Genomic DNA, 72089 nt, shown 5'->3' with positions numbered 1-72089 from the left:
GCCCGTTCAAAGCATTTTTTGGTCTTTTCTAACCCATTTTTTTCCCTATTGAACCCACTTTTTGGCAATTTCATCTATTTCTAGCCCACTTTTGGCCTTTTCTAACCCCTTTTTACCCACTTCTAACCTGTCTGGAAACATTTTTGGCCATTTCTAAGTCATTTTAAGCCTCTATTTTTCCTTTCCTAACCCATTTCTGTCAATTTCTAACCCGTTTTAAGCCATTTCTTTCCTTTCCTAACCACTTTCTTTCCTGTTTTCAACCATTTTTGTCCCTTTCTGACCTGGTTCTGCCCTTTTCTAACCCGTTTTAAGCCATTCTTGGCAACTTCTAAACACTTTTTCCCATTTCTATCCCATTTTTGCCCATTTGACACTCATTTTAAACCTTTTTTGGCCATTTCTAACCTGCTTCTGCCCTTTTCTAGCTACTTTCAAGCCTTCTTTTTTCCCATTTCTTACGCACTCTTGGAAGTTTCGAAATGTTTTAGGCCATTTTGGCCATTTCTATTCCATTTTTTCCCACTTCAAACTCCTTTTAAGTCATTTTTTGCTATTTCTAAAGCATTTCTGGCCCATTTCAACCCATTTTAATGCCTTTTTTGCTCTTTTCTAAACAATTTGCCCATTTCTAACCCATTTCAAGCCATTTCTGGGTACTGTTAAGCCACCTTGGCCATTTCTCTCCCTTTTTTGCCAATCTGAAACCCTCTTTAAGCCATTTTTTTGCCGTTTCCCTCATATTCTTGCCCACTTTCAACCCTTTTCAAGCCATTTGTTTCCTTTTCGAACTATTTTGTGCCCATTCCTTACCTGTTTTCAGCCATATTTGGCCATTTCTAAACTATTTTTTGCCCACTTCAAATCCATTTTTTGCCCATTTCTAATCCATTTTTTGCCCATTTCCAAAATGTTTTATGCTCTTTTTGCCAATTCTAACCCATTTCTTAGCACCTTTCTAACCCGTTTTGAGCAATTTTGGGCCGTTTCTAACCTTTTTTATGCCACATTGGCCTCTTTCAAAGCCAGTTTTAGCCGTTTCGAAACCACGTTTTCGCACTTCTAAGTCGGTTTAAGTAGGCTTTGGCCATTTCTAACCCGTTTTTGCGCATTTCTAACCCATTTTTAGCCATTATATTCACTTTCCTTACTCATGTTTGCCTATTTCTTGCCCGCTTTCAGCCATCTTGGGCCTTAGCTAACCCATTTTTACTCCCTTCTAACCTGTCTGGAGCCTTTTTTGGCCTTTTCTCACTCATGTGTACCCATTTCTAAGCCCTATAAATCCATTTTTGGCTATTTCTCAACAATTTTTGACATTTCTATCCCATGCTTGCCCATTTCGATCCTATTTTTTGCCAAGTTTCAACCCGTTTTACGCCGTGGTTTTGCCTTTTCCGAACTGTTTTTGACCATTTCTAACCTGTTTTGAGCCGTTTTGGTCTATTTCTAGCCCATTTTTGGCCATTTCTAGCCCGTTCAAAGCATTTTTTGGTCTTTTCTAACCCATTTTTTGCCCTATTGAACCCACTTTTTGGCAATTTCATCTATTTCTAGCCCGCTTTTGGCCTTTTCTAACCCCTTTTTACCCACTTCTAACCTGTCTGGAAACATTTTTGGCCATTTCTAAGTCATTTTAAGCCTCTATTTTTCCTTTCCTAACCCATTTCTGTCAATTTCTAACCCGTTTTAAGCCATTTCTTTCCTTTCCTAACCACTTTCTTTCCTGTTTTCAACCATTTTTGTCCCTTTCTGACCTGGTTCTGCCCTTTTCTAACCCGTTTTAAGCCATTCTTGGCAACTTCTAAACACTTTTTCCCATTTCTATCCCATTTTTGCCCATTTGACACTCATTTTAAACCTTTTTTGGCCATTTCTAACCTGCTTCTGCCCTTTTCTAGCTACTTTCAAGCCTTCTTTTTTTCCCATTTCTTACGCACTCTTGGAAGTTTCAGAAACGTTTTAGGCCATTTTGGCCATTTCTATTCCATTTTTTCCCACTTCTAACTCCTTTTAAGTCATTTTCTGCTATTTCTAAAGCATTTCTGGCCCATTTCAACCCATTTTAAGCCTTTTTTGCTCTTTTCTAAACAATTTGCCCATTTCTAACCCATTTCAAGCCATTTCTGGGTACTGTTAAGCCACCTTGGCCATTTCTCATCCCTTTTTTGCCAATCTGAAACCCTCTTTAAGCCATTTTTTGCCGTTTCCCTCATATTCTTGCCCACTTTCAACCCGTTTCAAGCCATTTGTTTCCTTTTCGAACTATTTTGTGCCCATTCCTTACCTGTTTTCAGCCATATTTGGCCATTTCTAAACTATTTTTGCCCACTTCAAATCCATTTTTTGCCCATTTCTAATCCATTTTTTGCCCATTTCCAAAATGGTTTATGCTCTTTTTGCCAATTCTAACCCCATTTCTTAGCACCTTTCTAACCCGTTTTGAGCAATTTTGGGCCGTTTCTAACCTTTTTTATGCCACATTGGCCTCTTTCAAAGCCAGTTTTAGCCGTTTCGAAACCACGTTTTCGCACTTCTAAGTCGGTTTAAGTAGGCTTTGGCCATTTCTAACCCGTTTTTGCGCATTTCTAACCCATTTTTAGCCATTATATTCACTTTCCTTACTCATACTATTTCTTGCCCGCTTTCAGCCATCTTGGGCCTTAGCTAACCCATTTTTACTCCCTTCTAACCTGTCTGGAACCTTTTTTGGCCTTTTCTCACTCATGTGTACCCATTTCTAAGCCCTATAAATCCATTTTTGGCTATTTCTCAACAATTTTTGACATTTCTATCCCATGCTTGCCCATTTCGATCCTATTTTTTGCCAAGTTTCAACCCGTTTTACGCCGTGGTTTTGCCTTTTCCGAACTGTTTTTGACCATTTCTAACCTGTTTTGAGCCGTTTTGGTCTATTTCTAGCCCATTTTTGGCCATTTCTAGCCCGTTCAAAGCATTTTTTGGTCTTTTCTAACCCATTTTTTGCCCTATTGAACCCACTTTTAGGCAATTTCATCTATTTCTAGCCTGCTTTTGGCCTTTTCTAACCCATTTTTACCCACTTCTAACCTGTCTGGAAACATTTTTGGCCATTTCTAAGTAATTTTAAGCCACTATTTTTCCTTTCCTAACCCATTTCTGTCAATTTCTAACCCGTTTTAAGCCATTTCTTTCCTTTCCTAACCACTTTCTTTCCTGTTTTCAACCATTTTTGTCCCTTTCTGACCTGGTTCTGCCATTTTCAAACCCGTTTTAAGCCATTCTTGGCATCTTCTAAACACTTTTTCCCATTTCTATCCCATTTTTGCCCATTTGACACTCATTTTAAACCTTTTTTTGGCCATTTCTAACCTGCTTCTGCCCTTTTCTAGCTACTTTCAAGCCTTCTTTTTTCCCATTTCTTATGCACTCTTGGAAGTTTCAGAAAAGTTTTAGGCAATTTTGGCCATTTCTATTCCATTTTTTCCCACTTCAAACTCCTTTTAAGTCATTTTTTGCTATTTCTAAAGTATTTCTTACCCATTTCAACCCATTTTAAGCCTTTTTTGCTCTTTTCTAAACAATTTGCCCATTTCTAACCCATTTCAAGCCATTTCTGGGTACTGTTAAGCCACCTTGGCCATTTCTCTCCCTTTTTTGCCAATCTGAAACCCTCTTTAAGCCATTTTTTGCCGTTTCCCTCATATTCTTGCCCACTTTCAACCCGTTTCAAGCCATTTGTTTCCTTTTCGAACTATTTTGTGCCCATTCCTTACCTGTTTTCAGCCATATTTGGCCATTTCTAAACTATTTTTGCCCACTTCAAATCCATTTTTTGCGCACTTCAAATCCATTTTTTGCCCATTTCTAATCCATTTTTTGCCCATTTCCAAAATGTTTTATGCTCTTTTTGCCAATTCTAACCCATTTCTTAGCACCTTTCTAACCCGTTTTGAGCAATTTTGGGCCGTTTCTAACCTTTTTTATGCCACATTGGCCTCTTTCAAAGCCAGTTTTAGCCGTTTCGAAACCACGTTTTCGCACTTCTAAGTCGGTTTAAGTAGGCTTTGGCCATTTCTAACCCGTTTTTGCGCATTTCTAACCCATTTTTAGCCATTATATTCACTTTCCTTACTCATTTTTGCCTATTTCTTGCCCGCTTTCAGCCATCTTGGGCCTTAGCTAACCCATTTTTACTCCCTTCTAACCTGTCTGGAGCCTTTTTTGGCCTTTTCTCACTCATGTGTACCCATTTCTAAGCCCTATAAATCCATTTTTGGCTATTTCTCAACAATTTTTGACATTTCTATCCCATGCTTGCCCATTTCGATCCTATTTTTTGCCAAGTTTCAACCCGTTTTACGCCGTGGTTTTGCCTTTTCCGAACTGTTTTTGACCATTTCTAACCTGTTTTGAGCCGTTTTGGTCTATTTCTAGCCCATTTTTGGCCATTTCTAGCCCGTTCAAAGCATTTTTTTGGTCTTTTCTAACCCATTTTTTTCCCTATTGAACCCACTTTTTGGCAATTTCATCTATTTCTAGCCCACTTTTGGCCTTTTCTAACCCCTTTTTACCCACTTCTAACCTGTCTGGAAACATTTTTGGCCATTTCTAAGTCATTTTAAGCCTCTATTTTTCCTTTCCTAACCCATTTCTGTCAATTTCTAACCCGTTTTAAGCCATTTCTTTCCTTTCCTAACCACTTTCTTTCCTGTTTTCAACCATTTTTGTCCCTTTCTGACCTGGTTCTGCCCTTTTCTAACCCGTTTTAAGCCATTCTTGGCAACTTCTAAACACTTTTTCCCATTTCTATCCCATTTTGCCCAATTGACACTCATTTTAAACCTTTTTTGGCCATTTCTAACCTGCTTCTGCCCTTTTCTAGCTACTTTCAAGCCTTCTTTTTTTCCCATTTCTTACGCACTCTTGGAAGTTTCAGAAACGTTTTAGGCCATTTTGGCCATTTCTATTCCATTTTTTCCCACTTCTAACTCCTTTTAAGTCATTTTCTGCTATTTCTAAAGCATTTCTGGCCCATTTCAACCCATTTTAAGCCTTTTTTGCTCTTTTCTAAACAATTTGCCCATTTCTAACCCATTTCAAGCCATTTCTGGGTACTGTTAAGCCACCTTGGCCATTTCTCTCCCTTTTTTGCCAATCTGAAACCCTCTTTAAGCCATTTTTTGCCGTTTCCCTCATATTCTTGCCCACTTTCAACCCGTTTCAAGCCATTTGTTTCCTTTTCGAACTATTTTGTGCCCATTCCTTACCTGTTTTCAGCCATATTTGGCCATTTCTAAACTATTTTTGCCCACTTCAAATCCATTTTTTGCCCATTTCTAATCCATTTTTTGCCCATTTCCAAAATGTTTTATGCTCTTTTTGCCAATTCTAACCCATTTCTTAGCACCTTTCTAACCCGTTTTGAGCAATTTTGGGCCGTTTCTAACCTTTTTTATGCCACATTGGCCTCTTTCAAAGCCAGTTTTAGCTGTTTCGAAACCACGTTTTCGCACTTCTAAGTCGGTTTAAGTAGGCTTTGGCCATTTCTAACCCGTTTTTGCGCATTTCTAACCCATTTTTAGCCATTATATTCACTTTCCTTACTCATTTTTGCCTATTTCTTGCCCGCTTTCAGCCATCTTGGGCCTTAGCTAACCCATTTTTACTCCCTTCTAACCTGTCTGGAACCTTTTTTGGCCTTTTCTCACTCATGTGTACCCATTTCTAAGCCCTATAAATCCATTTTTGGCTATTTCTCAACAATTTTTGACATTTCTATCCCATGCTTGCCCATTTCGATCCTATTTTTTGCCAAGTTTCAACCCGTTTTACGCCGTGGTTTTGCCTTTTCCGAACTGTTTTTGACCATTTCTAACCTGTTTTGAGCCGTTTTGGTCTATTTCTAGCCCATTTTTGGCCATTTCTAGCCCGTTCAAAGCATTTTTTGGTCTTTTCTAACCCATTTTTTGCCCTATTGAACCCACTTTTAGGCAATTTCATCTATTTCTAGCCTGCTTTTGGCCTTTTCTAACCCATTTTTACCCACTTCTAACCTGTCTGGAAACATTTTTGGCCATTTCTAAGTCATTTTAAGCCACTATTTTTCCTTTCCTAACCCATTTCTGTCAATTTCTAACCCGTTTTAAGCCATTTCTTTCCTTTCCTAACCACTTTCTTTCCTGTTTTCAACCATTTTTGTCCCTTTCTGACCTGGTTCTGCCCTTTTCTAACCCGTTTTAAGCCATTCTTGGCATCTTCTAAACACTTTTTCCCATTTCTATCCCATTTTTGCCCATTTGACACTCATTTTAAACCTTTTTTGGCCATTTCTAACCTGCTTCTGCCCTTTTCTAGCTACTTTCAAGCCTTCTTTTTTCCCATTTCTTATGCACTCTTGGAAGTTTCAGAAAAGTTTTAGGCAATTTTGGCCATTTCTATTCCATTTTTTCCCACTTCAAACTCCTTTTAAGTCATTTTTTGCTATTGCTAAAGCATTTCTGGCCCATTTCAACCCATTTTAAGCCTTTTTTGCTCTTTTCTAAACAATTTGCCCATTTCTAGCCCATTTCAAGCCATTTCTGGGTACTGTTAAGCCACCTTGGCCATTTCTCTCCCTTTTTTGCCAATCTGAAACCCTCTTTAAGCCATTTTTTGCCGTTTCCCTCATATTCTTGCCCACTTTCAACCCGTTTCAAGCCATTTGTTTCCTTTTCGAACTATTTTGTGCCCATTCCTTACCTGTTTTCAGCCATATTTGGCCATTTCTAAACTATTTTTGCCCACTTCAAATCCATTTTTTGCGCACTTCAAATCCATTTTTTGCCCATTTCTAATCCATTTTTTGCCCATTTCCAAAATGTTTTATGCTCTTTTTGCCAATTCTAACCCATTTCTTAGCACCTTTCTAACCCGTTTTGAGCAATTTTGGGCCGTTTCTAACCTTTTTTATGCCACATTGGCCTCTTTCAAAGCCAGTTTTAGCCGTTTCGAAACCACGTTTTCGCACTTCTAAGTCGGTTTAAGTAGGCTTTGGCCATTTCTAACCCGTTTTTGCGCATTTCTAACCCATTTTTAGCCATTATATTCACTTTCCTTACTCATTTTTGCCTATTTCTTGCCCGCTTTCAGCCATCTTGGGCCTTAGCTAACCCATTTTTACTCCCTTCTAACCTGTCTGGAACCTTTTTTGGCCTTTTCTCACTCATGTGTACCCATTTCTAAGCCCTATAAATCCATTTTTGGCTATTTCTCAACAATTTTTGACATTTCTATCCCATGCTTGCCCATTTCGATCCTATTTTTGCCAAGTTTCAACCCGTTTTACACCATGGTTTTGCCTTTTCCGAACTGTTTTTGACCATTTCTAACCTGTTTTGAGCCGTTTTGGTCTATTTCTAGCCCATTTTTGGCCATTTCTAGCCCGTTCAAAGCATTTTTTTGTCTTTTCTAACCCATTTTTTGCCCTATTGAACCCACTTTTAGGCAATTTCATCTATTTCTAGCCTGCTTTTGGCCTTTTCTAACCCATTTTTACCCACTTCTAACCTGTCTGGAAACATTTTTGGCCATTTCTAAGTCATTTTAAGCCACTATTTTTCCTTTCCTAACCCATTTCTGTCAATTTCTAACCCGTTTTAAGCCATTTCTTTCCTTTCCTAACCACTTTCTTTCCTGTTTTCAACCATTTTTGTCCCTTTCTGACCTGGTTCTGCCATTTTCAAACCCGTTTTAAGCCATTATTGGCATCTTCTAAACACTTTTTCCCATTTCTATCCCATTTTTGCCCATTTGACACTCATTTTAAACCTTTTTTGGCCATTTCTAACCTGCTTCTGCCCTTTTCTAGCTACTTTCAAGCCTTCTTTTTTCCCATTTCTTATGCACTCTTGGAAGTTTCAGAAAAGTTTTAGGCAATTTTGGCCATTTCTATTCCATTTTTTCCCACTTCAAACTCCTTTTAAGTCATTTTTTGCTATTTCTAAAGCATTTCTGGCCCATTTCAACCCATTTTAAGCCTTTTTTGCTCTTTTCTAAACAATTTGCCCATTTCTAACCCATTTCAAGCCATTTCTGGGTACTGTTAAGCCACCTTGGCCATTTCTCTCCCTTTTTTGCCAATCTGAAACCCTCTTTAAGCCATTTTTTGCCGTTTCCCTCATATTCTTGCCCACTTTCAACCCGTTTCAAGCCATTTGTTTCCTTTTCGAACTATTTTGTGCCCATTCCTTACCTGTTTTCAGCCATATTTGGCCATTTCTAAACTATTTTTGCCCACTTCAAATCCATTTTTTGCGCACTTCAAATCCATTTTTTGCCCATTTCTAATCCATTTTTTGCCCATTTCCAAAATGTTTTATGCTCTTTTTGCCAATTCTAACCCATTTCTTAGCACATTTCTAACCCTTTTTGAGGAATTTTGGGCCGTTTCTAACCTTTTTTATGCCACATTGGCCTCTTTCAAAGCCAGTTTTAGCCGTTTCGAAACCACGTTTTCACACTTCTAAGTCGGTTTAAGTAGGCTTTGGCCATTTCTAACCCGTTTTTGCGCATTTCTAACCCATTTTTAGCCATTATATTCACTTTCCTTACTCATTTTTGCCTATTTCTTGCCCGCTTTCAGCCATCTTGGGCCTTAGCTAACCCATTTTTACTCCCTTCTAACCTGTCTGGAACCTTTTTTGGCCTTTTCTCACTCATGTGTACCCATTTCTAAGCCCTATAAATCCATTTTTGGCTATTTCTCAACAATTTTTGACATTTCTATCCCATGCTTGCCCATTTCGATCCTATTTTTTGCCAAGTTTCAACCCGTTTTACGCCGTGGTTTTGCCTTTTCCGAACTGTTTTTGACCATTTCTAACCTGTTTTGAGCCGTTTTGGTCAATTTCTAGCCCATTTTTGGCCATTTCTAGCCCGTTCAAAGCATTTTTTGGTCTTTTCTAACCCATTTTTTGCCCTATTGAACCCACTTTTTGGCAATTTCATCTATTTCTAGCCCGCTTTTGGCCTTTTCTAACCCCTTTTTACCCACTTCTAACCTGTCTGGAAACATTTTTGGCCATTTCTAAGTCATTTTAAGCCACTATTTTTCCTTTCCTAACCCATTTCTGTCAATTTCTAACCCGTTTTAAGCCATTTCTTTCCTTTCCTAACCACTTTCTTTCCTGTTTTCAACCATTTTTGTCCCTTTCTGACCTGGTTCTGCCATTTTCAAACCTGTTTTAAGCCATTCTTGGCAACTTCTAAACACTTTTTCCCATTTCTATCTCATTTTTGCCCATTTGACACTCATTTTAAACCTTTTTTGGCCATTTCTAACCTGCTTCTGCCCTTTTCTAGCTACTTTCAAGCCTTCTTTTTTCCCATTTCTTACGCACTCTTGGAAGTTTCAGAAACGTTTTAGGCCATTTTGGCCATTTCTATTCCATTTTTTCCCACTTCAAACTCCTTTTAAGTCATTTTTTGCTATTTCTAAAGCATTTCTGGCCCATTTCAACCCATTTTAAGCCTTTTTTGCTCTTTTCTAAACAATTTGCCCATTTCTAACCCATTTCAAGCCATTTCTGGGTACTGTTAAGCCACCTTGGCCATTTCTCTCCCTTTTTTGCCAATCTGAAACCCTCTTTAAGCCATTTTTTGCCGTTTCCCTCATATTCTTGCCCACTTTCAACCCGTTTCAAGCCATTTGTTTCCTTTTCGAACTATTTTGTGCCCATTCCTTACCTGTTTTCAGCCATATTTGGCCATTTCTAAACTATTTTTGCCCACTTCAAATCCATTTTTTGCGCACTTCAAATCCATTTTTTGCCCATTTCTAATCCATTTTTTGCCCATTTCCAAAATGTTTTATGCTCTTTTTGCCAATTCTAACCCATTTCTTAGCACATTTCTAACCCTTTTTGAGGAATTTTGGGCCGTTTCTAACCTTTTTTATGCCACATTGGCCTCTTTCAAAGCCAGTTTTAGCCGTTTCGAAACCACGTTTTCACACTTCTAAGTCGGTTTAAGTAGGCTTTGGCCATTTCTAACCCGTTTTTGCGCATTTCTAACCCATTTTTAGCCATTATATTCACTTTCCTTACTCATTTTTGCCTATTTCTTGCCCGCTTTCAGCCATCTTGGGCCTTAGCTAACCCATTTTTACTCCCTTCTAACCTGTCTGGAACCTTTTTTGGCCTTTTCTCACTCATGTGTACCCATTTCTAAGCCCTATAAATCCATTTTTGGCTATTTCTCAACAATTTTTGACATTTCTATCCCATGCTTGCCCATTTCGATCCTATTTTTTGCCAAGTTTCAACCCGTTTTACGCCGTGGTTTTGCCTTTTCCGAACTGTTTTTGACCATTTCTAACCTGTTTTGAGCCGTTTTGGTCAATTTCTAGCCCATTTTTGGCCATTTCTAGCCCGTTCAAAGCATTTTTTGGTCTTTTCTAACCCATTTTTTGCCCTATTGAACCCACTTTTTGGCAATTTCATCTATTTCTAGCCCGCTTTTGGCCTTTTCTAACCCCTTTTTACCCACTTCTAACCTGTCTGGAAACATTTTTGGCCATTTCTAAGTCATTTTAAGCCACTATTTTTCCTTTCCTAACCCATTTCTGTCAATTTCTAACCCGTTTTAAGCCATTTCTTTCCTTTCCTAACCACTTTCTTTCCTGTTTTCAACCATTTTTGTCCCTTTCTGACCTGGTTCTGCCATTTTCAAACCTGTTTTAAGCCATTCTTGGCAACTTCTAAACACTTTTTCCCATTTCTATCTCATTTTTGCCCATTTGACACTCATTTTAAACCTTTTTTGGCCATTTCTAACCTGCTTCTGCCCTTTTCTAGCTACTTTCAAGCCTTCTTTTTTCCCATTTCTTACGCACTCTTGGAAGTTTCAGAAACGTTTTAGGCCATTTTGGCCATTTCTATTCCATTTTTTCCCACTTCAAACTCCTTTTAAGTCATTTTTTGCTATTTCTAAAGCATTTCTGGCCCATTTCAACCCATTTTAAGCCTTTTTTGCTCTTTTCTAAACAATTTGCCCATTTCTAACCCATTTCAAGCCATTTCTGGGTACTGTTAAGCCACCTTGGCCATTTCTCTCCCTTTTTTGCCAATCTGAAACCCTCTTTAAGCCATTTTTTGCCGTTTCCCTCATATTCTTGCCCACTTTCAACCCGTTTCAAGCCATTTGTTTCCTTTTCGAACTATTTTGTGCCCATTCCTTACCTGTTTTCAGCCATATTTGGCCATTTCTAAACTATTTTTGCCCACTTCAAATCCATTTTTTGCCCATTTCTAATCCATTTTTTGCCCATTTCTAATCCATTTTTTGCCCATTTCCAAAATGTTTTATGCTCTTTTTGCCAATTCTAACCCATTTCTTAGCACCTTTCTAACCCGTTTTGAGGAATTTTGGGCCGTTTCTAACCTTTTTTATGCCACATTGGCCTCTTTCAAAGCCAGTTTTAGCCGTTTCGAAACCACGTTTTCGCACTTCTAAGTCGATTTAAGTAGGCTTTGACCATTTCTAACCCGTTTTTGCGCATTTCTAACCCATTTTTAGCCATTATATTCACTTTCCTTACTCATTTTTGCCTATTTCTTGCCCGCTTTCAGCCATCTTGGGCCTTAGCTAACCCATTTTTACTCCCTTCTAACCTGTCTGGAACCTTTTTTGGCCTTTTCTCACTCATGTGTACCCATTTCTAAGCCCTATAAATCCATTTTTGGCTATTTCTCAACAATTTTTGACATTTCTATCCCATGCTTGCCCATTTCGATCCTATTTTTTGCCAAGTTTCAACCCGTTTTACACCATGGTTTTGCCTTTTCCGAACTGTTTTTGACCATTTCTAACCTGTTTTGAGCCGTTTTGGTCAATTTCTAGCCCATTTTTGGCCATTTCTAGCCCGTTCAAAGCATTTTTTGGTCTTTTCTAACCCATTTTTTGCCCTATTGAACCCACTTTTTGGCAATTTCATCTATTTCTAGCCCGCTTTTGGCCTTTTCTAACCCCTTTTTACCCACTTCTAACCTGTCTGGAAACATTTTTGGCCATTTCTAAGTCATTTTAAGCCACTATTTTTCCTTTCCTAACCCATTTCTGTCAATTTCTAACCCGTTTTAAGCCATTTCTTTCCTTTCCTAACCACTTTCTTTCCTGTTTTCAACCATTTTTGTCCCTTTCTGACCTGGTTCTGCCATTTTCAAACCTGTTTTAAGCCATTCTTGGCAACTTCTAAACACTTTTTCCCATTTCTATCTCATTTTTGCCCATTTGACACTCATTTTAAACCTTTTTTGGCCATTTCTAACCTGCTTCTGCCCTTTTCTAGCTACTTTCAAGCCTTCTTTTTTCCCATTTCTTACGCACTCTTGGAAGTTTCAGAAACGTTTTAGGCCATTTTGGCCATTTCTATTCCATTTTTTCCCACTTCAAACTCCTTTTAAGTCATTTTTTGCTATTTCTAAAGCATTTCTGGCCCATTTCTAACCAATTTTAAACCCTTTTTGCTCTTTTCTAAACAATTTGCCCATTTCTAACCCATTTCAAGCCATTTCTGGGTACTGTTAAGCCACCTTGGCCATTTCTCTCCCTTTTTTGACAATCTGAAACCCTCTTTAAGCCATTTTTTGCCGTTTTTCTAATATTCTTGCCCACTTTCAACCCGTTTCAAGCCATTTGTTTCCTTTTCGAACTATTTTGTGCCCATTCCTTACCTGTTTTCAGCCATATTTGGCCATTTCTAAACTATTTTTGCCCACTTCAAATCCATTTTTTGCCCATTTCTAATCCATTTTTTGCCCATTTCTAATCCATTTTTTGCCCATTTCCAAAATGTTTTATGCTCTTTTTGCCAATTCTAACCCATTTCTTAGCACCTTTCTAACCCGTTTTGAGGAATTTTGGGCCGTTTCTAACCTTTTTTATGCCACATTGGCCTCTTTCAAAGCCAGTTTTAGCCGTTTCGAAACCACGTTTTCGCACTTCTAAGTCGGTTTAAGTAGGCTTTGACCATTTCTAACCCGTTTTTGCGCATTTCTAACCCATTTTTAGCCATTATATTCACTTTCCTTACTCATTTTTGCCTATTTCTTGCCCGCTTTCAGCCATCTTGGGCCTTAGCTAACCCATTTTTACTCCCTTCTAACCTGTCTGGAACCTTTTTTGGCCTTTTCTCACTCATGTGTACCCATTTCTAAGCCCTATAAATCCATTTTTGGCTATTTCTCAACAATTTTTGACATTTCTATCCCATGCTTGCCCATTTCCATCCTATTTTTTGCCAAGTTTCAACCCGTTTTACGCCGTGGTTTTGCCTTTTCCGAACTGTTTTTGACCATTTCTAACCTGTTTTGAGCCGTTTTGGTCAATTTCTAGCCCATTTTTGGCCATTTCTAGCCCGTTCAAAGCATTTTTTGGTCTTTTCTAACCCATTTTTTGCCCTATTGAACCCACTTTTTGGCAATTTCATCTATTTCTAGCCCGCTTTTGGCCTTTTCTAACCCCTTTTTACCCACTTCTAACCTGTCTGGAAACATTTTTGGCCATTTCTAAGTCATTTTAAGCCACTATTTTTCCTTTCCTAACCCATTTCTGTCAATTTCTAACCCGTTTTAAGCCATTTCTTTCCTTTCCTAACCACTTTCTTTCCTGTTTTCAACCATTTTTGTCCCTTTCTGACCTGGTTCTGCCATTTTCAAACCCGTTTTAAGCCATTCTTGGCAACTTCTAAACACTTTTTCCCATTTCTATCCCATTTTTGCCCATTTGACACTCATTTTAAACCTTTTTTGGCCATTTCTAACCTGCTTCTGCCCTTTTCTAGCTACTTTCAAGCCTTCTTTTTTCCCATTTCTTACGCACTCTTGGAAGTTTCAGAAAAGTTTTAGGCCATTTTGGCCATTTCTATTCCATTTTTTCCCACTTCAAACTCCTTTTAAGTCATTTTTTGCTATTTCTAAAGCATTTCTGGCCCATTTCAACCCATTTTAAGCCTTTTTTGCTCTTTTCTAAACAATTTGCCCATTTCTAACCCATTTCAAGCCATTTCTGGGTACTGTTAAGCCACCTTGGCCATTTCTCTCCCTTTTTTGCCAATCTGAAACCCTCTTTAAGCCATTTTTTGCCGTTTCCCTCATATTCTTGCCCACTTTCAACCCGTTTCAAGCCATTTGTTTCCTTTTCGAACTATTTTGTGCCCATTCCTTACCTGTTTTCAGCCATATTTGGCCATTTCTAAACTATTTTTGCCCACTTCAAATCCATTTTTTGCCCATTTCTAATCCATTTTTTGCCCATTTCTAATCCATTTTTTGCCCATTTCCAAAATGTTTTATGCTCTTTTTGCCAATTCTAACCCATTTCTTAGCACCTTTCTAACCCGTTTTGAGGAATTTTGGGCCGTTTCTAACCTTTTTTATGCCACATTGGCCTCTTTCAAAGCCAGTTTTAGCCGTTTCGAAACCACGTTTTCGCACTTCTAAGTCGGTTTAAGTAGGCTTTGGCCATTTCTAACCCGTTTTTGCGCATTTCTAACCCATTTTTAGCCATTATATTCACTTTCCTTACTCATTTTTGCCTATTTCTTGCCCGCTTTCAGCCATCTTGGGCCTTAGCTAACCCATTTTTACTCCCTTCTAACCTGTCTGGAACCTTTTTTGGCCTTTTCTCACTCATGTGTACCCATTTCTAAGCCCTATAAATCCATTTTTGGCTATTTCTCAACAATTTTTGACATTTCTATCCCATGCTTGCCCATTTCCATCCTATTTTTTGCCAAGTTTCAACCCGTTTTACGCCGTGGTTTTGCCTTTTCCGAACTGTTTTTGACCATTTCTAACCTGTTTTGAGCCGTTTTGGTCTATTTCTAGCCCATTTTTGGCCATTTCTAGCCCGTTCAAAGCATTTTTTGGTCTTTTCTAACCCATTTTTTGCCCTATTGAACCCACTTTTTGGCAATTTCATCTATTTCTAGCCCGCTTTTGGCCTTTTCTAACCCCTTTTTACCCACTTCTAACCTGTCTGGAAACATTTTTGGCCATTTCTAAGTCATTTTAAGCCTCTATTTTTCCTTTCCTAACCCATTTCTGTCAATTTCTAACCCGTTTTAAGCCATTTCTTTCCTTTCCTAACCACTTTCTTTCCTGTTTTCAACCATTTTTGTCCCTTTCTGACCTGGTTCTGCCATTTTCAAACCCGTTTTAAGCCATTCTTGGCAACTTCTAAACACTTTTTCCCATTTCTATCCCATTTTTGCCCATTTGACACTCATTTTAAACCTTTTTTGGCCATTTCTAACCTGCTTCTGCCCTTTTCTAGCTACTTTCAAGCCTTCTTTTTTCCCATTTCTTACGCACTCTTGGAAGTTTCAGAAAAGTTTTAGGCCATTTTGGCCATTTCTATTCCATTTTTTCCCACTTCAAACTCCTTTTAAGTCATTTTTTGCTATTTCTAAAGCATTTCTGGCCCATTTCAACCCATTTTAAGCCTTTTTTGCTCTTTTCTAAACAATTTGCCCATTTCTAACCCATTTCAAGCCATTTCTGGGTACTGTTAAGCCACCTTGGCCATTTCTCTCCCTTTTTTGCCAATCTGAAACCCTCTTTAAGCCATTTTTTGCCGTTTTTCTAATATTCTTGCCCACTTTCAACCCGTTTCAAGCCATTTGTTTCCTTTTCGAACTATTTTGTGCACATTCCTTACCTGTTTTCAGCCATATTTGGCCATTTCTAAACTATTTTTGCCCACTTCAAATCCATTTTTTGCCCATTTCTAATCCATTTTTTGCCCATTTCCAAAATGTTTTATGCTCTCTTTGCCAGTTCTAACCCATTTCTTAGCAACTTTCTAACCCGTTTTGAGCAATTTTGGGCCGTTTGTAACCTGTTTTATGCCACATTGGCTTCTTTCAAAGCCAGTTTTAGCCATTTCGAAACCACTTTTTCGCACTTCTAAGTCGGTTTAAGTAGGCTTTGGCCATTTCTAACCCGTTTTTGCGCATTTCTAACCCATTTTTAGCCATTATATTCACTTTCCTTACTCATTTTTGCCTATTTCTTGCCCGCTTTCAGCCATCTTGGGCCTTAGCTAACCCATTTTTACTCCCTTCTAACCTGTCTGGAACCTTTTTTGGCCTTTTCTCACTCATGTGTACCCATTTCTAAGCCCTATAAATCCATTTTTGGCTATTTCTCAACAATTTTTGACATTTCTATCCCATGCTTGCCCATTTCGATCCTATTTTTGCCAAGTTTCAACCCGTTTTACGCCGTGGTTTTGCCTTTTCCGAACTGTTTTTGACCATTTCTAACCTGTTTTGAGCCGTTTTGGTCTATTTCTAGCCCATTTTTGGCCATTTCTAGCCCGTTCAAAGCATTTTTTGGTCTTTTCTAACCCATTTTTTGCCCTATTGAACCCACTTTTTGGCAATTTCATCTATTTCTAGCCCGCTTTTGGCCTTTTCTAACCCCTTTTTACCCACTTCTAACCTGTCTGGAAACATTTTTGGCCATTTCTAAGTCATTTTAAGCCTCTATTTTTCCTTTCCTAACCCATTTCTGTCAATTTCTAACCCGTTTTAAGCCATTTCTTTCCTTTCCTAACCACTTTCTTTCCTGTTTTCAACCATTTTTGTCCCTTTCTGACCTGGTTCTGCCATTTTCAAACCCGTTTTAAGCCATTCTTGGCAACTTCTAAACACTTTTTCCCATTTCTATCCCATTTTTGCCCATTTGACACTCATTTTAAACCTTTTTTGGCCATTTCTAACCTGCTTCTGCCCTTTTCTAGCTACTTTCAAGCCTTCTTTTTTCCCATTTCTTACGCACTCTTGGAAGTTTCAGAAACGTTTTAGGCCATTTTGGCCATTTCTATTCCATTTTTTCCCTCTTCGAACTCCTTTTAAGTCATTTTTTGCTATTTCTAAAGCATTTCTGGCCCATTTCAACCCATTTTAAGCCTTTTTTGCTCTTTTCTAAACAATTTGCCCATTTCTAACCCATTTCAAGCCATTTCTGGGTACTGTTAAGCCACCTTGGCCATTTCTCTCCCTTTTTTGCCAATCTGAAACCCTCTTTAAGCCATTTTTTGCCGTTTCCCTCATATTCTTGCCCACTTTCAACCCGTTTCAAGCCATTTGTTTCCTTTTCGAACTATTTTGTGCCCATTCCTTACCTGTTTTCAGCCATATTTGGCCATTTCTGTACTATTTTTGCCCACGTCTAATCCTTTTTTTGCCCACTTCAAATCCAGTTTTTGCCCATTTCTAATCCATTTTTGCCCATTTCCAAAATGTTTTATGCTCTTTTTGCCAATTCTAACCCATTTCTTAGCACCTTTCTAACCCGTTTTGAGGAATTTTGGGCCGTTTCTAACCTTTTTTATGCCACATTGGCCTCTTTCAAAGCCAGTTTTAGCCGTTTCGAAACCACGTTTTCGCACTTCTAAGTCGGTTTAAGTAGGCTTTGGCCATTTCTAACCCGTTTTTGCGCATTTCTAACCCATTTTTAGCCATTATATTCACTTTCCTTACTCATTTTTGCCTATTTCTTGCCCGCTTTCAGCCATCTTGGGCCTTAGCTAACCCATTTTTACTCCCTTCTAACCTGTCTGGAACCTTTTTTGGCCTTTTCTCACTCATGTGTACCCATTTCTAAGCCCTATAAATCCATTTTTGGCTATTTCTCAACAATTTTTGACATTTCTATCCCATGCTTGCCCATTTCGATCCTATTTTTTGCCAAGTTTCAACCCGTTTTACGCCGTGGTTTTGCCTTTTCCGAACTGTTTTTGACCATTTCTAACCTGTTTTGAGCCGTTTTGGTCTATTTCTAGCCCATTTTTGGCCATTTCTAGCCCGTTCAAAGCATTTTTTGGTCTTTTCTAACCCATTTTTTGCCCTATTGAACCCACTTTTTGGCAATTTCATCTATTTCTAGCCCGCTTTTGGCCTTTTCTAACCCCTTTTTACCCACTTCTAACCTGTCTGGAAACATTTTTGGCCATTTCTAAGTCATTTTAAGCCTCTATTTTTCCTTTCCTAACCCATTTCTGTCAATTTCTAACCCGTTTTAAGCCATTTCTTTCCTTTCCTAACCACTTTCTTTCCTGTTTTCAACCATTTTTGTCCCTTTCTGACCTGGTTCTGCCATTTTCTAACCCGTTTTAAGCCATTCTTGGCAACTTCTAAACACTTTTTCCCATTTCTATCCCATTTTTGCCCATTTGACTCTCATTTTAAACCTTTTTTGGCCATTTCTAACCTGCTTCTGCCCTTTTCTAGCTACTTTCAAGCCTTCTTTTTTCCCATTTCTTACGCACTCTTGGAAGTTTCAAAAACGTTTTAGGCCATTTTGGCCATTTCTATTCCATTTTTTCCCACTTCAAACTCCTTTTAAGTCATTTTTTGCTATTTCTAAAGCATTTCTGGCCCATTTCAACCCATTTTAAGCCTTTTTTTCTCTTTTCTAAACAATTTGCCCATTTCTAACCCATTTCAAGCCATTTCTGGGTACTGTTAAGCCACCTTGGCCATTTCTCTCCTTTTTTTGCCAATCTGAAACCCTCTTTAAGCCATTTTTTGCCATTTCCCTCATATTCTTGCCCACTTTCAACCCGTTTCAAGCCATTTGTTTCCTTTTCGAACTATTTTGTGCCCATTCCTTACCTGTTTTTCGCAATATTTGGCCATTTCTGTACTATTTTTGCCCACGTCTAATCCTTTTTTTGCCCACTTCAAATCCAGTTTTTGCCCATTTCTAATCCATTTTTGCCCTTTTCCAAAATGTTTTATGCTCTTTTTGCCAATTCTAACCCATTTCTTAGCACCTTTCTAACCCGTTTTGAGGAATTTTGGGCCGTTTCTAACCTTTTTTATGCCACATTGGCCTCTTTCAAAGCCAGTTTTAGCCGTTTCGAAACCACGTTTTCGCACTTCTAAGTCGGTTTAAGTAGGCTTTGGCCATTTCTAACCCGTTTTTGCGCATTTCTAACCCATTTTTAGCCATTATATTCACTTTCCTTACTCATTTTTGCCTATTTCTTGCCCGCTTTCAGCCATCTTGGGCCTTAGCTAACCCATTTTTACTCCCTTCTAACCTGTCTGGAACCTTTTTTGGCCTTTTCTCACTCATGTGTACCCATTTCTAAGCCCTATAAATCCATTTTTGGCTATTTCTCAACAATTTTTGACATTTCTATCCCATGCTTGCCCATTTCCATCCTATTTTTTGCCAAGTTTCAACCCGTTTTACGCCGTGGTTTTGCCTTTTCCGAACTGTTTTTGACCATTTCTAACCTGTTTTGAGCCGTTTTGGTCTATTTCTAGCCCATTTTTGGCCATTTCTAGCCCGTTCAAAGCATTTTTTGGTCTTTTCTAACCCATTTTTTGCCCTATTGAACCCACTTTTTGGCAATTTCATCTATTTCTAGCCCGCTTTTGGCCTTTTCTAACCCCTTTTTACCCACTTCTAACCTGTCTGGAAACATTTTTGGCCATTTCTAAGTCATTTTAAGCCTCTATTTTTCCTTTCCTAACCCATTTCTGTCAATTTCTAACCCGTTTTAAGCCATTTCTTTCCTTTCCTAACCACTTTCTTTCCTGTTTTCAACCATTTTTGTCCCTTTCTGACCTGGTTCTGCCATTTTCTAACCCGTTTTAAGCCATTCTTGGCAACTTCTAAACACTTTTTCCCATTTCTATCCCATTTTTGCCCATTTGACACTCATTTTAAACCTTTTTTGGCCATTTCTAACCTGCTTCTGCCCTTTTCTAGCTACTTTCAAGCCTTCTTTTTTCCCATTTCTTACGCACTCTTGGAAGTTTCAGAAAAGTTTTAGGCCATTTTGGCCATTTCTATTCCATTTTTTCCCACTTCAAACTCCTTTTAAGTCATTTTTTGCTATTTCTAAAGCATTTCTGGCCCATTTCAACCCATTTTAAGCCTTTTTTGCTCTTTTCTAAACAATTTGCCCATTTCTAACCCATTTCAAGCCATTTCTGGGTACTGTTAAGCCACCTTGGCCATTTCTCTCCCTTTTTTGCCAATCTGAAACCCTCTTTAAGCCATTTTTTGCCGTTTCCCTCATATTCTTGCCCACTTTCAACCCGTTTCAAGCCATTTGTTTCCTTTTCGAACTATTTTGTGCCCATTCCTTACCTGTTTTCAGCCATATTTGGCCATTTCTGTACTATTTTTGCCCACGTCTAATCCTTTTTTTGCCCACTTCAAATCCAGTTTTTGCCCATTTCTAATCCATTTTTGCCCATTTCCAAAATGTTTTATGCTCTTTTTGCCAATTCTAACCCATTTCTTAGCACCTTTCTAACCCGTTTTGAGGAATTTTGGGCCGTTTCTAACCTTTTTTATGCCACATTGGCCTCTTTCAAAGCCAGTTTTAGCCGTTTCGAAACCACGTTTTCGCACTTCTAAGTCGGTTTAAGTAGGCTTTGGCCATTTCTAACCCGTTTTTGCGCATTTCTAACCCATTTTTAGCCATTATATTCACTTTCCTTACTCATTTTTGCCTATTTCTTGCCCGCTTTCAGCCATCTTGGGCCTTAGCTAACCCATTTTTACTCCCTTCTAACCTGTCTGGAACCTTTTTTGGCCTTTTCTCACTCATGTGTACCCATTTCTAAGCCCTATGAATCCATTTTTGGCTATTTCTCAACAATTTTTGACATTTCTATCCCATGCTTGCCCATTTCGATCCTATTTTTTGCCAAGTTTCAACCCGTTTTACGCCGTGGTTTTGCCTTTTCCGAACTGTTTTTGACCATTTCTAACCTGTTTTGAGCCGTTTTGGTCTATTTCTAGCCCATTTTTGGCCATTTCTAGCCCGTTCAAAGCATTTTTTTGTCTTTTCTAACCCATTTTTTGCCCTATTGAACCCACTTTTTGGCAATTTCATCTATTTCTAGCCCGCTTTTGGCCTTTTCTAACCCCTTTTTACCCACTTCTAACCTGTCTGGAAACATTTTTGGCCATTTCTAAGTCATTTTAAGCCTCTATTTTTCCTTTCCTAACCCATTTCTGTCAATTTCTAACCCGTTTTAAGCCATTTCTTTCCTTTCCTAACCACTTTCTTTCCTGTTTTCAACCATTTTTGTCCCTTTCTGACCTGGTTCTGCCATTTTCTAACCCGTTTTAAGCCATTCTTGGCAACTTCTAAACACTTTTTCCCATTTCTATCCCATTTTTGCCCATTTGACTCTCATTTTAAACCTTTTTTGGCCATTTCTAACCTGCTTCTGCCCTTTTCTAGCTACTTTCAAGCCTTCTTTTTTCCCATTTCTTACGCACTCTTGGAAGTTTCAAAAATGTTTTAGGCCATTTTGGCCATTTCTATTCCATTTTTTCCACTTCAAACTCCTTTTAAGTCATTTTTTGCTATTTCTAAAGCATTTCTGGCCCATTTCAACCCATTTTAAGCCTTTTTTTCTCTTTTCTAAACAATTTGCCCATTTCTAACCCATTTCAAGCCATTTCTGGGTACTGTTAAGCCACCTTGGCCATTTCTCTCCCTTTTTTGCCAATCTGAAACCCTCTTTAAGCCATTTTTTGCCATTTCCCTCATATTCTTGCCCACTTTCAACCCGTTTCAAGCCATTTGTTTCCTTTTCGAACTATTTTGTGCCCATTCCTTACCTGTTTTTCGCAATATTTGGCCATTTCTGTACTATTTTTGCCCACGTCTAATCCTTTTTTTGCCCACTTCAAATCCAGTTTTTGCCCATTTCTAATCCATTTTTGCCCATTTCCAAAATGTTTTATGCTCTTTTTGCCAATTCTAACCCATTTCTTAGCACCTTTCTAACCCGTTTTGAGGAATTTTGGGCCGTTTCTAACCTTTTTTATGCCACATTGGCCTCTTTCAAAGCCAGTTTTAGCCGTTTCGAAACCACGTTTTCGCACTTCTAAGTCGGTTTAAGTAGGCTTTGGCCATTTCTAACCCGTTTTTGCGCATTTCTAACCCATTTTTAGCCATTATATTCACTTTCCTTACTCATTTTTGCCTATTTCTTGCCCGCTTTCAGCCATCTTGGGCTTTAGCTAACCCATTTTTACTCCCTTCTAACCTGTCTGGAACCTTTTTTGGCCTTTTCTCACTCATGTGTACCCATTTCTAAGCCCTATAAATCCATTTTTGGCTATTTCTCAACAATTTTTGACATTTCTATCCCATGCTTGCCCATTTCGATCCTATTTTTTGCCAAGTTTCAACCCGTTTTACGCCGTGGTTTTGCCTTTTCCGAACTGTTTTTGACCATTTCTAACCTGTTTTGAGCCGTTTTGGTCTATTTCTAGCCCATTTTTGGCCATTTCTAGCCCGTTCAAAGCATTTTTTGGTCTTTTCTAACCCATTTTTTGCCCTATTGAACCCACTTTTTGGCAATTTCATCTATTTCTAGCCCGCTTTTGGCCTTTTCTAACCCCTTTTTACCCACTTCTAACCTGTCTGGAAACATTTTTGGCCATTTCTAAGTCATTTTAAGCCTCTATTTTTCCTTTCCTAACCCATTTCTGTCAATTTCTAACCCGTTTTAAGCCATTTCTTTCCTTTCCTAACCACTTTCTTTCCTGTTTTCAACCATTTTTGTCCCTTTCTGACCTGGTTCTGCCATTTTCTAACCCGTTTTAAGCCATTCTTGGCAACTTCTAAACACTTTTTCCCATTTCTATCCCATTTTTGCCCATTTGACACTCATTTTAAACCTTTTTTGGCCATTTCTAACCTGCTTCTGCCCTTTTCTAGCTACTTTCAAGCCTTCTTTTTTCCCATTTCTTACGCACTCTTGGAAGTTTCAGAAACGTTTTAGGCCATTTTGGCCATTTCTATTCCATTTTTTCCCACTTCAAACTCCTTTTAAGTCATTTTTTGCTATTTCTAAAGCATTTCTGGCCCATTTCAACCCATTTTAAGCCTTTTTTTCTCTTTTCTAAACAATTTGCCCATTTCTAACCCATTTCAAGCCATTTCTGGGTACTGTTAAGCCACCTTGGCCATTTCTCTCCCTTTTTTGCCAATCTGAAACCCTCTTTAAGCCATTTTTTGCCATTTCCCTCATATTCTCGCCCACTTTCAACCCGTTTCAAGCCATTTGTTTCCTTTTCGAACTATTTTGTGCCCATTCCTTACCTGTTTTCAGCCATATTTGGCCATTTCTAAACTATTTTTGCCCACTTCAAATCCATTTTTTGCCCACTTCAAATCCATTTTTTGCCCATTTCTAAAATGTTTTATGCTCTTTTTGCCAATTCTAACCCATTTCTTAGCACATTTCTAACCCGTTTTGAGGAATTTTGGGCCGTTTCTAACCTTTTTTGTGCCACATTGGCCTCTTTCAAAGCCAGTTTTAGCCGTTTCGAAACCACGTTTTCGCACTTCTAAGTCGGTTTAAGTAGGCTTTGGCCATTTCTAACCCGTTTTTGCGCATTTCTAACCCATTTTTAGCCATTATATTCACTTTCCTTACTCATTTTTGCCTATTTCTTGCCCGCTTTCAGCCATCTTGGGCCATAGCTAACCCATTTTTACTCCCTTCTAACCTGTCTGGAACCTTTTTTGGCCTTTTCTCACTCATGTGTACCCATTTCTAAGCCCTATAAATCCATTTTTGGCTATTTCTCAACAATTTTTGACATTTCTATCCCATGCTTGCCCATTTCGATCCTATTTTTTGCCAAGTTTCAACCCGTTTTACGCCGTGGTTTTGCCTTTTCCGAACTGTTTTTGACCATTTCTAACCTGTTTTGAGCCGTTTTGGTCTATTTCTAGCCCATTTTTGGCCATTTCTAGCCCGTTCAAAGCATTTTTTGGTCTTTTCTAACCCATTTTTTGCCCTATTGAACCCACTTTTTGGCAATTTCATCTATTTCTAGCCCGCTTTTGGCCTTTTCTAACCCCTTTTTACCCACTTCTAACCTGTCTGGAAACATTTTTGGCCATTTCTAAGTCATTTTAAGCCTCTATTTTTCCTTTCCTAACCCATTTCTGTCAATTTCTAACCCGTTTTAAGCCATTTCTTTCCTTTCCTAACCACTTTCTTTCCTGTTTTCAACCATTTTTGTCCCTTTCTGACCTGGTTCTGCCATTTTCAAACCCGTTTTAAGCCATTCTTGGCAACTTCTAAACACTTTTTCCCATTTCTATCCCATTTTTGCCCATTTGACACTCATTTTAAACCTTTTTTGGCCATTTCTAACCTGCTTCTGCCCTTTTCTAGCTACTTTCAAGCCTTCTTTTTTCCCATTTCTTACGCACTCTTGGAAGTTTCAGAAAAGTTTTAGGCCATTTTGGCCATTTCTATTCCATTTTTTCCCACTTCAAACTCCTTTTAAGTCATTTTTTGCTATTTCTAAAGCATTTCTGGCCCATTTCAACCCATTTTAAGCCTTTTTTGCTCTTTTCTAAACAATTTGCCCATTTCTAACCCATTTCAAGCCATTTCTGGGTACTGTTAAGCCACCTTGGCCATTTCTCTCCCTTTTTTGCCAATCTGAAACCCTCTTTAAGCCATTTTTTGCCGTTTCCCTCATATTCTTGCCCACTTTCAACCCGTTTCAAGCCATTTGTTTCCTTTTCGAACTATTTTGTGCCCATTCCTTACCTGTTTTCAGCCATATTTGGCCATTTCTAAACTATTTTTGCCCACTTCAAATCCATTTTTTGCCCATTTCTAATCCATTTTTTGCCCATTTCCAAAATGTTTTATGCTCTTTTTGCCAATTCTAACCCATTTCTTAGCACCTTTCTAACCCGTTTTGAGCAATTTTGGGCCGTTTCTAACCTTTTTTATGCCACATTGGCCTCTTTCAAAGCCAGTTTTAGCCGTTTCGAAACCACGTTTTCGCACTTCTAAGTCGGTTTAAGTAGGCTTTGGCCATTTCTAACCCGTTTTTGCGCATTTCTAACCCATTTTTAGCCATTATATTCACTTTCCTTACTCATTTTTGCCTATTTCTTGCCCGCTTTCAGCCATCTTGGGCCTTAGCTAACCCATTTTTACTCCCTTCTAACCTGTCTGGAACCTTTTTTGGCCTTTTCTCACTCATGTGTACCCATTTCTAAGCCCTATAAATCCATTTTTGGCTATTTCTCAACAATTTTTGACATTTCTATCCCATGCTTGCCCATTTCGATCCTATTTTTTGCCAAGTTTCAACCCGTTTTACGCCGTGGTTTTGCCTTTTCCGAACTGTTTTTGACCATTTCTAACCTGTTTTGAGCCGTTTTGGTCTATTTCTAGCCCATTTTTGGCCATTTCTAGCCCGTTCAAAGCATTTTTTGGTCTTTTCTAACCCATTTTTTGCCCTATTGAACCCACTTTTTGGCAATTTCATCTATTTCTAGCCCGCTTTTGGCCTTTTCTAACCCCTTTTTACCCACTTCTAACCTGTCTGGAAACATTTTTGGCCATTTCTAAGTCATTTTAAGCCTCTATTTTTCCTTTCCTAACCCATTTCTGTCAACTTCTAACCCGTTTTAAGCCATTTCTTTCCTTTCCTAACCACTTTCTTTCCTGTTTTCAACCATTTTTGTCCCTTTCTGACCTGGTTCTGCCATTTTCTAACCCGTTTTAAGCCATTCTTGGCAACTTCTAAACACTTTTTCCCATTTCTATCCCATTTTTGCCCATTTGACACTCATTTTAAACCTTTTTTGGCCATTTCTAACCTGCTTCTGCCCTTTTCTAGCTACTTTCAAGCCTTCTTTTTTCCCATTTCTTACGCACTCTTGGAAGTTTCAGAAAAGTTTTAGGCCATTTTGGCCATTTCTATTCCATTTTTTCCCACTTCAAACTCCTTTTAAGTCATTTTTTGCTATTTCTAAAGCATTTCTGGCCCATTTCAACCCATTTTAAGCCTTTTTTGCTCTTTTCTAAACAATTTGCCCATTTCTAACCCATTTCAAGCCATTTCTGGGTACTGTTAAGCCACCTTGGCCATTTCTCTCCCTTTTTTGCCAATCTGAAACCCTCTTTAAGCCATTTTTTGCCGTTTCCCTCATATTCTTGCCCACTTTCAACCCTTTTCAAGCCATTTGCTTCCTTTTCGAACTATTTTGTGCCCATTCCTTACCTGTTTTTCGCAATATTTGGCCATTTCTGTACTATTTTTGCCCACGTCTAATCCTTTTTTTGCCCACTTCAAATCCAGTTTTTGCCCATTTCTAATCCATTTTTGCCCATTTCCAAAATGTTTTATGCTCTTTTTGCCAGTTCTAACCCATTTCTTAGCAACTTTCTAACCCGTTTTGAGGAATTTTGGGCCGTTTCTAACCTTTTTTATGCCACATTGGCCTCTTTCAAAGCCAGTTTTAGCCGTTTCGAAACCACGTTTTCGCACTTCTAAGTCGGTTTAAGTAGGCTTTGGCCATTTCTAACCCGTTTTTGCGCATTTCTAACCCATTTTTAGCCATTATATTCACTTTCCTTACTCATTTTTGCCTATTTCTTGCCCGCTTTCAGCCATCTTGGGCCATAGCTAACCCATTTTTACTCCCTTCTAACCTGTCTGGAACCTTTTTTGGCCTTTTCTCACTCATGTGTACCCATTTCTAAGCCCTATAAATCCATTTTTGGCTATTTCTCAACAATTTTTGACATTTCTATCCCATGCTTGCCCATTTCGATCCTATTTTTTGCCAAGTTTCAACCCGTTTTACGCCGTGGTTTTGCCTTTTCCGAACTGTTTTTGACCATTTCTAACCTGTTTTGAGCCGTTTTGGTCTATTTCTAGCCCATTTTTGGCCATTTCTAGCCCGTTCAAAGCATTTTTTGGTCTTTTCTAACCCATTTTTTGCCCTATTGAACCCACTTTTTGGCAATTTCATCTATTTCTAGCCCGCTTTTGGCCTTTTCTAACCCCTTTTTACCCACTTCTAACCTGTCTGGAAACATTTTTGGCCATTTCTAAGTCATTTTAAGCCTCTATTTTTCCTTTCCTAACCCATTTCTGTCAACTTCTAACCCGTTTTAAGCCATTTCTTTCCTTTCCTAACCACTTTCTTTCCTGTTTTCAACCATTTTTGTCCCTTTCTGACCTGGTTCTGCCATTTTCTAACCCGTTTTAAGCCATTCTTGGCAACTTCTAAACACTTTTTCCCATTTCTATCCCATTTTTGCCCATTTGACACTCATTTTAAACCTTTTTTGGCCATTTCTAACCTGCTTCTGCCCTTTTCTAGCTACTTTCAAGCCTTCTTTTTTCCCATTTCTTACGCACTCTTGGAAGTTTCAGAAAAGTTTTAGGCCATTTTGGCCATTTCTATTCCATTTTTTCCCACTTCAAACTCCTTTTAAGTCATTTTTTGCTATTTCTAAAGCATTTCTGGCCCATTTCAACCCATTTTAAGCCTTTTTTGCTCTTTTCTAAACAATTTGCCCATTTCTAACCCATTTCAAGCCATTTCTGGGTACTGTTAAGCCACCTTGGCCATTTCTCTCCCTTTTTTGCCAATCTGAAACCCTCTTTAAGCCATTTTTTGCCGTTTCCCTCATATTCTTGCCCACTTTCAACCCTTTTCAAGCCATTTGCTTCCTTTTCGAACTATTTTGTGCCCATTCCTTACCTGTTTTTCGCAATATTTGGCCATTTCTGTACTATTTTTGCCCACGTCTAATCCTTTTTTTGCCCACTTCAAATCCAGTTTTTGCCCATTTCTAATCCATTTTTGCCCATTTCCAAAATGTTTTATGCTCTTTTTGCCAGTTCTAACCCATTTCTTAGCAACTTTCTAACCCGTTTTGAGGAATTTTGGGCCGTTTCTAACCTTTTTTATGCCACATTGGCCTCTTTCAAAGCCAGTTTTAGCCGTTTCGAAACCACGTTTTCGCACTTCTAAGTCGGTTTAAGTAGGCTTTGGCCATTTCTAACCCGTTTTTGCGCATTTCTAACCCATTTTTAGCCATTATATTCACTTTCCTTACTCATTTTTGCCTATTTCTTGCCCGCTTTCAGCCATCTTGGGCCTTAGCTAACCCATTTTTACTCCCTTCTAACCTGTCTGGAACCTTTTTTGGCCTTTTCTCACTCATGTGTACCCATTTCTAAGCCCTATAAATCCATTTTTGGCTATTTCTCAACAATTTTTGACATTTCTATCCCATGCTTGCCCATTTCGATCCTATTTTTGCCAAGTTTCAACCCGTTTTACGCCGTGGTTTTGCCTTTTCCGAACTGTTTTTGACCATTTCTAACCTGTTTTGAGCCGTTTTGGTCTATTTCTAGCCCATTTTTGGCCATTTCTAGCCCGTTCAAAGCATTTTTTGGTCTTTTCTAACCCATTTTTTGCCCTATTGAACCCACTTTTTGGCAATTTCATCTATTTCTAGCCCGCTTTTGGCCTTTTCTAACCCCTTTTTACCCACTTCTAACCTGTCTGGAAACATTTTTGGCCATTTCTAAGTAATTTTAAGCCTCTATTTTTCCTTTCCTAACCCATTTCTGTCAATTTCTAACCCGTTTTAAGCCATTTCTTTCCTTTCCTAACCACTTTCTTTCCTGTTTTCAACCATTTTTGTCCCTTTCTGACCTGGTTCTGCCATTTTCTAACCCGTTTTAAGCCATTCTTGGCAACTTCTAAACACTTTTTCCCATTTCTATCCCATTTTTGCCCATTTGACTCTCTTTTTAAACCTTTTTTGGCCATTTCTAACCTGCTTCTGCCCTTTTCTAGCTACTTTCAAGCCTTCTTTTTTCCCATTTCTTACGCACTCTTGGAAGTTTCAGAAAAGTTTTAGGCCATTTTGGCCATTTCTATTCCATTTTTTCCCACTTCAAACTCCTTTTAAGTCATTTTTTGCTATTTCTAAAGCATTTCTGGCCCATTTCAACCCATTTTAAGCCTTTTTTTCTCTTTTCTAAACAATTTGCCCATTTCTAACCCATTTCAAGCCATTTCTGGGTACTGTTAAGCCACCTTGGCCATTTCTCTCCCTTTTTTGCCAATCTGAAACCCTCTTTAAGCCATTTTTTGCCGTTTCCCTCATATTCTTGCCCACTTTCAACCCTTTTCAAGCCATTTGCTTCCTTTTCGAACTATTTTGTGCCCATTCCTTACCTGTTTTTCGCAATATTTGGCCATTTCTGTACTATTTTTGCCCACGTCTAATCCTTTTTTTGCCCACTTCAAATCCAGTTTTTGCCCATTTCTAATCCATTTTTGCCCATTTCCAAAATGTTTTATGCTCTTTTTGCCAGTTCTAACCCATTTCTTAGCAACTTTCTAACCCGTTTTGAGGAATTTTGGGCCGTTTCTAACCTTTTTTATGCCACATTGGCCTCTTTCAAAGCCAGTTTTAGCCGTTTCGAAACCACGTTTTCGCACTTCTAAGTCGGTTTAAGTAGGCTTTGGCCATTTCTAACCCGTTTTTGCGCATTTCTAACCCATTTTTAGCCATTATATTCACTTTCCTTACTCATTTTTGCCTATTTCTTGCCCGCTTTCAGCCATCTTGGGCCATAGCTAACCCATTTTTACTCCCTTCTAACCTGTCTGGAACCTTTTTTGGCCTTTTCTCACTCATGTGTACCCATTTCTAAGCCCTATAAATCCATTTTTGGCTATTTCTCAACAATTTTTGACATTTCTATCCCATGCTTGCCCATTTCGATCCTATTTTTTGCCAAGTTTCAACCCGTTTTACGCCGTGGTTTTGCCTTTTCCGAACTGTTTTTGACCATTTCTAACCTGTTTTGAGCCGTTTTGGTCTATTTCTAGCCCATTTTTGGCCATTTCTAGCCCGTTCAAAGCATTTTTTGGTCTTTTCTAACCCATTTTTTGCCCTATTGAACCCACTTTTTGGCAATTTCATCTATTTCTAGCCCGCTTTTGGCCTTTTCTAACCCCTTTTTACCCACTTCTAACCTGTCTGGAAACATTTTTGGCCATTTCTAAGTCATTTTAAGCCTCTATTTTTCCTTTCCTAACCCATTTCTGTCAATTTCTAACCCGTTTTAAGCCATTTCTTTCCTTTCCTAACCACTTTCTTTCCTGTTTTCAACCATTTTTGTCCCTTTCTGACCTGGTTCTGCCATTTTCTAACCCGTTTTAAGCCATTCTTGGCAACTTCTAAACACTTTTTCCCATTTCTATCCCATTTTTGCCTATTTGACACTCATTTTAAACCTTTTTTGGCCATTTCTAACCTGCTTCTGCCCTTTTCTAGCTACTTTCAAGCCTTCTTTTTTCCCATTTCTTACGCACTCTTGGAAGTTTCAGAAAAGTTTTAGGCCATTTTGGCCATTTCTATTCCATTTTTTCCCACTTCAAACTCCTTTTAAGTCATTTTTTGCTATTTCTAAAGCATTTCTGGCCCATTTCAACCCATTTTAAGCATTTTTTGCTCTTTTCTAAACAATTTGCCCATTTCTAACCCATTTCAAGCCATTTCTGGGTACTGTTAAGCCACCTTGGCCATTTCTCTCCCTTTTTTGCCAATCTGAAACCCTCTTTAAGCCATTTTTTGCCGTTTCCCTCATATTCTTGCCCACTTTCAACCCTTTTCAAGCCATTTGCTTCCTTTTCGAACTATTTTGTGCCCATTCCTTACCTGTTTTTCGCAATATTTGGCCATTTCTGTACTATTTTTGCCCACGTCTAATCCTTTTTTTGCCCACTTCAAATCCAGTTTTTGCCCATTTCTAATCCATTTTTGCCCATTTCCAAAATGTTTTATGCTTTTTTTGCCAGTTCTAACCCATTTCTTAGCAACTTTCTAACCCTTTTTTGAGGAATTTTGGGCTGTTTCTAACCTTTTTTATGCCACATTGGCCTCTTTCAAAGCCAGTTTTAGCCGTTTCGAAACCACGTTTTCGCACTTCTAAGTCGGTTTAAGTAGGCTTTGGCCATTTCTAACCCGTTTTTGCGCATTTCTAACCCATTTTTAGCCATTATATTCACTTTCCTTACTCATTTTTGCCTATTTCTTGCCCGCTTTCAGCCATCTTGGGCCATAGCTAACCCATTTTTACTCCCTTCTAACCTGTCTGGAACCTTTTTTGGCCTTTTCTCACTCATGTGTACCCATTTCTAAGCCCTATAAATCCATTTTTGGCTATTTCTCAACAATTTTTGACATTTCTATCCCATGCTTGCCCATTTCGATCCTATTTTTTGCCAAGTTTCAACCCGTTTTACGCCGTGGTTTTGCCTTTTCCGAACTGTTTTTGACCATTTCTAACCTGTTTTGAGCCGTTTTGGTCTATTTCTAGCCCATTTTTGGCCATTTCTAGCCCGTTCAAAGCATTTTTTGGTCTTTTCTAACCCATTTTTTGCCCTATTGAACCCACTTTTTGGCAATTTCATCTATTTCTAGCCCGCTTTTGGCCTTTTCTAACCCCTTTTTACCCACTTCTAACCTGTCTGGAAACATTTTTGGCCATTTCTAAGTCATTTTAAGCCTCTATTTTTCCTTTCCTAACCCATTTCTGTCAATTTCTAACCCGTTTTAAGCCATTTCTTTCCTTTCCTAACCACTTTCTTTCCTGTTTTCAACCATTTTTGTCCCTTTCTGACCTGGTTCTGCCATTTTCTAACCCGTTTTAAGCCATTCTTGGCAACTTCTAAACACTTTTTCCCATTTCTATCCCATTTTTGCCTATTTGACACTCATTTTAAACCTTTTTTGGCCATTTCTAACCTGCTTCTGCCCTTTTCTAGCTACTTTCAAGCCTTCTTTTTTCCCATTTCTTACGCACTCTTGGAAGTTTCAGAAAAGTTTTAGGCCATTTTGGCCATTTCTATTCCATTTTTTCCCACTTCAAACTCCTTTTAAGTCATTTTTTGCTATTTCTAAAGCATTTCTGGCCCATTTCAACCCATTTTAAGCATTTTTTGCTCTTTTCTAAACAATTTGCCCATTTCTAACCCATTTCAAGCCATTTCTGGGTACTGTTAAGCCACCTTGGCCATTTCTCTCCCTTTTTTGCCAATCTGAAACCCTCTTTAAGCCATTTTTTGCCGTTTCCCTCATATTCTTGCCCACTTTCAACCCTTTTCAAGCCATTTGCTTCCTTTTCGAACTATTTTGTGCCCATTCCTTACCTGTTTTTCGCAATATTTGGCCATTTCTGTACTATTTTTGCCCACGTCTAATCCTTTTTTTGCCCACTTCAAATCCAGTTTTTGCCCATTTCTAATCCATTTTTGCCCATTTCCAAAATGTTTTATGCTTTTTTTGCCAGTTCTAACCCATTTCTTAGCAACTTTCTAACCCTTTTTTGAGGAATTTTGGGCTGTTTCTAACCTTTTTTATGCCACATTGGCCTCTTTCAAAGCCAGTTTTAGCCGTTTCGAAACCACGTTTTCGCACTTCTAAGTCGGTTTAAGTAGGCTTTGGCCATTTCTAACCCGTTTTTGCGCATTTCTAACCCATTTTTAGCCATTATATTCACTTTCCTTACTCATTTTTGCCTATTTCTTGCCCGCTTTCAGCCATCTTGGGCCATAGCTAACCCATTTTTACTCCCTTCTAACCTGTCTGGAACCTTTTTTGGCCTTTTCTCACTCATGTGTACCCATTTCTAAGCCCTATAAATCCATTTTTGGCTATTTCTCAACAATTTTTGACATTTCTATCCCATGCTTGCCCATTTCGATCCTATTTTTTGCCAAGTTTCAACCCGTTTTACGCCGTGGTTTTGCCTTTTCCGAACTGTTTTTGACCATTTCTAACCTGTTTTGAGCCGTTTTGGTCTATTTCTAGCCCATTTTTGGCCATTTCTAGCCCGTTCAAAGCATTTTTTGGTCTTTTCTAACCCATTTTTTGCCCTATTGAACCCACTTTTTGGCAATTTCATCTATTTCTAGCCCGCTTTTGGCCTTTTCTAACCCCTTTTTACCCACTTCTAACCTGTCTGGAAACATTTTTGGCCATTTCTAAGTCATTTTAAGCCTCTATTTTTCCTTTCCTAACCCATTTCTGTCAATTTCTAACCCGTTTTAAGCCATTTCTTTCCTTTCCTAACCACTTTCTTTCCTGTTTTCAACCATTTTTGTCCCTTTCTGACCTGGTTCTGCCATTTTCTAACCCGTTTTAAGCCATTCTTGGCAACTTCTAAACACTTTTTCCCATTTCTATCCCATTTTTGCCTATTTGACACTCATTTTAAACCTTTTTTGGCCATTTCTAACCTGCTTCTGCCCTTTTCTAGCTACTTTCAAGCCTTCTTTTTTCCCATTTCTTACGCACTCTTGGAAGTTTCAGAAAAGTTTTAGGCCATTTTGGCCATTTCTATTCCATTTTTTCCCACTTCAAACTCCTTTTAAGTCATTTTTTGCTATTTCTAAAGCATTTCTGGCCCATTTCAACCCATTTTAAGCCTTTTTTGCTCTTTTCTAAACAATTTGCCCATTTCTAACCCATTTCAAGCCATTTCTGGGTACTGTTAAGCCACCTTGGCCATTTCTCTCCCTTTTTTGCCAATCTGAAACCCTCTTTAAGCCATTTTTTGCCGTTTCCCTCATATTCTTGCCCACTTTCAACCCTTTTCAAGCCATTTGCTTCCTTTTCGAACTATTTTGTGCCCATTCCTTACCTGTTTTTCGCAATATTTGGCCATTTCTGTACTATTTTTGCCCACGTCTAATCCTTTTTTTGCCCACTTCAAATCCAGTTTTTGCCCATTTCTAATCCATTTTTGCCCATTTCCAAAATGTTTTATGCTCTTTTTGCCAGTTCTAACCCATTTCTTAGCAACTTTCTAACCCGTTTTGAGGAATTTTGGGCCGTTTCTAACCTTTTTTATGCCACATTGGCCTCTTTCAAAGCCAGTTTTAGCCGTTTCGAAACCACGTTTTCTCACTTCTAAGTCGGTTTAAGTAGGCTTTGGCCATTTCTAACCCGTTTTTGCGCATTTCTAACCCATTTTTAGCCATTATATTCACTTTCCTTACTCATTTTTGCCTATTTCTTGCCCGCTTTCAGCCATCTTGGGCCATAGCTAACCCATTTTTACTCCCTTCTAACCTGTCTGGAACCTTTTTTGGCCTTTTCTCACTCATGTGTACCCATTTCTAAGCCCTATAAATCCATTTTTGGCTATTTCTCAACAATTTTTGACATTTCTATCCCATGCTTGCCCATTTCGATCCTATTTTTTGCCAAGTTTCAACCCGTTTTACGCCGTGGTTTTGCCTTTTCCGAACTGTTTTTGACCATTTCTAACCTGTTTTGAGCCGTTTTGGTCTATTTCTAGCCCATTTTTGGCCATTTCTAGCCCGTTCAAAGCATTTTTTGGTCTTTTCTAACCCATTTTTTGCCCTATTGAACCCACTTTTTGGCAATTTCATCTATTTCTAGCCCACTTCTGGCCTTTTCTAACCCCTTTTTACCCACTTCTAACCTGTCTGGAAACATTTTTGGCCATTTCTAAGTCATTTTAAGCCTCTATTTTTCCTTTCCTAACCCATTTCTGTCAATTTCTAACCCGTTTTAAGCCATTTCTTTCCTTTCCTAACCACTTTCTTTCCTGTTTTCAACCATTTTTGTCCCTTTCTGACCTGGTTCTGCCATTTTCTAACCCGTTTTAAGCCATTCTTGGCAACTTCTAAACACTTTTTCCCATTTCTATCCCATTTTTGCCCATTTGACTCTCATTTTAAACCTTTTTTGGCCATTTCTAACCTGCTTCTGCCCTTTTCTAGCTACTTTCAAGCCTTCTTTTTTCCCATTTCTTACGCACTCTTGGAAGTTTCAGAAACGTTTTAGGCCATTTTGGCCATTTCTATTCCATTTTTTCCCACTTCAAACTCCTTTTAAGTCATTTTTTGCTATTTCTAAAGCATTTCTGGCCCATTTCAACCCATTTTAAGCCTTTTTTGCTCTTTTCTAAACAATTTGCCCATTTCTAACCCATTTCAAGCCATTTCTGGGTACTGTTAAGCCACCTTGGCCATTTCTCTCCCTTTTTTGCCAATCTGAAACCCTCTTTAAGCCATTTTTTGCCGTTTCCCTCATATTCTTGCCCACTTTCAACCCGTTTCAAGCCATTTGCTTCCTTTTCGAACTATTTTGTGCCCATTCCTTACCAGTATTTCGCCACATTTGGCCATTTCTAAACTATTTTTGCCCACTTCTAATCCTTTTTTTGCCCATTTCTAATCCATTTTTTGCCCATTTCCAAAATGTTTTATGCTCTTTTTGCCAATTCTAACCCATTTCTTAGCACCTTTCTAACCCGTTTTGAGGAATTTTGGGCCGTTTCTAACCTTTTTTATGCCACATTGGCCTCTTTCAAAGCCAGTTTTAGCCGTTTCGAAACCACGTTTTCGCACTTCTAAGTCGGTTTAAGTAGGCTTTGGCCATTTCTAACCCGTTTTTGCGCATTTCTAACCCATTTTTAGCCATTATATTCACTTTCCTTACTCATTTTTGCCTATTTCTTGCCCGCTTTCAGCCATCTTGGGCCTTAGCTAACCCATTTTTACTCCCTTCTAACCTGTCTGGAACCTTTTTTGGCCTTTTCTCACTCATGTGTACCCATTTCTAAGCCCTATAAAACAATTTTTGGCCATTTCTCAACAATTTTTGACATTTCTATCCCATGCTTGCCCATTTCGATCCTATTTTTGCCAAGTTTCAACCCGTTTTACGCCGTGGTTTTGCCTTTTCCGAACTGTTTTTGACCATTTCTAACCTGTTTTGAGCCGTTTTGGTCTATTTCTAGCCCATTTTTGGCCATTTCTAGCCCGTTCAAAGCATTTTTTGGTCTTTTCTAACCCATTTTTTGCCCTATTGAACCCACTTTTTGGCAATTTCATCTATTTCTAGCCCGCTTTTGGCCTTTTCTAACCCCTTTTTACCCACTTCTAACCTGTCTGGAAACATTTTTGGCCATTTCTAAGTCATTTTAAGCCTCTATTTTTCCTTTCCTAACCCATTTCTGTCAATTTCTAACCCGTTTTAAGCCATTTCTTTCCTTTCCTAACCACTTTCTTTCCTGTTTTCAACCATTTTTGTCCCTTTCTGACCTGGTTCTGCCATTTTCTAACCCGTTTTAAGCCATTCTTGGCAACTTCTAAACACTTTTTCCCATTTCTATCCCATTTTTGCCCATTTGACACTCATTTTAAACCTTTTTTGCCATTTCTAACCTGCTTCTGCCCTTTTCTAGCTACTTTCAAGCCTTCTTTTTTCCCATTTCTTACGCACTCTTGGAAGTTTCAGAAACGTTTTAGGCCATTTTGGCCATTTCTATTCCATTTTTTCCCACTTCAAACTCCTTTTAAGTCATTTTTTGCTATTTCTAAAGCATTTGTGGCCCATTTCAACCCATTTTAAGGCTTTTTTGCTCTTTTCTAAACAATTTGACCATTTCTAACCCATTTCAAGCCATTTCTGGGTACTTTTAAGCAACCTTGGCCATTTCTCTCCCTTTTTTGCCAATCTGAAACCCTCTTTAAGCCATTTTTTGCCGTTTCCCTCATATTCTTGCCCACTTTCAACCCTTTTCAAGCCATTTGCTTCCTTTTCGAACTATTTTGTGCCCATTCCTTACCTGTTTTTCGCAATATTTGGCCATTTCTGTGCTATTTTTGCCCACGTCTAATCCTTTTTTTGCCCACTTCAAATCCAGTTTTTGCCCATTTCTAATCCATTTTTGCCCATTTCCAAAATGTTTTATGCTCTTTTTGCCAGTTCTAACCCATTTCTTAGCAACTTTCTAACCCGTTTTGAGGAATTTTGGGCCGTTTCTAACCTTTTTTATGCCACATTGGCCTCTTTCAAAGCCAGTTTTAGCCGTTTCGAAACCACGTTTTCTCACTTCTAAGTCGGTTTAAGTAGGCTTTGGCCATTTCTAACCCGTTTTTGCGCATTTCTAACCCATTTTTAGCCATTATATTCACTTTCCTTACTCATTTTTGCCTATTTCTTGCCCGCTTTCAGCCATCTTGGGCCATAGCTAACCCATTTTTACTCCCTTCTAACCTGTCTGGAACCTTTTTTGGCCTTTTCTCACTCATGTGTACCCATTTCTAAGCCCTATAAATCCATTTTTGGCTATTTCTCAACAATTTTTGACATTTCTATCCCATGCTTGCCCATTTCGATCCTATTTTTTGCCAAGTTTCAACCCGTTTTACGCCGTGGTTTTGCCTTTTCCGAACTGTTTTTGACCATTTCTAACCTGTTTTGAGCCGTTTTGGTCTATTTCTAGCCCATTTTTGGCCATTTCTAGCCCGTTCAAAGCATTTTTTGGTCTTTTCTAACCCATTTTTTGCCCTATTGAACCCACTTTTTGGCAATTTCATCTATTTCTAGCCCACTTCTGGCCTTTTCTAACCCCTTTTTACCCACTTCTAACCTGTCTGGAAACATTTTTGGCCATTTCTAAGTCATTTTAAGCCTCTATTTTTCCTTTCCTAACCCATTTCTGTCAATTTCTAACCCGTTTTAAGCCATTTCTTTCCTTTCCTAACCACTTTCTTTCCTGTTTTCAACCATTTTTGTCCCTTTCTGACCTGGTTCTGCCATTTTCTAACCCGTTTTAAGCCATTCTTGGCAACTTCTAAACACTTTTTCCCATTTCTATCCCATTTTTGCCCATTTGACTCTCATTTTAAACCTTTTTTGGCCATTTCTAACCTGCTTCTGCCCTTTTCTAGCTACTTTCAAGCCTTCTTTTTTCCCATTTCTTACGCACTCTTGGAAGTTTCAGAAAAGTTTTAGGCCATTTTGGCCATTTCTATTCCATTTTTTCCCACTTCAAACTCCTTTTAAGTCATTTTTTGCTATTTCTAAAGCATTTCTGGCCCATTTCAACCCATTTTAAGCCTTTTTTGCTCTTTTCTAAACAATTTGCCCATTTCTAACCCATTTCAAGCCATTTCTGGGTACTGTTAAGCCACCTTGGCCATTTCTCTCCCTTTTTTGCCAATCTGAAACCCTCTTTAAGCCATTTTTTGCCGTTTCCCTCATATTCTTGCCCACTTTCAACCCGTTTCAAGCCATTTGCTTCCTTTTCGAACTATTTTGTGCCCATTCCTTACCAGTATTTCGCCACATTTGGCCATTTCTAAACTATTTTTGCCCACTTCTAATCCTTTTTTTGCCCATTTCTAATCCATTTTTTGCCCATTTCCAAAATGTTTTATGCTCTTTTTGCCAATTCTAACCCATTTCTTAGCACCTTTCTAACCCGTTTTGAGCAATTTTGGGCCGTTTCTAACCTTTTTTGTGCCACATTGGCCTCTTTCAAAGCCAGTTTTAGCCGTTTCGAAATCACGTTTTCGCACTTCTAAGTCGGTTTAAGTAGGCTTTGGCCATTTCTAACCCGTTTTTGCGCATTTCTAACCCATTTTTAGCCATTATATTCACTTTCCTTACTCATTTTTGCCTATTTCTTGCCCGCTTTCAGCCATCTTGGGCCTTAGCTAACCCATTTTTACTCCCTTCTAACCTGTCTGGAACCTTTTTTGGCCTTTTCTCACTCATGTGTACCCATTTCTAAGCCCTATAAAACCATTTTTGGCCATTTCTCAACAATTTTTGACATTTCTATCCCATGCTTGCCCATTTCGATCCTATTTTTGCCAAGTTTCAACCCGTTTTACGCCGTGGTTTTGCCTTTTCCGAACTGTTTTTGACCATTTCTAACCTGTTTTGAGCCGTTTTGGTCTATTTCTAGCCCATTTTTGGCCATTTCTAGCCCGTTCAAAGCATTTTTTGGTCTTTTCTAACCCATTTTTTGCCCTATTGAACCCACTTTTTGGCAATTTCATCTATTTCTAGCCCGCTTTTGGCCTTTTCTAACCCCTTTTTACCCACTTCTAACCTGTCTGGAAACATTTTTGGCCATTTCTAAGTCATTTTAAGCCTCTATTTTTCCTTTCCTAACCCATTTCTGTCAATTTCTAACCCGTTTTAAGCCATTTCTTTCCTTTCCTAACCACTTTCTTTCCTGTTTTCAACCATTTTTGTCCCTTTCTGACCTGGTTCTGCCATTTTCTAACCCGTTTTAAGCCATTCTTGGCAACTTCTAAACACTTTTTCCCATTTCTATCCCATTTTTGCCCATTTGACACTCATTTTAAACCTTTTTTGGCCATTTCTAACCTGCTTCTGCCCTTTTCTAGCTACTTTCAAGCCTTCTTTTTTCCCATTTCTTACGCACTCTTGGAAGTTTCAGAAACGTTTTAGGCCATTTTGGCCATTTCTATTCCATTTTTTCCCACTTCAAACTCCTTTTAAGTCATTTTTTGCTATTTCTAAAGCATTTCTGGCCCATTTCAACCCATTTTAAGCCTTTTTTTGCTCTTTTCTAAACAATTTGCCCATTTCTAACCCATTTCAAGCCATTTCTGGGTACTGTTAAGCCACCTTGGCCATTTCTCTCCCTTTTTTGCCAATCTGAAACCCTCTTTAAGCCATTTTTTGCTGTTTTTCTAATATTCTTGCCCACTTTCAACCTGTTTCAAGCCATTTGTTTCCTTTTCGAACTATTTTGTGCCCATTCCTTACCTGTTTTCAGCCATATTTGGCCATTTCTAAACTATTTTTGCCCACTTCAAATCCATTTTTTGCCCATTTCTAATCCATTTTTTGCCCATTTCCAAAATGTTTTATGCTCTTTTTGCCAATTCTAACCCATTTCTTAGCACCTTTCTAACCCGTTTTGAGCAATTTTGGGCCGTTTCTAACCTTTTTCAGGCCACATTGGCCTCTTTCAAAGCCAGTTTTAGCCGTTTCGAAACCACGTTTTCGCACTTCTAAGTCGGTTTAAGTAGGCTTTGACCATTTCTAACCCGTTTTTGCGCATTTCTAACCCATTTTTAGCCATTATATTCACTTTCCTTACTCATTTTTGCCTATTTCTTGCCCGCTTTCAGCCATCTTGGGCCTTAGCTAACCCATTTTTACTCCCTTCTAACCTGTCTGGAACCTTTTTTGGCCTTTTCTCACTCATGTGTACCCATTTCTAAGCCCTATAAATCCATTTTTGGCTATTTCTCAACAATTTTTGACATTTCTATCCCATGCTTGCCCATTTCGATCCTATTTTTTGCCAAGTTTCAACCCGTTTTACGCCGTGGTTTTGCCTTTTCCGAACTGTTTTTGACCATTTCTAACCTGTTTTGAGCCGTTTTGGTCTATTTCTAGCCCATTTTTGGCCATTTCTAGCCCGTTCAAAGCATTTTTTGGTCTTTTCTAACCCATTTTTTGCCCTATTGAACCCACTTTTTGGCAATTTCATCTATTTCTAGCCCGCTTTTGGCCTTTTCTAACCCCTTTTTACCCACTTCTAACCTGTCTGGAAACATTTTTGGCCGTTTCTAAGTCATTTTAAGCCTCTATTTTTCCTTTCCTAACCCATTTCTGTCAATTTCTAACCCGTTTTAAGCCATTTCTTTCCTTTCCTAACCACTTTCTTTCCTGTTTTCAACCATTTTTGTCCCTTTCTGACCTGGTTCTGCCATTTTCTAACCCGTTTTAAGCCATTCTTGGCAACTTCTAAACACTTTTTCCCATTTCTATCCCATTTTTGCCCATTTGACTCTCATTTTAAACCTTTTTTGGCCATTTCTAACCTGCTTCTGCCCTTTTCTAGCTACTTTCAAGCCTTCTTTTTTCCCATTTCTTACGCACTCTTGGAAGTTTCAGAAACGTTTTAGGCCATTTTGGCCATTTCTATTCCATTTTTTCCCACTTCAAACTCCTTTTAAGTCATTTTTGGCTATTTCTAAAGCATTTCTGGCCCATTTCAACCCATTTTAAGCCTTTTTTGCTCTTTTCTAAACAATTTGCCCATTTCTAACCCATTTCAAGCCATTTCTGGGTACTGTTAAGCCACCTTGGCCATTTCTCTCCCTTTTTTGCCAATCTGAAACCCTCTTTAAGCCATTTTTTGCCGTTTCCCTCATATTCTTGCCCACTTTCAACCCGTTTCAAGCCATTTGTTTCCTTTTCGAACTATTTTGTGCCCATTCCTTACCTGTTTTCAGCCATATTTGGCCATTTCTAAACTATTTTTGCCCACTTCAAATCCATTTTTTGCCCACGTCAAATCCATTTTTTGCCCATTTCTAATCCATTTTTTGCCCATTTCCAAAATGTTTTATGCTCTTTTTGCCAATTCTAACCCATTTCTTAGCACCTTTCTAACCCGTTTTGAGGAATTTTGGGCCGTTTCTAACCTTTTTTGTGCCACATTGGCCTCTTTCAAAGCCAGTTTTAGCCGTTTCGAAACCACGTTTTCGCACTTCTAAGTCGGTTTAAGTAGGCTTTGGCCATTTCTAACCCGTTTTTGCGCATTTCTAACCCATTTTTAGCCATTATATTCACTTTCCTTACTCATTTTTGCCTATTTCTTGCCCGCTTTCAGCCATCTTGGGCCTTAGCTAACCCATTTTTACTCCCTTCTAACCTGTCTGGAACCTTTTTTGGCCTTTTCTCACTCATGTGTACCCATTTCTAAGCCCTATAAAACCATTTTTGGCTATTTCTCAACAATTTTTGACATTTCTATCCCATGCTTGCCCATTTCGATCCTATTTTTGCCAAGTTTCAACCCGTTTTACGCCGTGGTTTTGCATTTTCCGAACTGTTTTTGACCATTTCTAACCTGTTTTGAGCCGTTTTGGTCTATTTCTAGCCCATTTTTGGCCATTTCTAGCCCGTTCAAAGCATTTTTTGGTCTTTTCTAACCCATTTTTTGCCCTATTGAACCCACTTTTTGGCAATTTCATCTATTTCTAGCCCGCTTTTGGCCTTTTCTAACCCCTTTTTACCCACTTCTAACCTGTCTGGAAACATTTTTGGCCATTTCTAAGTCATTTTAAGCCTCTATTTTTCCTTTCCTAACCCATTTCTGTCAATTTCTAACCCGTTTTAAGCCATTTCTTTCCTTTCCTAACCACTTTCTTTCCTGTTTTCAACCATTTTTGTCCCTTTCTGACCTGGTTCTGCCATTTTCTAACCCGTTTTAAGCCATTCTTGGCAACTTCTAAACACTTTTTCCCATTTCTATCCCATTTTTGCCCATTTGACACTCATTTTAAACCTTTTTTGGCCATTTCTAACCTGCTTCTGCCCTTTTCTAGCTACTTTCAAGCCTTCTTTTTTCCCATTTCTTACGCACTCTTGGAAGTTTCAGAAAAGTTTTAGGCAATTTTGGCCATTTCTATTCCATTTTTTCCCACTTCAAACTCCTTTTAAGTCATTTTTTGCTATTTCTAAAGCATTTCTGGCCCATTTCAACCCATTTTAAGCCTTTTTTTGCTCTTTTCTAAACAATTTGCCCATTTCTAACCCATTTCAAGCCATTTCTGGGTACTGTTAAGCCACCTTGGCCATTTCTCTCCCTTTTTTGCCAATCTGAAACCCTCTTTAAGCCATTTTTTGCTGTTTTTCTAATATTCTTGCCCACTTTCAACCTGTTTCAAGCCATTTGTTTCCTTTTCGAACTATTTTGTGCCCATTCCTTACCTGTTTTCAGCCATATTTGGCCATTTCTAAACTATTTTTGCCCACTTCAAATCCATTTTTTGCCCATTTCTAATCCATTTTTTGCCCATTTCCAAAATGTTTTATGCTCTTTTTGCCAATTCTAACCCATTTCTTAGCACCTTTCTAACCCGTTTTGAGCAATTTTGGGCCGTTTCTAACCTTTTTTAGGCCACATTGGCCTCTTTCAAAGCCAGTTTTAGCCGTTTCGAAACCACGTTTTCGCACTTCTAAGTCGGTTTAAGTAGGCTTTGACCATTTCTAACCCGTTTTTGCGCATTTCTAACCCATTTTTAGCCATTATATTCACTTTCCTTACTCATTTTTGCCTATTTCTTGCCCGCTTTCAGCCATCTTGGGCCTTAGCTAACCCATTTTTACTCCCTTCTAACCTGTCTGGAACCTTTTTTGGCCTTTTCTCACTCATGTGTACCCATTTCTAAGCCCTATAAATCCATTTTTGGCTATTTCTCAACAATTTTTGACATTTCTATCCCATGCTTGCCCATTTCGATCCTATTTTTTGCCAAGTTTCAACCCGTTTTACGCCGTGGTTTTGCCTTTTCCGAACTGTTTTTGACCATTTCTAACCTGTTTTGAGCCGTTTTGGTCTATTTCTAGCCCATTTTTGGCCATTACTAGCCCGTTCAAAGCATTTTTTGGTCTTTTCTAACCCATTTTTTGCCCTATTGAACCCACTTTTTGGCAATTTCATCTATTTCTAGCCCGCTTTTGGCCTTTTCTAACCCCTTTTTACCCACTTCTAACCTGTCTGGAAACATTTTTGGCCGTTTCTAAGTCATTTTAAGCCTCTATTTTTCCTTTCCTAACCCATTTCTGTCAATTTCTAACCCGTTTTAAGCCATTTCTTTCCTTTCCTAACCACTTTCTTTCCTGTTTTCAACCATTTTTGTCCCTTTCTGACCTGGTTCTGCCATTTTCTAACCCGTTTTAAGCCATTCTTGGCAACTTCTAAACACTTTTTCCCATTTCTATCCCATTTTTGCCCATTTGACTCTCATTTTAAACCTTTTTTGGCCATTTCTAACCTGCTTCTGCCCTTTTCTAGCTACTTTCAAGCCTTCTTTTTTCCCATTTCTTACGCACTCTTGGAAGTTTCAGAAACGTTTTAGGCCATTTTGGCCATTTCTATTCCATTTTTTCCCACTTCAAACTCCTTTTAAGTCATTTTTGGCTATTTCTAAAGCATTTCTGGCCCATTTCAACCCATTTTAAGCCTTTTTTGCTCTTTTCTAAACAATTTGCCCATTTCTAACCCATTTCAAGCCATTTCTGGGTACTGTTAAGCCACCTTGGCCATTTCTCTCCCTTTTTTGCCAATCTGAAACCCTCTTTAAGCCATTTTTTGCCGTTTTTCTAATATTCTTGCCCACTTTCAACCCGTTTCAAGCCATTTGTTTCCTTTTCGAACTATTTTGTGCCCATTCCTTACCTGTTTTCAGCCATATTTGGCCATTTCTAAACTATTTTTGCCCACTTCAAATCCATTTTTTGCCAATTTCTAATCCATTTTTTGCCCATTTCCAAAATGTTTTATGCTCTTTTTGCCAATTCTAACCCATTTCTTAGCACCTTTCTAACCCGTTTTGAGCAATTTTGGGCCGTTTCTAACCTTTTTTATGCCACATTGGCCTCTTTCAAAGCCAGTTTTAGCCGTTTCGAAACCACGTTTTCACACTTCTAAGTCGGTTTAAGTAGGCTTTGACCATTTCTAACCCGTTTTTGCGCATTTCTAACCCATTTTTAGCCATTATATTCACTTTCCTTACTCATTTTTGCCTATTTCTTGCCCGCTTTCAGCCATCTTGGGCCTTAGCTAACCCATTTTTACTCCCTTCTAACCTGTCTGGAACCTTTTTTGGCCTTTTCTCACTCATGTGTACCCATTTCTAAGCCCTATAAATCCATTTTTGGCTATTTCTCAACAATTTTTGACATTTCTATCCCATGCTTGCCCATTTCGATCCTATTTTTTGCCAAGTTTCAACCCGTTTTACGCCGTGGTTTTGCCTTTTCCGAACTGTTTTTGACCATTTCTAACCTGTTTTGAGCCGTTTTGGTCTATTTCTAGCCCATTTTTGGCCATTACTAGCCCGTTCAAAGCATTTTTTGGTCTTTTCTAACCCATTTTTTGCCCTATTGAACCCACTTTTTGGCAATTTCATCTATTTCTAGCCCGCTTTTGGCCTTTTCTAACCCCTTTTTACCCACTTCTAACCTGTCTGGAAACATTTTTGGCCATTTCTAAGTCATTTTAAGCCTCTATTTTTCCTTTCCTAACCCATTTCTGTCAATTTCTAACTCGTTTTAAGCCATTTCTTTCCTTTCCTAACCACTTTCTTTCCTGTTTTCAACCATTTTTGTCCCTTTCTGACCTGGTTCTGCCATTTTCTAACCCGTTTTAAGCCATTCTTGGCAACTTCTAAACACTTTTTCCCATTTCTATCCCATTTTTGCCCATTTGACACTCATTTTAAACCTTTTTTGGCCATTTCTAACCTGCTTCTGCCCTTTTCTAGCTACTTTCAAGCCTTCTTTTTTCCCATTTCTTACGCACTCTTGGAAGTTTCAGAAAAGTTTTAGGCCATTTTGGCCATTTCTATTCCATTTTTTCCCACTTCAAACTCCTTTTAAGTCATTTTTTGCTATTTCTAAAGCATTTCTGGCCCATTTCAACCCATTTTAAGCCTTTTTTTGCTCTTTTCTAAACAATTTGCCCATTTCTAACCCATTTCAAGCCATTTCTGGGTACTGTTAAGCCACCTTGGCCATTTCTCTCCCTTTTTTGCCAATCTGAAACCCTCTTTAAGCCATTTTTTGCTGTTTTTCTAATATTCTTGCCCACTTTCAACCTGTTTCAAGCCATTTGTTTCCTTTTCGAACTATTTTGTGCCCATTCCTTACCTGTTTTCAGCCATATTTGGCCATTTCTAAACTATTTTTGCCCACTTCAAATCCATTTTTTGCCCATTTCTAATCCATTTTTTGCCCATTTCCAAAATGTTTTATGCTCTTTTTGCCAATTCTAACCCATTTCTTAGCACCTTTCTAACCCGTTTTGAGCAATTTTGGGCCGTTTCTAACCTTTTTTAGGCCACATTGGCCTCTTTCAAAGCCAGTTTTAGCCGTTTCGAAACCACGTTTTCGCACTTCTAAGTCGGTTTAAGTAGGCTTTGACCATTTCTAACCCGTTTTTGCGCATTTCTAACCCATTTTTAGCCATTATATTCACTTTCCTTACTCATTTTTGCCTATTTCTTGCCCGCTTTCAGCCATCTTGGGCCTTAGCTAACCCATTTTTACTCCCTTCTAACCTGTCTGGAACCTTTTTTGGCCTTTTCTCACTCATGTGTACCCATTTCTAAGCCCTATAAATCCATTTTTGGCTATTTCTCAACAATTTTTGACATTTCTATCCCATGCTTGCCCATTTCGATCCTATTTTTTGCCAAGTTTCAACCCGTTTTACGCCGTGGTTTTGCCTTTTCCGAACTGTTTTTGACCATTTCTAACCTGTTTTGAGCCGTTTTGGTCTATTTCTAGCCCATTTTTGGCCATTACTAGCCCGTTCAAAGCATTTTTTGGTCTTTTCTAACCCATTTTTTGCCCTATTGAACCCACTTTTTGGCAATTTCATCTATTTCTAGCCCGCTTTTGGCCTTTTCTAACCCCTTTTTACCCACTTCTAACCTGTCTGGAAACATTTTTGGCCATTTCTAAGTCATTTTAAGCCTCTATTTTTCCTTTCCTAACCCATTTCTGTCAATTTCTAACTCGTTTTAAGCCATTTCTTTCCTTTCCTAACCACTTTCTTTCCTGTTTTCAACCATTTTTGTCCCTTTCTGACCTGGTTCTGCCATTTTCTAACCCGTTTTAAGCCATTCTTGGCAACTTCTAAACACTTTTTCCCATTTCTATCCCATTTTTGCCCATTTGACACTCATTTTAAACCTTTTTTGGCCATTTCTAACCTGCTTCTGCCCTTTTCTAGCTACTTTCAAGCCTTCTTTTTTCCCATTTCTTACGCACTCTTGGAAGTTTCAGAAAAGTTTTAGGCCATTTTGGCCATTTCTATTCCATTTTTTCCCACTTCAAACTCCTTTTAAGTCATTTTTTGCTATTTCTAAAGCATTTCTGGCCCATTTCAACCCATTTTAAGCCTTTTTTTGCTCTTTTCTAAACAATTTGCCCATTTCTAACCCATTTCAAGCCATTTCTGGGTACTGTTAAGCCACCTTGGCCATTTCTCTCCCTTTTTTGCCAATCTGAAACCCTCTTTAAGCCATTTTTTGCCGTTTTTCTAATATTCTTGCCCACTTTCAACCCGTTTCAAGCCATTTGTTTCCTTTTCGAACTATTTTGTGCCCATTCCTTACCTGTTTTCAGCCATATTTGGCCATTTCTAAACTATTTTTGCCCACTTCAAATCCATTTTTTGCCCATTTCTAATCCATTTTTTGCCCATTTCCAAAATGTTTTATGCTCTTTTTGCCAATTCTAACCCATTTCTTAGCACCTTTCTAACCCGTTTTGAGCAATTTTGGGCCGTTTCTAACCTTTTTTATGCCACATTGGCCTCTTTCAAAGCCAGTTTTAGCCGTTTCGAAACCACGTTTTCACACTTCTAAGTCGGTTTAAGTAGGCTTTGGCCATTTCTAACCCGTTTTTGCGCATTTCTAACCCATTTTTAGCCATTATATTCACTTTCCTTACTCATTTTTGCCTATTTCTTGCCCGCTTTCAGCCATCTTGGGCCTTAGCTAACCCATTTTTACTCCCTTCTAACCTGTCTGGAACCTTTTTTGGCCTTTTCTCACTCATGTGTACCCATTTCTAAGCCCTATAAAACCATTTTTGGCTATTTCTCAACAATTTTTGACATTTCTATCCCATGCTTGCCCATTTCGATCCTATTTTTGCCAAGTTTCAACCCGTTTTACGCCGTGGTTTTGCCTTTTCCGAACTGTTTTTGACCATTTCTAACCTGTTTTGAGCCGTTTTGGTCTATTTCTAGCCCATTTTTGGCCATTACTAGCCCGTTCAAAGCATTTTTTGGTCTTTTCTAACCCATTTTTTGCCCTATTGAACCCACTTTTTGGCAATTTCATCTATTTCTAGCCCGCTTTTGGCCTTTTCTAACCCATTTTTACCCACTTCTAACCTGTCTGGAAACATTTTTGGCCATTTCTAAGTCATTTTAAGCCTCTATTTTTCCTTTCCTAACCCATTTCTGTCAATTTCTAACTCGTTTTAAGCCATTTCTTTCCTTTCCTAACCACTTTCTTTCCTGTTTTCAACCATTTTTGTCCCTTTCTGACCTGGTTCTGCCATTTTCTAACCCGTTTTAAGCCATTCTTGGCAACTTCTAAACACTTTTTCCCATTTCTATCCCATTTTTGCCCATTTGACACTCATTTTAAACCTTTTTTGGCCATTTCTAACCTGCTTCTGCCCTTTTCTAGCTACTTTCAAGCCTTCTTTTTTCCCATTTCTTACGCACTCTTGGAAGTTTCAGAAACGTTTTAGGCCATTTTGGCCATTTCTATTCCATTTTTTCCCACTTCAAACTCCTTTTAAGTCATTTTTTGCTATTTCTAAAGCATTTCTGGCCCATTTCAACCCATTTTAAGCCTTTTTTTCTCTTTTCTAAACAATTTGCCCATTTCTAACCCATTTCAAGCCATTTCTGGGTACTGTTAAGCCACCTTGGCCATTTCTCTCCCTTTTTTGCCAATCTGAAACCCTCTTTAAACCATTTTTTGCCGTTTCCCTCATATTCTTGCCCACTTTCAACCCTTTTCAAGCCATTTGCTTCCTTTTCGAACTATTTTGTGCCCATTCCTGACCTGTTTTTCGCCATATTTGGCCATTTCTATACTATTTTTGCCCACGTCTAATCCTTTTTTTGCCCACTTCAAATCCAGTTTTTGCCCATTTCTAATCCATTTTTTGCCCATTTCCAAAATGTTTTATGCTCTTTTTGCCAATTCTAACCCATTTCTTAGCACCTTTCTAACCCGTTTTGAGCAATTTTGGGCCGTTTCTAACCTTTTTTATGCCACATTGGCCTCTTTCAAAGCCAGTTTTAGCCGTTTCGAAACCACGTTTTCGCACTTCTAAGTCGGTTTAAGTAGGCTTTGGCCATTTCTAACCCGTTTTTGCGCATTTCTAACCCATTTTTAGCCATTATATTCACTTTCCTTACTCATTTTTGCCTATTTCTTGCCCGCTTTCAGCCATCTTGGGCCTTAGCTAACCCATTTTTACTCCCTTCTAACCTGTCTGGAACCATTTTTGGCCTTTTCTCACTCATGTGTACCCATTTCTAAGCCCTATAAAACCATTTTTGGCTATTTCTCAACAATTTTTGACATTTCTATCCCATGCTTGCCCATTTCGATCCTATTTTTGCCAAGTTTCAACCCGTTTTACGCCGTGGTTTTGCCTTTTCCGAACTGTTTTTGACCATTTCTAACCTGTTTTGAGCCGTTTTGGTCTATTTCTAGCCCATTTTTGGCCATTTCTAGCCCGTTCAAAGCATTTTTTGGTCTTTTCTAACCCATTTTTTGCCCTATTGAACCCACTTTTTGGCAATTTCATCTATTTCTAGCCCGCTTTTGGCCTTTTCTAACCCCTTTTTACCCACTTCTAACCTGTCTGGAAACATTTTTGGCCATTTCTAAGTCATTTTAAGCCTCTATTTTTCCTTTCCTAACCCATTTCTGTCAATTTCTAACCCGTTTTAAGCCATTTCTTTCCTTTCCTAACCACTTTCTTTCCTGTTTTCAACCATTTTTGTCCCTTTCTGACCTGGTTCTGCCATTTTCTAACCCGTTTTAAGCCATTCTTGGCAACTTCTAAACACTTTTTCCCATTTCTATCCCATTTTTGCCCATTTGACACTCATTTTAAACCTTTTTTGGCCATTTCTAACCTGCTTCTGCCCTTTTCTAGCTACTTTCAAGCCTTCTTTTTTCCCATTTCTTACGCACTCTTGGAAGTTTCAGAAACGTTTTAGGCCATTTTGGCCATTTCTATTCCATTTTTTCCCACTTCAAACTCCTTTTAAGTCATTTTTTGCTATTTCTAAAGCATTTCTGGCCCATTTCAACCCATTTTAAGCCTTTTTTGCTCTTTTCTAAACAATTTGCCCATTTCTAACCCATTTCAAGCCATTTCTGGGTACTTTTAAGCAACCTTGGCCATTTCTCTCCCTTTTTTGCCAATCTGAAACCCTCTTTAAGCCATTTTTTGCCGTTTCCCTCATATTCTTGCCCACTTTCAACCCGTTTCAAGCCATTTGTTTCCTTTTCGAACTATTTTGTGCACATTCCTTACCTGTTTTCAGCCATATTTGGCCATTTCTAAACTATTTTTGCCCACTTCAAATCCATTTTTTGCCCATTTCTAATCCATTTTTTGCCCATTTCCAAAATGTTTTATGCTCTTTTTGTCAATTCTAACCCATTTCTTAGCACCTTTCTAACCCGTTTTGAGGAATTTTGGGCCGTTTCTAACCTTTTTTATGCCACATTGGCCTCTTTCAAAGCCAGTTTTAGCCGTTTCGAAACCACGTTTTCGCACTTCTAAGTCGGTTTAAGTAGGCTTTGGCCATTTCTAACCCGTTTTTGCGCATTTCTAACCCATTTTTAGCCATTATATTCACTTTCCTTACTCATTTTTGCCTATTTCTTGCCCGCTTTCAGCCATCTTGGGCCTTAGCTAACCCATTTTTACTCCCTTCTAACCTGTCTGGAACCTTTTTTGGCCTTTTCTCACTCATGTGTACCCATTTCTAAGCCCTATAAAACCATTTTTGGCTATTTCTCAACAATTTTTGACATTTCTATCCCATGCTTGCCCATTTCGATCCTATTTTTGCCAAGTTTCAACCCGTTTTACGCCGTGGTTTTGCCTTTTCCGAACTGTTTTTGACCATTTCTAACCTGTTTTGAGCCGTTTTGGTCTATTTCTAGCCCATTTTTGGCCATTACTAGCCCGTTCAAAGCATTTTTTGGTCTTTTCTAACCCATTTTTTGCCCTATTGAACCCACTTTTTGGCAATTTCATCTATTTCTAGCCCGCTTTTGGCCTTTTCTAACCCCTTTTTACCCACTTCTAACCTGTCTGGAAACATTTTTGGCCATTTCTAAGTCATTTTAAGCCTCTATTTTTCCTTTCCTAACCCATTTCTGTCAATTTCTAACCCGTTTTAAGCCATTTCTTTCCTTTCCTAACCACTTTCTTTCCTGTTTTCAACCATTTTTGTCCCTTTCTGACCTGGTTCTGCCATTTTCTAACCCGTTTTAAGCCATTCTTGGCAACTTCTAAACTTCTTTTTCCCATTTCTATCCCATTTTTGCCCATTTGACACTCATTTTAAACCTTTTTTGGCCATTTCTAACCTGCTTCTGCCCTTTTCTAGCTACTTTCAAGCCTTCTTTTTTCCCATTTCTTACGCACTCTTGGAAGTTTCAGAAACGTTTTAGGCCATTTTGGCCATTTCTATTCCATTTTTTCCGACTTCAAACTCCTTTTAAGTCTTTTTTTGCTATTTCTAAAGCATTTCTGGCCCATTTCAACCCATTTTAAGGCTTTTTTGCTCTTTTCTAAACAATTTGACCATTTCTAACCCATTTCAAGCCATTTCTGGGTACTTTTAAGCCACCTTGGCCATTTCTCTCCCTTTTTTGCCAATCTGAAACCCTCTTTAAGCCATTTTTTGCCGTTTCCCTCATATTCTTGCCCACTTTCAACCCGTTTCAAGCCATTTGTTTCCTTTTCGAACTATTTTGTGCCCATTCCTTACCTGTTTTCAGCCATATTTGGCCATTTCTAAACTATTTTTGCCCACTTCAAATCCATTTTTTGCCCATTTCTAATCCATTTTTTGCCCATTTCCAAAATGTTTTATGCTCTTTTTGCCAATTCTAACCCATTTCTTAGCACATTTCTAACCCTTTTTGAGGAATTTTGGGCCGTTTCTAACCTTTTTTATGCCACATTGGCCTCTTTCAAAGCCAGTTTTAGCCGTTTCGAAACCACGTTTTCGCACTTCTAAGTCGGTTTAAGTAGGCTTTGGCATTTCTAACCCGTTTTTGCGCATTTCTAACCCATTTTTAGCCATTATATTCACTTTCCTTACTCATTTTTGCCTATTTCTTGCCCGCTTTCAGCCATCTTGGGCCTTAGCTAACCCATTTTTACTCCCTTCTAACCTGTCTGGAAACTTTTTTGGCCTTTTCTCACTCATGTGTACCCATTTCTAAGCCCTATAAAACCATTTTTGGCTATTTCTCAACAATTTTTGACATTTCTATCCCATGCTTGCCCATTTCGATCCTATTTTTGCCAAGTTTCAACCCGTTTTACGCCGTGGTTTTGCCTTTTCCGAACTGTTTTTGACCATTTCTAACCTGTTTTGAGCCGTTTTGGTCTATTTCTAGCCCATTTTTGGCCATTACTAGCCCGTTCAAAGCATTTTTTGGTCTTTTCTAACCCATTTTTTGCCCTATTGAACCCACTTTTTGGCAATTTCATCTATTTCTAGCCCGCTTTTGGCCTTTTCTAACCCCTTTTTACCCACTTCTAACCTGTCTGGAAACATTTTTGGCCATTTCTAAGTCATTTTAAGCCTCTATTTTTCCTTTCCTAACCCATTTCTGTCAATTTCTAACCCGTTTTAAGCCATTTCTTTCCTTTCCTAACCACTTTCTTTCCTGTTTTCAACCATTTTTGTCCCTTTCTGACCTGGTTCTGCCATTTTCTAACCCGTTTTAAGCCATTCTTGGCAACTTCTAAACACTTTTTCCCATTTCTATCCCATTTTTGCCCATTTGACACTCATTTTAAACCTTTTTTGCCATTTCTAACCTGCTTCTGCCCTTTTCTAGCTACTTTCAAGCCTTCTTTTTTCCCATTTCTTACGCACTCTTGGAAGTTTCAGAAAAGTTTTAGGCCATTTTGGCCATTTCTATTCCATTATTTCCCACTTCAAACTCCTTTTAAGTCATTTTTTGCTATTTCTAAAGCATTTCTGGCCCATTTCAACCCATTTTAAGGCTTTTTTGCTCTTTTCTAAACAATTTGACCATTTCTAACCCATTTCAAGCCATTTCTGGGTACTGTTAAGCAACCTTGGCCATTTCTCTCCCTTTTTTGCCAATCTGAAACCCTCTTTAAGCCATTTTTTGCCGTTTCCCTCATATTCTTGCCCACTTTCAACCCTTTTCAAGCCATTTGCTTCCTTTTCGAACTATTTTGTGCCCATTCCTTACCTGTTTTTCGCAATATTTGGCCATTTCTATACTATTTTTGCCCACGTCTAATCCTTTTTTTGCCCACTTCAAATCCAGTTTTTGCCCATTTCTAATCCATTTTTGCCCATTTCCAAAATGTTTTATGCTCTCTTTGCCAGTTCTAACCCATTTCTTAGCAACTTTCTAACCCGTTTTGAGCAATTTTTGGCCGTTTGTAACCTGTTTTATGCCACATTGGCTTCTTTCAAAGCCAGTTTTAGCCATTTCGAAACCACTTTTTCGCACTTCTAAGTCGGTTTAAGTAGGCTTTGGCCATTTCTAACCCGTTTTTGCGCATTTCTAACCCATTTTTAGCCATTATATTCACTTTCCTTACTCATTTTTGCCTATTTCTTGCCCGCTTTCAGCCATCTTGGGCCTTAGCTAACCCATTTTTACTCCCTTCTAACCTGTCTGGAACCTTTTTTGGCCTTTTCTCACTCATGTGTACCCATTTCTAAGCCCTATAAAACCATTTTTGGCTATTTCTCAACAATTTTTGACATTTCTATCCCATGCTTGCCCATTTCGATCCTATTTTTGCCAAGTTTCAACCCGTTTTACGCCGTGGTTTTGCCTTTTCCGAACTGTTTTTGACCATTTCTAACCTGTTTTGAGCCGTTTTGGTCTATTTCTAGCCCATTTTTGGCCATTTCTAGCCCGTTCAAAGCATTTTTTGGTCTTTTCTAACCCATTTTTTGCCCTATTGAACCCACTTTTTGGCAATTTCATCTATTTCTAGCCCGCTTTTGGCCTTTTCTAACCCCTTTTTACCCACTTCTAACCTGTCTGGAAACATTTTTGGCCATTTCTAAGTCATTTTAAGCCTCTATTTTTCCTTTCCTAACCCATTTCTGTCAATTTCTAACCCGTTTTAAGCCATTTCTTTCCTTTCCTAACCACTTTCTTTCCTGTTTTCAACCATTTTTGTCCCTTTCTGACCTGGTTCTGCCATTTTCTAACCCGTTTTAAGCCATTCTTGGCAACTTCTAAACACTTTTTCCCATTTCTATCCCATTTTTGCCCATTTGACACTCATTTTAAACCTTTTTTGCCATTTCTAACCTGCTTCTGCCCTTTTCTAGCTACTTTCAAGCCTTCTTTTTTCCCATTTCTTACGCACTCTTGGAAGTTTCAGAAACGTTTTAGGCCATTTTGGCCATTTCTATTCCATTATTTCCCCATTTCTATTCCATTTTTTCCCGCTTCAAACTCCTTTTAAGTCATTTTTTGCTATTTCTAAAGCATTTCTGGCCCATTTCAACCCATTTTAAGCCTTTTTTGCTCTTTTCTAAACAATTTGCCCATTTCTAACCCATTTCAAGCCATTTCTGGGTACTTTTAAGCAACCTTGGCCATTTCTCTCCCTTTTTTGCCAATCTGAAACCCTCTTTAAGCCATTTTTTGCCGTTTCCCTCATATTCTTGCCCACTTTCAACCCTTTTCAAGCCATTTGCTTCCTTTTCGAACTATTTTGTGCCCATTCCTTACCTGTTTTTCGCAATATTTGGCCATTTCTATACTATTTTTGCCCACGTCTAATCCTTTTTTTGCCCACTTCAAATCCAGTTTTTGCCCATTTCTAATCCATTTTTGCCCATTTCCAAAATGTTTTATGCTCTCTTTGCCAGTTCTAACCCATTTCTTAGCAACTTTCTAACCCGTTTTGAGCAATTTTTGGCCGTTTGTAACCTGTTTTATGCCACATTGGCTTCTTTCAAAGCCAGTTTTAGCCATTTCGAAACCACTTTTTCGCACTTCTAAGTCGGTTTAAGTAGGCTTTGGCCATTTCTAACCCGTTTTTGCGCATTTCTAACCCATTTTTAGCCATTATATTCACTTTCCTTACTCATTTTTGCCTATTTCTTGCCCGCTTTCAGCCATCTTGGGCCTTAGCTAACCCATTTTTACTCCCTTCTAACCTGTCTGGAACCTTTTTTGGCCTTTTCTCACTCATGTGTACCCATTTCTAAGCCCTATAAAACCATTTTTGGCTATTTCTCAACAATTTTTGACATTTCTATCCCATGCTTGCCCATTTCGATCCTATTTTTGCCAAGTTTCAACCCGTTTTACGCCGTGGTTTTGCCTTTTCCGAACTGTTTTTGACCATTTCTAACCTGTTTTGAGCCGTTTTGGTCTATTTCTAGCCCATTTTTGGCCATTTCTAGCCCGTTCAAAGCATTTTTTGGTCTTTTCTAACCCATTTTTTGCCCTATTGAACCCACTTTTTGGCAATTTCATCTATTTCTAGCCCGCTTTTGGCCTTTTCTAACCCCTTTTTACCCACTTCTAACCTGTCTGGAAACATTTTTGGCCATTTCTAAGTCATTTTAAGCCTCTATTTTTCCTTTCCTAACCCATTTCTGTCAATTTCTAACCCGTTTTAAGCCATTTCTTTCCTTTCCTAACCACTTTCTTTCCTGTTTTCAACCATTTTTGTCCCTTTCTGACCTGGTTCTGCCATTTTCTAACCCGTTTTAAGCCATTCTTGGCAACTTCTAAACACTTTTTCCCATTTCTATCCCATTTTTGCCCATTTGACACTCATTTTAAACCTTTTTTGGCCATTTCTAACCTGCTTCTGCCCTTTTCTAGCTACTTTCAAGCCTTCTTTTTTCCCATTTCTTACGCACTCTTGGAAGTTTCAGAAACGTTTTAGGCCATTTTGGCCATTTCTATTCCATTTTTTCCCACTTCAAACTCCTTTTAAGTCATTTTTTGCTATTTCTAAAGCATTTCTGGCCCATTTCAACCCATTTTAAGCCTTTTTTGCTCTTTTCTAAACAATTTGCCCATTTCTAACCCATTTCAAGCCATTTCTGGGTACTTTTAAGCAACCTTGGCCATTTCTCTCCCTTTTTTGCCAATCTGAAACCCTCTTTAAGCCATTTTTTGCCGTTTCCCTCATATTCTTGCCCACTTTCAACCCGTTTCAAGCCATTTGTTTCCTTTTCGAACTATTTTGTGCACATTCCTTACCTGTTTTCAGCCATATTTGGCCATTTCTAAACTATTTTTGCCCACTTCAAATCCATTTTTTGCCCATTTCTAATCCATTTTTTGCCCATTTCCAAAATGTTTTATGCTCTTTTTGTCAATTCTAACCCATTTCTTAGCACCTTTCTAACCCGTTTTGAGGAATTTTGGGCCGTTTCTAACCTTTTTTATGCCACATTGGCCTCTTTCAAAGCCAGTTTTAGCCGTTTCGAAACCACGTTTTCGCACTTCTAAGTCGGTTTAAGTAGGCTTTGGCCATTTCTAACCCGTTTTTGCGCATTTCTAACCCATTTTTAGCCATTATATTCACTTTCCTTACTCATTTTTGCCTATTTCTTGCCCGCTTTCAGCCATCTTGGGCCTTAGCTAACCCATTTTTACTCCCTTCTAACCTGTCTGGAACCTTTTTTGGCCTTTTCTCACTCATGTGTACCCATTTCTAAGCCCTATAAAACCATTTTTGGCTATTTCTCAACAATTTTTGACATTTCTATCCCATGCTTGCCCATTTCGATCCTATTTTTGCCAAGTTTCAACCCGTTTTACGCCGTGGTTTTGCCTTTTCCGAACTGTTTTTGACCATTTCTAACCTGTTTTGAGCCGTTTTGGTCTATTTCTAGCCCATTTTTGGCCATTACTAGCCCGTTCAAAGCATTTTTTGGTCTTTTCTAACCCATTTTTTGCCCTATTGAACCCACTTTTTGGCAATTTCATCTATTTCTAGCCCGCTTTTGGCCTTTTCTAACCCCTTTTTACCCACTTCTAACCTGTCTGGAAACATTTTTGGCCATTTCTAAGTCATTTTAAGCCTCTATTTTTCCTTTCCTAACCCATTTCTGTCAATTTCTAACCCGTTTTAAGCCATTTCTTTCCTTTCCTAACCACTTTCTTTCCTGTTTTCAACCATTTTTGTCCCTTTCTGACCTGGTTCTGCCATTTTCTAACCCGTTTTAAGCCATTCTTGGCAACTTCTAAACTTCTTTTTCCCATTTCTATCCCATTTTTGCCCATTTGACACTCATTTTAAACCTTTTTTGGCCATTTCTAACCTGCTTCTGCCCTTTTCTAGCTACTTTCAAGCCTTCTTTTTTCCCATTTCTTACGCACTCTTGGAAGTTTCAGAAACGTTTTAGGCCATTTTGGCCATTTCTATTCCATTTTTTCCGACTTCAAACTCCTTTTAAGTCTTTTTTTGCTATTTCTAAAGCATTTCTGGCCCATTTCAACCCATTTTAAGGCTTTTTTGCTCTTTTCTAAACAATTTGACCATTTCTAACCCATTTCAAGCCATTTCTGGGTACTTTTAAGCCACCTTGGCCATTTCTCTCCCTTTTTTGCCAATCTGAAACCCTCTTTAAGCCATTTTTTGCCGTTTCCCTCATATTCTTGCCCACTTTCAACCCGTTTCAAGCCATTTGTTTCCTTTTCGAACTATTTTGTGCCCATTCCTTACCTGTTTTCAGCCATATTTGGCCATTTCTAAACTATTTTTGCCCACTTCAAATCCATTTTTTGCCCATTTCTAATCCATTTTTTGCCCATTTCCAAAATGTTTTATGCTCTTTTTGCCAATTCTAACCCATTTCTTAGCACATTTCTAACCCTTTTTGAGGAATTTTGGGCCGTTTCTAACCTTTTTTATGCCACATTGGCCTCTTTCAAAGCCAGTTTTAGCCGTTTCGAAACCACGTTTTCGCACTTCTAAGTCGGTTTAAGTAGGCTTTGGCATTTCTAACCCGTTTTTGCGCATTTCTAACCCATTTTTAGCCATTATATTCACTTTCCTTACTCATTTTTGCCTATTTCTTGCCCGCTTTCAGCCATCTTGGGCCTTAGCTAACCCATTTTTACTCCCTTCTAACCTGTCTGGAACCTTTTTTGGCCTTTTCTCACTCATGTGTACCCATTTCTAAGCCCTATAAAACCATTTTTGGCTATTTCTCAACAATTTTTGACATTTCTATCCCATGCTTGCCCATTTCGATCCTATTTTTGCCAAGTTTCAACCCGTTTTACGCCGTGGTTTTGCCTTTTCCGAACTGTTTTTGACCATTTCTAACCTGTTTTGAGCCGTTTTGGTCTATTTCTAGCCCATTTTTGGCCATTTCTAGCCCGTTCAAAGCATTTTTTGGTCTTTTCTAACCCATTTTTTGCCCTATTGAACCCACTTTTTGGCAATTTCATCTATTTCTAGCCCGCTTTTGGCCTTTTCTAACCCCTTTTTACCCACTTCTAACCTGTCTGGAAACATTTTTGGCCATTTCTAAGTCATTTTAAGCCTCTATTTTTCCTTTCCTAACCCATTTCTGTCAATTTCTAACCCGTTTTAAGCCATTTCTTTCCTTTCCTAACCACTTTCTTTCCTGTTTTCAACCATTTTTGTCCCTTTCTGACCTGGTTCTGCCATTTTCTAACCCGTTTTAAGCCATTCTTGGCAACTTCTAAACTTCTTTTTCCCATTTCTATCCCATTTTTGCCCATTTGACACTCATTTTAAACCTTTTTTGGCCATTTCTAACCTGCTTCTGCCCTTTTCTAGCTACTTTCAAGCCTTCTTTTTTCCCATTTCTTACGCACTCTTGGAAGTTTCAGAAACGTTTTAGGCCATTTTGGCCATTTCTATTCCATTTTTTCCGACTTCAAACTCCTTTTAAGTCTTTTTTTGCTATTTCTAAAGCATTTCTGGCCCATTTCAACCCATTTTAAGGCTTTTTTGCTCTTTTCTAAACAATTTGACCATTTCTAACCCATTTCAAGCCATTTCTGGGTACTTTTAAGCAACCTTGGCCATTTCTCTCCCTTTTTTGCCAATCTGAAACCCTCTTTAAGCCATTTTTTGCCGTTTCCCTCATATTCTTGCCCACTTTCAACCCGTTTCAAGCCATTTGTTTCCTTTTCGAACTATTTTGTGCCCATTCCTTACCTGTTTTCAGCCATATTTGGCCATTTCTAAACTATTTTTGCCCACTTCAAATCCATTTTTTGCCCATTTCTAATCCATTTTTTGCCCATTTCCAAAATGTTTTATGCTCTTTTTGCCAATTCTAACCCATTTCTTAGCACATTTCTAACCCTTTTTGAGGAATTTTGGGCCGTTTCTAACCTTTTTTATGCCACATTGGCCTCTTTCAAAGCCAGTTTTAGCCGTTTCGAAACCACGTTTTCGCACTTCTAAGTCGGTTTAAGTAGGCTTTGGCATTTCTAACCCGTTTTTGCGCATTTCTAACCCATTTTTAGCCATTATATTCACTTTCCTTACTCATTTTTGCCTATTTCTTGCCCGCTTTCAGCCATCTTGGGCCTTAGCTAACCCATTTTTACTCCCTTCTAACCTGTCTGGAACCTTTTTTGGCCTTTTCTCACTCATGTGTACCCATTTCTAAGCCCTATAAAACCATTTTTGGCTATTTCTCAACAATTTTTGACATTTCTATCCCATGCTTGCCCATTTCGATCCTATTTTTGCCAAGTTTCAACCCGTTTTACGCCGTGGTTTTGCCTTTTCCGAACTGTTTTTGACCATTTCTAACCTGTTTTGAGCCGTTTTGGTCTATTTCTAGCCCATTTTTGGCCATTACTAGCCCGTTCAAAGCATTTTTTGGTCTTTTCTAACCCATTTTTTGCCCTATTGAACCCACTTTTTGGCAATTTCATCTATTTCTAGCCCGCTTTTGGCCTTTTCTAACCCCTTTTTACCCACTTCTAACCTGTCTGGAAACATTTTTGGCCATTTCTAAGTCATTTTAAGCCTCTATTTTTCCTTTCCTAACCCATTTCTGTCAATTTCTAACCCGTTTTAAGCCATTTCTTTCCTTTCCTAACCACTTTCTTTCCTGTTTTCAACCATTTTTGTCCCTTTCTGACCTGGTTCTGCCATTTTCTAACCCGTTTTAAGCCATTCTTGGCAACTTCTAAACACTTTTTCCCATTTCTATCCCATTTTTGCCCATTTGACACTCATTTTAAACCTTTTTTGCCATTTCTAACCTGCTTCTGCCCTTTTCTAGCTACTTTCAAGCCTTCTTTTTTCCCATTTCTTACGCACTCTTGGAAGTTTCAGAAACGTTTTAGGCCATTTTGGCCATTTCTATTCCATTTTTTCCGACTTCAAACTCCTTTTAAGTCTTTTTTTGCTATTTCTAAAGCATTTCTGGCCCATTTCAACCCATTTTAAGGCTTTTTTGCTCTTTTCTAAACAATTTGACCATTTCTAACCCATTTCAAGCCATTTCTGGGTACTTTTAAGCAACCTTGGCCATTTCTCTCCCTTTTTTGCCAATCTGAAACCCTCTTTAAGCCATTTTTTGCCGTTTCCCTCATATTCTTGCCCACTTTCAACCCGTTTCAAGCCATTTGTTTCCTTTTCGAACTATTTTGTGCCCATTCCTTACCTGTTTTCAGCCATATTTGGCCATTTCTAAACTATTTTTGCCCACTTCAAATCCATTTTTTGCCCATTTCTAATCCATTTTTTGCCCATTTCCAAAATGTTTTATGCTCTTTTTGCCAATTCTAACCCATTTCTTAGCACATTTCTAACCCTTTTTGAGGAATTTTGGGCCGTTTCTAACCTTTTTTATGCCACATTGGCCTCTTTCAAAGCCAGTTTTAGCCGTTTCGAAACCACGTTTTCGCACTTCTAAGTCGGTTTAAGTAGGCTTTGGCATTTCTAACCCGTTTTTGCGCATTTCTAACCCATTTTTAGCCATTATATTCACTTTCCTTACTCATTTTTGCCTATTTCTTGCCCGCTTTCAGCCATCTTGGGCCTTAGCTAACCCATTTTTACTCCCTTCTAACCTGTCTGGAACCTTTTTTGGCCTTTTCTCACTCATGTGTACCCATTTCTAAGCCCTATAAAACCATTTTTGGCTATTTCTCAACAATTTTTGACATTTCTATCCCATGCTTGCCCATTTCGATCCTATTTTTGCCAAGTTTCAACCCGTTTTACGCCGTGGTTTTGCCTTTTCCGAACTGTTTTTGACCATTTCTAACCTGTTTTCAGCCGTTTTGGTCTATTTCTAGCCCATTTTTGGCCATTACTAGCCCGTTCAAAGCATTTTTTGGTCTTTTCTAACCCATTTTTTGCCCTATTGAACCCACTTTTTGGCAATTTCATCTATTTCTAGCCCGCTTTTGGCCTTTTCTAACCCCTTTTTACCCACTTCTAACCTGTCTGGAAACATTTTTGGCCATTTCTAAGTCATTTTAAGCCTCTATTTTTCCTTTCCTAACCCATTTCTGTCAATTTCTAACCCGTTTTAAGCCATTTCTTTCCTTTCCTAACCACTTTCTTTCCTGTTTTCAACCATTTTTGTCCCTTTCTGACCTGGTTCTGCCATTTTCTAACCCGTTTTAAGCCATTCTTGGCAACTTCTAAACACTTTTTCCCATTTCTATCCCATTTTTGCCCATTTGACACTCATTTTAAACCTTTTTTGCCATTTCTAACCTGCTTCTGCCCTTTTCTAGCTACTTTCAAGCCTTCTTTTTTCCCATTTCTTACGCACTCTTGGAAGTTTCAGAAACGTTTTAGGCCATTTTGGCCATTTCTATTCCATTATTTCCCCATTTCTATTCCATTTTTTCCCGCTTCAAACTCCTTTTAAGTCATTTTTTACTATTTCTAAAGCATTTCTGGCCCATTTCAACCCATTTTAAGCCTTTTTTGCTCTTTTCTAAACAATTTGCCCATTTCTAACCCATTTCAAGCCATTTCTGGGTACTTTTAAGCAACCTTGGCCATTTCTCTCCCTTTTTTGCCAATCTGAAACCCTCTTTAAGCCATTTTTTGCCGTTTCCCTCATATTCTTGCCCACTTTCAACCCTTTTCAAGCCATTTGCTTCCTTTTCGAACTATTTTGTGCCCATTCCTTACCTGTTTTTCGCAATATTTGGCCATTTCTATACTATTTTTGCCCACGTCTAATCCTTTTTTTGCCCACTTCAAATCCAGTTTTTGCCCATTTCTAATCCATTTTTGCCCATTTCCAAAATGTTTTATGCTCTCTTTGCCAGTTCTAACCCATTTCTTAGCAACTTTCTAACCCGTTTTGAGCAATTTTTGGCCGTTTGTAACCTGTTTTATGCCACATTGGCTTCTTTCAAAGCCAGTTTTAGCCATTTCGAAACCACTTTTTCGCACTTCTAAGTCGGTTTAAGTAGGCTTTGGCCATTTCTAACCCGTTTTTGCGCATTTCTAACCCATTTTTAGCCATTATATTCACTTTCCTTACTCATTTTTGCCTATTTCTTGCCCGCTTTCAGCCATCTTGGGCCTTAGCTAACCCATTTTTACTCCCTTCTAACCTGTCTGGAACCTTTTTTGGCCTTTTCTCACTCATGTGTACCCATTTCTAAGCCCTATAAATCCATTTTTGGCTATTTCTCAACAATTTTTGACATTTCTATCCCATGCTTGCCCATTTCGATCCTATTTTTGCCAAGTTTCAACCCGTTTTACGCCGTGGTTTTGCCTTTTCCGAACTGTTTTTGACCATTTCTAACCTGTTTTGAGCCGTTTTGGTCTATTTCTAGCCCATTTTTGGCCATTTCTAGCCCGTTCAAAGCATTTTTTGGTCTTTTCTAACCCATTTTTTGCCCTATTGAACCCACTTTTTGGCAATTTCATCTATTTCTAGCCCGCTTTTGGCCTTTTCTAACCCCTTTTTACCCACTTCTAACCTGTCTGGAAACATTTTTGGCCATTTCTAAGTCATTTTAAGCCTCTATTTTTCCTTTCCTAACCCATTTCTGTCAATTTCTAACCCGTTTTAAGCCATTTCTTTCCTTTCCTAACCACTTTCTTTCCTGTTTTCAACCATTTTTGTCCCTTTCTGACCTGGTTCTGCCATTTTCTAACCCGTTTTAAGCCATTCTTGGCAACTTCTAAGCTTCTTTTTCCCATTTCTATCCCATTTTTGCCCATTTGACACTCATTTTAAACCTTTTTTGGCCATTTCTAACCTGCTTCTGCCCTTTTCTAGCTACTGTCAAGCCCTCTTTTTTCCCATTTCTTACGCACTCTTGGAAGTTTCAGAAACGTTTTAGGCCATTTTGGCCATTTCTATTCCATTTTTTCCCACTTCAAACTCCTTTTAAGTCATTTTTTGCTATTTCTAAAGCATTTCTGGCCCATTTCAACCCATTTTAAGCCTTTTTTGCTCTTTTCTAAACAATTTGCCCATTTCTAACCCATTTCAAGCCATTTCTGGGTACTGTTAAGCCACCTTGGCCATTTCTCTCCCTTTTTTGCCAATCTGAAACCCTCTTTAAGCCATTTTTTGCCGTTTCCCTCATATTCTTGCCCACTTTCAACCCGTTTCAAGCCATTTGCTTCCTTTTCGAACTATTTTGTGCCCATTCCTTACCTGTTTTTCGCAATATTTGGCCATTTCTATACTATTTTTGCCCACGTCTAATCCTTTTTTTGCCCACTTCAAATCCAGTTTTTGCCCATTTCTAATCCATTTTTGCCCATTTCCAAAATGTTTTATGCTCTCTTTGCCAGTTCTAACCCATTTCTTAGCAACTTTCTAACCCGTTTTGAGCAATTTTTGGCCGTTTGTAACCTGTTTTATGCCACATTGGCTTCTTTCAAAGCCAGTTTTAGCCATTTCGAAACCACTTTTTCGCACTTCTAAGTCGGTTTAAGTAGGCTTTGGCCATTTCTAACCCGTTTTTGCGCATTTCTAACCCATTTTTAGCCATTATATTCACTTTCCTTACTCATTTTTGCCTATTTCTTGCCCGCTTTCAGCCATCTTGGGCCTTAGCTAACCCATTTTTACTCCCTTCTAACCTGTCTGGAACCTTTTTTGGCCTTTTCTCACTCATGTGTACCCATTTCTAAGCCCTATAAAACCATTTTTGGCTATTTCTCAACAATTTTTGACATTTCTATCCCATGCTTGCCCATTTCGATCCTATTTTTGCCAAGTTTCAACCCGTTTTACGCCGTGGTTTTGCCTTTTCCGAACTGTTTTTGACCATTTCTAACCTGTTTTGAGCCGTTTTGGTCTATTTCTAGCCCATTTTTGGCCATTTCTAGCCCGTTCAAAGCATTTTTTGGTCTTTTCTAACCCATTTTTTGCCCTATTGAACCCACTTTTTGGCAATTTCATCTATTTCTAGCCCGCTTTTGGCCTTTTCTAACCCCTTTTTACCCACTTCTAACCTGTCTGGAAACATTTTTGGCCATTTCTAAGTCATTTTAAGCCTCTATTTTTCCTTTCCTAACCCATTTCTGTCAATTTCTAACCCGTTTTAAGCCATTTCTTTCCTTTCCTAACCACTTTCTTTCCTGTTTTCAACCATTTTTGTCCCTTTCTGACCTGGTTCTGCCATTTTCTAACCCGTTTTAAGCCATTCTTGGCAACTTCTAAGCTTCTTTTTCCCATTTCTATCCCATTTTTGCCCATTTGACACTCATTTTAAACCTTTTTTGGCCATTTCTAACCTGCTTCTGCCCTTTTCTAGCTACTGTCAAGCCTTCTTTTTTCCCATTTCTTACGCACTCTTGGAAGTTTCAGAAACGTTTTAGGCCATTTTGGCCATTTCTATTCCATTTTTTCCCACTTCAAACTCCTTTTAAGTCATTTTTTGCTATTTCTAAAGCATTTCTGGCCCATTTCAACCCATTTTAAGCCTTTTTTGCTCTTTTCTAAACAATTTGCCCATTTCTAACCCATTTCAAGCCATTTCTGGGTACTGTTAAGCCACCTTGGCCATTTCTCTCCCTTTTTTGCCAATCTGAAACCCTCTTTAAGCCATTTTTTGCCGTTTCCCTCATATTCTTGCCCACTTTCAACCCGTTTCAAGCCATTTGTTTCCTTTTCGAACTATTTTGTGCCCATTCCTTACCTGTTTTCAGCCATATTTGGCCATTTCTAAACTATTTTTGCCCACTTCAAATCCATTTTTTGCCCATTTCTAATCCATTTTTTGCCCATTTCCAAAATGTTTTATGCTCTTTTTGCCAATTCTAACCCATTTCTTAGCACATTTCTAACCCGTTTTGAGGAATTTTGGGCCGTTTCTAACCTTTTTTGTGCCACATTGGCCTCTTTCAAAGCCAGTTTTAGCCGTTTCGAAACCACGTTTTCGCACTTCTAAGTCGGTTTAAGTAGGCTTTGGCCATTTCTAACCCGTTTTTGCGCATTTCTAACCCATTTTTAGCCATTATATTCACTTTCCTTACTCATTTTTGCCTATTTCTTGCCCGCTTTCAGCCATCTTGGGCCTTAGCTAACCCATTTTTACTCCCTTCTAACCTGTCTGGAACCTTTTTTGGCCTTTTCTCACTCATGTGTACCCATTTCTAAGCCCTATAAAACAATTTTTGGCTATTTCTCAACAATTTTTGACATTTCTATCCCATGCTTGCCCATTTCGATCCTATTTTTGCCAAGTTTCAACCCGTTTTACGCCGTGGTTTTGCCTTTTCCGAACTGTTTTTGACCATTTCTAACCTGTTTTGAGCCGTTTTGGTCTATTTCTAGCCCATTTTTGGCCATTTCTAGCCCGTTCAAAGCATTTTTTGGTCTTTTCTAACCCATTTTTTGCCCTATTGAACCCACTTTTTGGCAATTTCATCTATTTCTAGCCCGCTTTTGGCCTTTTCTAACCCCTTTTTACCCACTTCTAACCTGTCTGGAAACATTTTTGGCCATTTCTAAGTCATTTTAAGCCTCTATTTTTCCTTTCCTAACCCATTTCTGTCAATTTCTAACCCGTTTTAAGCCATTTCTTTCCTTTCCTAACCACTTTCTTTCCTGTTTTCAACCATTTTTGTCCCTTTCTGACCTGGTTCTGCCATTTTCTAACCCGTTTTAAGCCATTCTTGGCAACTTCTAAACACTTTTTCCCATTTCTATCCCATTTTTGCCCATTTGACACTCATTTTAAACCTTTTTTGGCCATTTCTAACCTGCTTCTGCCCTTTTCTAGCTACTTTCAAGCCTTCTTTTTTCCCATTTCTTACGCACTCTTGGAAGTTTCAGAAACGTTTTAGGCCATTTTGGCCATTTCTATTCCATTTTTTCCCACTTCAAACTCCTTTTAAGTCATTTTTTGCTATTTCTAAAGCATTTCTGGCCCATTTCAACCCATTTTAAGCCTTTTTTTGCTCTTTTCTAAACAATTTGCCCATTTCTAACCCATTTCAAGCCATTTCTGGGTACTGTTAAGCCACCTTGGCCATTTCTCTCCCTTTTTTGCCAATCTGAAACCCTCTTTAAGCCATTTTTTGCTGTTTTTCTAATATTCTTGCCCACTTTCAACCCGTTTCAAGCCATTTGCTTCCTTTTCGAACTATTTTGTGCCCATTCCTTACCTGTTTTCAGCCATATTTGGCCATTTCTAAACTATTTTTGCCCACTTCAAATCCATTTTTTGCCCACTTCAAATCCATTTTTTGCCCATTTCTAATCCATTTTTTGCCCATTTCCAAAATGTTTTATGCTCTTTTTGCCAATTCTAACCCATTTCTTAGCACATTTCTAACCCGTTTTGAGCAATTTTGGGCCGTTTCTAACCTTTTTTGTGCCACATTGGCCTCTTTCAAAGCCAGTTTTAGCCGTTTCGAAACCACGTTTTCGCACTTCTAAGTCGGTTTAAGTAGGCTTTGACCATTTCTAACCCGTTTTTGCGCATTTCTAACCCATTTTTAGCCATTATATTCACTTTCCTTACTCATTTTTGCCTATTTCTTGCCCGCTTTCAGCCATCTTGGGCCTTAGCTAACCCATTTTTACTCCCTTCTAACCTGTCTGGAACCTTTTTTGGCCTTTTCTCACTCATGTGTACCCATTTCTAAGCCCTATAAATCCATTTTTGGCTATTTCTCAACAATTTTTGACATTTCTATCCCATGCTTGCCCATTTCGATCCTATTTTTTGCCAAGTTTCAAACCGTTTTACGCCATGGTTTTGCCTTTTCCGAACTGTTTTTGACCATTTCTAACCTGTTTTGAGCCGTTTTGGTCTATTTCTAGCCCATTTTTGGCCATTTCTAGCCCGTTCAAAGCATTTTTTGGTCTTTTCTAACCCATTTTTTGCCCTATTGAACCCACTTTTTGGCAATTTCATCTATTTCTAGCCCGCTTTTGGCCTTTTCTAACCCCTTTTTACCCACTTCTAACCTGTCTGGAAACATTTTTGGCCATTTCTAAGTCATTTTAAGCCTCTATTTTTCCTTTCCTAACCCATTTCTGTCAATTTCTAACCCGTTTTAAGCCATTTCTTTCCTTTCCTAACCACTTTCTTTCCTGTTTTCAACCATTTTTGTCCCTTTCTGACCTGGTTCTGCCATTTTCAAACCCGTTTTAAGCCATTCTTGGCAACTTCTAAACTTCTTTTTCCCATTTCTATCCCATTTTTGCCCATTTGACACTCATTTTAAACCTTTTTTGGCCATTTCTAACCTGCTTCTGCCCTTTTCTAGCTACTTTCAAGCCTTCTTTTTTCCCATTTCTTACGCACTCTTGGAAGTTTCAGAAACGTTTTAGGCCATTTTGGCCATTTCTATTCCATTTTTTCCCACTTCAAACTCCTTTTAAGTCATTTTTTGCTATTTCTAAAGCATTTCTGGCCCATTTCAACCCATTTTAAGCCTTTTTTGCTCTTTTCTAAACAATTTGCCCATTTCTAACCCATTTCAAGCCATTTCTGGGTACTGTTAAGCCACCTTGGCCATTTCTCTCCCTTTTTTGCCAATCTGAAACCCTCTTTAAGCCATTTTTTGCCGTTTTTCTAATATTCTTGCCCACTTTCAACCCGTTTCAAGCCATTTGTTTCCTTTTCGAACTATTTTGTGCCCATTCCTTACCTGTTTTCAGCCATATTTGGCCATTTCTAAACTATTTTTGCCCACTTCAAATCCATTTTTTGCCCATTTCTAATCCATTTTTTGCCCATTTCCAAAATGTTTTATGCTCTTTTTGCCAATTCTAACCCATTTCTTAGCACCTTTCTAACCCGTTTTGAGGAATTTTGGGCCGTTTCTAACCTTTTTTATGCCACATTGGCCTCTTTCAAAGCCAGTTTAGCCGTTTCGACACCACGTTTTCGCACTTCTAAGTCGGTTTAAGTAGGCTTTGGCCATTTCTAACCCGTTTTTGCGCATTTCTAACCCATTTTTAGCCATTATATTCACTTTCCTTACTCATTTTTGCCTATTTCTTGCCCGCTTTCAGCCATCTTGGGCCTTAGCTAACCCATTTTTACTCCCTTCTAACCTGTCTGGAACCTTTTTTGGCCTTTTCTCACTCATGTGTACCCATTTCTAAGCCCTATGAAACCATTTTTGGCTATTTCTCAACAATTTTTGACATTTCTATCCCATGCTTGCCCATTTCGATCCTATTTTTGCCAAGTTTCAACCCGTTTTACGCCGTGGTTTTGCCTTTTCCGAACTGTTTTTGACCATTTCTAACCTGTTTTGAGCCGTTTTGGTCTATTTCTAGCCCATTTTTGGCCATTACTAGCCCGTTCAAAGCATTTTTTGGTCTTTTCTAACCCATTTTTTGCCCTATTGAACCCACTTTTTGGCAATTTCATCTATTTCTAGCCCGCTTTTGGCCTTTTCTAACCCCTTTTTACCCACTTCTAACCTGTCTGGAAACATTTTTGGCCATTTCTAAGTCATTTTAAGCCTCTATTTTTCCTTTCCTAACCCATTTCTGTCAATTTCTAACCCGTTTTAAGCCATTTCTTTCCTTTCCTAACCACTTTCTTTCCTGTTTTCAACCATTTTTGTCCCTTTCTGACCTGGTTCTGCCATTTTCAAACCCGTTTTAAGCCATTCTTGGCAACTTCTAAACACTTTTTCCCATTTCTATCCCATTTTTGCCCATTTGACACTCATTTTAAACCTTTTTTGGCCATTTCTAACCTGCTTCTGCCCTTTTCTAGCTACTTTCAAGCCTTCTTTTTTTCCCATTTCTTACGCACTCTTGGAAGTTTCAGAAAAGTTTTAGGCCATTTTGGCCATTTCTATTCCATTTTTTCCCGCTTCAAACTCCTTTTAAGTCATTTTTTGCTATTTCTAAAGCATTTCTGGCCCATTTCAACCCATTTTAAGCCTTTTTTGCTCTTTTCTAAACAATTTGCCCATTTCTAACCCATTTCAAGCCATTTCTGGGTACTGTTAAGCCACCTTGGCCATTTCTCTCCCTTTTTTGCCAATCTGAAACCCTCTTTAAGCCATTTTTTGCCGTTTCCCTCATATTCTTGCCCACTTTCAACCCGTTTCAAGCCATTTGTTTCCTTTTCGAACTATTTTGTGCCCATTCCTTACCTGTTTTCAGCCATATTTGGCCATTTCTAAACTATTTTTGCCCACTTCAAATCCATTTTTTGCCCATTTCTAATCCATTTTTTGCCCATTTCCAAAATGTTTTATGCTCTTTTTGCCAATTCTAACCCATTTCTTAGCACATTTCTAACCCTTTTTGAGGAATTTTGGGCCGTTTCTAACCTTTTTTATGCGACATTGGCCTCTTTCAAAGCCAGTTTTAGCCATTTCGAAACCACGTTTTCGCACTTCTAAGTCGGTTTAAGTAGGCTTTGGCCATTTCTAACCCGTTTTTGCGCATTTCTAACCCATTTTTAGCCATTATATTCACTTTCCTTACTCATTTTTGCCTATTTCTTGCCCGCTTTCAGCCATCTTGGGCCTTAGCTAACCCATTTTTACTCCCTTCTAACCTGTCTGGAACCTTTTTTGGCCTTTTCTCACTCATGTGTACCCATTTCTAAGCCCTATAAAACCATTTTTGGCTATTTCTCAACAATTTTTGACATTTCTATCCCATGCTTGCCCATTTCGATCCTATTTTTTGCCAAGTTTCAAACCGTTTTACGCCATGGTTTTGCCTTTTCCGAACTGTTTTTGACCATTTCTAACCTGTTTTGAGCCGTTTTGGTCTATTTCTAGCCCATTTTTGGCCATTTCTAGCCCGTTCAAAGCATTTTTTGGTCTTTTCTAACCCATTTTTTGCCCTATTGAACCCACTTTTTGGCAATTTCATCTATTTCTAGCCCGCTTTTGGCCTTTTCTAACCCCTTTTTACCCACTTCTAACCTGTCTGGAAACATTTTTGGCCGTTTCTAAGTCATTTTAAGCCTCTATTTTTCCTTTCCTAACCCATTTCTGTCAATTTCTAACCCGTTTTAAGCCATTTCTTTCCTTTCCTAACCACTTTCTTTCCTGTTTTCAACCATTTTTGTCCCTTTCTGACCTGGTTCTGCCATTTTCAAACCCGTTTTAAGCCATTCTTGGCAACTTCTAAACTTCTTTTTCCCATTTCTATCCCATTTTTGCCCATTTGACACTCATTTTAAACCTTTTTTGGCCATTTCTAACCTGCTTCTGCCCTTTTCTAGCTACTTTCAAGCCTTCTTTTTTCCCATTTCTTACGCACTCTTGGAAGTTTCAGAAACGTTTTAGGCCATTTTGGCCATTTCTATTCCATTTTTTCCCACTTCAAACTCCTTTTAAGTCATTTTTTGCTATTTCTAAAGCATTTCTGGCCCATTTCAACCCATTTTAAGCCTTTTTTGCTCTTTTCTAAACAATTTGCCCATTTCTAACCCATTTCAAGCCATTTCTGGGTACTGTTAAGCCACCTTGGCCATTTCTCTCCCTTTTTTGCCAATCTGAAACCCTCTTTAAGCCATTTTTTGCCGTTTTTCTAATATTCTTGCCCACTTTCAACCCGTTTCAAGCCATTTGTTTCCTTTTCGAACTATTTTGTGCCCATTCCTTACCTGTTTTCAGCCATATTTGGCCATTTCTAAACTATTTTTGCCCACTTCAAATCCATTTTTTGCCCATTTCTAATCCATTTTTTGCCCATTTCCAAAATGTTTTATGCTCTTTTTGCCAATTCTAACCCATTTCTTAGCACCTTTCTAACCCGTTTTGAGGAATTTTGGGCCGTTTCTAACCTTTTTTATGCCACATTGGCCTCTTTCAAAGCCAGTTTAGCCGTTTCGACACCACGTTTTCGCACTTCTAAGTCGGTTTAAGTAGGCTTTGGCCATTTCTAACCCGTTTTTGCGCATTTCTAACCCATTTTTAGCCATTATATTCACTTTCCTTACTCATTTTTGCCTATTTCTTGCCCGCTTTCAGCCATCTTGGGCCTTAGCTAACCCATTTTTACTCCCTTCTAACCTGTCTGGAACCTTTTTTGGCCTTTTCTCACTCATGTGTACCCATTTCTAAGCCCTATGAAACCATTTTTGGCTATTTCTCAACAATTTTTGACATTTCTATCCCATGCTTGCCCATTTCGATCCTATTTTTGCCAAGTTTCAACCCGTTTTACGCCGTGGTTTTGCCTTTTCCGAACTGTTTTTGACCATTTCTAACCTGTTTTGAGCCGTTTTGGTCTATTTCTAGCCCATTTTTGGCCATTACTAGCCCGTTCAAAGCATTTTTTGGTCTTTTCTAACCCATTTTTTGCCCTATTGAACCCACTTTTTGGCAATTTCATCTATTTCTAGCCCGCTTTTGGCCTTTTCTAACCCCTTTTTACCCACTTCTAACCTGTCTGGAAACATTTTTGGCCATTTCTAAGTCATTTTAAGCCTCTATTTTTCCTTTCCTAACCCATTTCTGTCAATTTCTAACCCGTTTTAAGCCATTTCTTTCCTTTCCTAACCACTTTCTTTCCTGTTTTCAACCATTTTTGTCCCTTTCTGACCTGGTTCTGCCATTTTCAAACCCGTTTTAAGCCATTCTTGGCAACTTCTAAACACTTTTTCCCATTTCTATCCCATTTTTGCCCATTTGACACTCATTTTAAACCTTTTTTGGCCATTTCTAACCTGCTTCTGCCCTTTTCTAGCTACTTTCAAGCCTTCTTTTTTTCCCATTTCTTACGCACTCTTGGAAGTTTCAGAAAAGTTTTAGGCCATTTTGGCCATTTCTATTCCATTTTTTCCCGCTTCAAACTCCTTTTAAGTCATTTTTTGCTATTTCTAAAGCATTTCTGGCCCATTTCAACCCATTTTAAGCCTTTTTTGCTCTTTTCTAAACAATTTGCCCATTTCTAACCCATTTCAAGCCATTTCTGGGTACTGTTAAGCCACCTTGGCCATTTCTCTCCCTTTTTTGCCAATCTGAAACCCTCTTTAAGCCATTTTTTGCCGTTTCCCTCATATTCTTGCCCACTTTCAACCCGTTTCAAGCCATTTGTTTCCTTTTCGAACTATTTTGTGCCCATTCCTTACCTGTTTTCAGCCATATTTGGCCATTTCTAAACTATTTTTGCCCACTTCAAATCCATTTTTTGCCCATTTCTAATCCATTTTTTGCCCATTTCCAAAATGTTTTA

The sequence above is a fragment of the Lathamus discolor genome, chromosome W (assembly GCF_037157495.1).
Source record: "Lathamus discolor isolate bLatDis1 chromosome W, bLatDis1.hap1, whole genome shotgun sequence".
In the NCBI taxonomy this organism is placed as follows: Eukaryota; Metazoa; Chordata; class Aves; order Psittaciformes; family Psittacidae; genus Lathamus; species Lathamus discolor.
Note: the sequence above shows the minus strand (reverse complement) of the source record.